General features: G+C 39.4%; 1 protein-coding gene across 2 annotated transcripts; it reads left to right on the forward strand.

The window, feature by feature from the left end:
* The first annotated feature begins 2,948 nt into the window (after positions 1-2,948).
* On the forward strand, positions 2,949-25,896 carry rnf144ab (ring finger protein 144ab). 2 transcript variants are annotated; one of them, XM_052096325.1, is made up of 8 exons: positions 2,949-3,177; positions 18,313-18,466; positions 19,078-19,182; positions 19,334-19,394; positions 21,697-21,907; positions 22,915-23,062; positions 23,207-23,296; positions 24,396-25,896. In XM_052096325.1, exons 2-8 carry the CDS (start codon positions 18,332-18,334, stop codon positions 24,525-24,527), a joined length of 882 nt encoding a protein of 293 aa, XP_051952285.1. In that variant the 5' UTR covers positions 2,949-3,177; positions 18,313-18,331; the 3' UTR covers positions 24,528-25,896. The 2 variants fall into 2 exon arrangements, with proteins under 2 accessions (XP_051952285.1, XP_051952286.1); XM_052096326.1 differs by lacking the exon at positions 2,949-3,177 and adding an exon at positions 3,584-3,682.
* Positions 25,897-72,089: the final 46,193 nt, after the last annotated feature.

Consider the following 72,089-nt stretch of genomic DNA (forward strand, 5'->3'; position numbering starts at 1 on the left):
GTTTTACACTTGCTGTTTTTGGAAGTGGGTTTCTATGATACAGAACCTGTGTTTTGACAGCTTTATCATGTGCAATTCAATATTTCTCTCAGAAGACACCACCAAACTGGAGCTGCAAAAAGAAAGAAAGAAAGAAAGAAAGAAAGAAAGAAAGAAAGAAAGAAAGAAAGAAAACTTTCAGATCAAAGTAAGACCTTTTAGCAGAAATGTTAAAAAGAAGAAGATATCTTTGCCAAACTGAAGCCAAAAATGATAAATATATTTCACTAATAAACAAATCCCCTAATATTTGTGTTCTCTTAAAGCATGGCAGCTTTCAATGATGTACCCCTTTATACTATAGCAAATCCAGAGATTTACAGATCTATAGAAGGAGGTCGATGTGTGACTGTGCTCCTTGGTCAGACTGATTGCAGTATCAGAATGAGCAGCACAAAACTATCACCTTCAACCAGGCACACCATCCATTTGGAATTCCGAACTGCAATTATTCCCTTCCTCGTGCAAGGAAGTTGCCATAGCAATTCAGCCTTGGGCTACATGAAGTGCAAAGGTAATAACCAAACCACAAGTCAATATCTGACCTGCTGTGCTCTAAAACATTTTTTACTAAGAAAACTGCATGCTACATGTAGATAATTTCCGTTTCTTCCACCACTGTCTTTTAAAGGGGTTTTTAGGCCTTAAGTTGCAGGAATAATACAGACAGAAATGTATTTAATTTTGACCCGTGCAGTAAATTTGAAGTTTTAAAGAAGAGTAGCCTATGTGACTTTAGAGATATTGTTAAGTCTAACTAACCCATTAATTCTAACTGTAAACCACATGGCAAACAATAATGTAAAAAATATATAGTAACATTAAAGCCCACATTACCAAATTTGGTTTGGTAGGTTTTGGTTATTTTACAGCTGTAAAAAATGGTTTCCTACAATTCTACATTATTTTCAGATCTCAGTGATAGAAACAAGACTATTATACCAAACCTAATTTTAGACTAGATTGAGTCAAAATTGAATGCATTTATAATCACGGGGTACCGCCTCTAAAACCACACAGCAAGTTAATGATGCACTCTTGCATTTTTTTTCCTAATTAAAAAAGTTTAAATCCTAAAGACATGAATTGTAATTTTGCAATCTATGTAGGAAATCATAACCATTCACATTAAAATAGAGACTCCAATCATATCAGTAACCTTGTAAAAGTTATTTTATTCTACATGCAGAGGGTCCGCACACAGAGACTGCCATTTTAGAATCACTTCTCACTTAATCTCAGTAATCTCAGTAACCATCCTTTTGTTTGACCCTTTCATTCACTGATTAAAGTTATCATGGCTGACTGTGAATACAAAGTTTCTACAAAAGCATCTGAAACTGAAATCTATTGATTTTAAATGATACTGCATCCAAGCTGCTAGGTGTCAGTGTATGTCCAAGATGACACAAAGACTAAAGTGTACCTTTAAGCATGCTTTTAAAATTTTGCAGGACATTTGATTTCTAAACATCAAATTAGTAAGTAGACTAGGCTACTATGCAGCCTTCCAAAACAACAGACATGCTGAAACCTGACATGTTGAAACATGTCCTGGCATGTTCTGCAGTGTGCTAGCATCCAGCTAGACAAGTGTACTTTTCCGAGACAGCCTGAAAGGAGTCTTTTGTGACCGTACCACATGCAATTTAGTAAGCCTTACACTGACATCTAGTGGTACTGAATTTGCAAGCTCTAATAAACTCCCAGATTTGCAAAATGTGGAAATTTTCTGGAAGGATTTTTTTATATACTTTGTGTTGTATATTGTTTTGTTGTGTTGTTTGTTTGTTTTTTTTTTTGTTTTTTTTTTGGGGGGTGTTTGTTTGTTTGTTTTTTATATAATAATCTATGAGTGTATGCTAAGCCACAGAGCAACACAAATATGATGCCAGAACTCTACAATCATTGTTGATGTAATTTCATTTGTTGCCAGTGTTTGTTAAGTTAAAAGTATAACAGTTAGAAATAAAATAACAATAAACTGTTAATTAAAATAGCTCATTTAATTTAGGGTTGGCACTATAAGATGCGAACAAAACATTTCTTACTTCATGCAAACATACAAATTTTAACTCATAACTTTATTCAGTCATGCCATTGTTAATATGACATGGATCAGACTCTAATCAATGTCTATTTTAAACAATTGTAACAAATGTTACAAAATGCCCTCAAAGATTCAATAGAAATTATGAAAAACTCAGAAACTTTTTGCTTGCGTCATCTAGGACTTGCAGGGACACCTAGTTGCGTGGATGCAGCATCATTCAAAATGAATGGTTTTCAGTCACAGATGCCATTGTAGAAATTCACTATTCACAGTCAGCCATGATTAATTGAATCCAAGAGTGAAATTGTCCAATAAAAGGCTGGTTACTGAGATTAACAGAGTAGTATTTGACTGGTCATTACTTGACTATACTTGTACATTTTTTTAAACATAAATTACACAAAGTTATAACTGAAACGTGAATTTTAAAGGCACTGTGATTATTTAAAAAAAAAGGTATTATAATTCAATACAGCTTCAAAATTCACGTTTGAGGTATGACTTTGAGGATGAGGTATGTCATTTATGTTATATGTGAACAAAACGTACACGTATCGTCAGTTAATTTTTAGCACAGACCTTATTTTACTCAAAAAAAAAAAAAAACATAAAATCCTAGAGCAAAATCCAGAGGGAACCCATGGCGAATTAGATTTTCGTTTCGCCTACAAATTGACGTCACTCACAGCCTGGTTTTCATTCCCGTCAAAAAAAGAAAGAAAATAGATTGACTCTACTGTGAACAAGGCCACAACCGCCATTTTATCGGCAGAGGGCGCCACTGAACGATCTGTTCTCAGAATAAGCACATCGTTTGCGTCTCAAGAGCCTTTCACCACCAAGCGCAGTCAAATGGCGCAGCTCCAGAGAGTCACAGCGAGCAGTCCTACCAGCTGATTTTAATTAGAGCATAAACGGCTTTTCTTGAATTTCATATATGAATCCCTTTCTTTGCTGGCTTGTGAGCCATGGTATATCAATTTATCTGCGACAAATATGGACCTAAATTAATGCATTGCGCTTAGTTATGCGTGGAGCTTTTCTTATTTCAGTAACGGATTGACAACTGATAGATTCAACCCAAGGTAGGCAGTGCATGGTGTTATTGTGAAAATAAATAGAACGTCGTTTTACTATGTTTTCTTGCTTTGACACATCATTCTGATATAATCACAAAACTGAATTGTTTTCGCTGCATGGAACGTTCTAAATTGTATTTGAAAATGTAACAGTTGTTGACATAGTCTCTTTGTAACACTAATCCCTATATGGCTTGCTGTAGATATTTTATGAGTGCTGAGCCGTTCAGGAAATCAGATCTGATACACAAAATCCTGGGGAACTCCGTTATACCTTTTACGGCATTTAAGAAGGCTTGTCATACAACATGTTCCATTGTGGGGCTTACCTTTAATGTACGGCGATGTTCATATAAAGGCAATGACAACTATGTAGATGTGTTATTTAACTTCAGAAAGGCGGTTGTCAATCACAGCAACGTGAACGTCTTCTACGTAAAACGAATTTCTACGTCTAGTGCATTAGTAAGCCACGTGTTGCTTACTGACAGCTAGACCACTCAGAAAACAGGTGAGAGAGATCATGTCTGCTCATTCTTCTGGATTTATCTCAGTTAAAACATGATCTATTGCATGCGGGGTGGCTTATAGAAGTAAGTCTTAATGGCTTGGCTTGTTTTACACTGTAATACCTCTCCATTCCTGACAGTTGTTGTCGATTCAGTGGGAGAATAGGAGCTGGGTAATTTGAAAAATGTGTTATTAGCATTTGATTGTTTGAGGATGTTTAATGTACAAAGAGATCACTTCGATCAATTTTAATTTGCCAGTAATTCATTACAGCATTAGCAACCTAACCAGTGATCCATTTCATAAATTTTACAATAAGTGTGTTATTGTTATACTCAGGGAGGTCACTAGACCACTTTTACTGGGGCACGTGCCCCAGTAAACTCTCAAGTTTGAGTTTTAACAATTTACTTTATTTGTCAGTGCATTCATTTAGATTGATAATCCAGGAAAAAAGAAATGGATCTATCAAAATGCAATGCAGTAACCCACCTAATCAATGCTTGTAAAAGCACTGCAGTTTAACTGAAAACACAAATCTGATGCATGCACGCAGAAATCCATGCCTGTGCGTTTACTATAACCAAAGCCTCTGCAGTGCGCACAGCCTCACACACAAGTCCAGGGGCCGGTTGCACCAGCTATACGTACGTTACAACTTTGCCTAGTTGTGACTTAGTGCCCATTTATGCCACAATTTATGCACTACTAAATATTTGAGCATTGCACCATTAAACTTAAGTAGAATGTAACCCCACCTATGAGTTAAATATTTACGAAGCCTCCAACCAGGAATAATGGTTGGAATAAAAAAAGCAGACTCATTTAATGACATCAATGTGCTTATGTTTTGCTTGATAGTCATCAATCATTTCAACATATATGATGATGTTGGCATTTACTCTCATTTACATTTACAAGAAAGTAAAAAAAACATACTTTTAAGTGGCTCTTCAGCATGAAACCATTCAAACGGTGCAGTTTTCAGGGTGCATCATCCAGTGTCAAGTGTCAATATATACGAAATAAGATATTAAAATGAATAAATATAAATTTTTCCAGCCTGTTTTATTAGCATTTATTTATCAGGCCTTATTTATTTTAGATACATATATATTTTTATTTACACAGGGCAAATATACTATTTTATTAAATCTACTTTTATTACGTATTGTATTTGAATGGGGATATAATTTATTACAGCTGACAGTTACATGAGTAGGCAAGGTTTGAACATCAACCGTGGTGAGATAAAACTGAAATTCACTGCATTTTATCACTTCTGTGTACAAATTTGAAGGCTATTTATTGGATCAATACAGGTAAACGTCATTTTATACGACTACACATTACTTTATTATGGAGAGTTTACGACCTACTAGTTAAGTCTGGCCTTAATAACAGGTGGTGCAACTAAATGAAGTACTGACTTGGTTACAAATTAACTAGTAAGCCCTTAGTATGAATTTTACATCCTAACTTACGTGAAAACTTACACAAGTCAGAATTGAGGTAGGCTGTGAAAACATGATGGAACTAAAGTACGTAAAGTACGTTCCAAAAAAACTACACTCTTCAAAGACAAAGGACAACTGGCTCTAACAAGGACAGAAAGAGATGTGGAAGGCCAGACGTACAACTAAACAAGAGGATAAGAACATCAGAGTCTCTAGTTTGAGAAATAGACGCCTCATGTTCTCAGCTGACAGCTTCATTGAATTCTACCCTCTCAACACTAGTTTCATGTACAACAGTATAGAGAAGACTAAGGGGTGCAGGCCTTATGGGAAGAATTGCAAAGAAAAAGTCACTTTTGAAACAGAAAAACAAAAAGAAAAGGTTAGAGTGGGCAAAGAAACACAGACATCGGACAACAGATAATTGGAAAAGATTGTTATGAGATCCATAACCCCATTGAGCTTTTGTGGGATCAGCTAGACTGTAAGGTGCATGAGAAGTGCTTGACAAGACTACAGTGCTACAGGAAGTGTGGGGTAAAATATCACCTGAGGATCTGGACAAACTGACAGCTAGAATGCAAAGGTTCTGCAAAGCTGTCATGGAGGATTTAGTAGTTTAAGAAGTTCTGAACATTTTGTTTTCAAATTGTAAAAGTAATTTTTTACATTATTAATGTCCTGACTATACATTGTGATCAGTTTAATGCCACTTTGGTTAATAAAAGTACCCATTTATTTCCACAAGAGCAAAATCTGTACATTATTGCAAACTTTTGTCTGCCAATGTATGCATTTGTTATATAGGGACTTTCCATTGGCTTCTATTGTTTTTTTTTTTTTGTTTGTTTGTTTTTTTTTTTTTTTAATAGTTAACTAATAATAGCCGTACCCCTAAACCTGACCCTCACAGATAGCTGCATTTTTACATTTTCATCTAGACATTTAGTTTATATAAGCCATTTTCATTGTGGGGACCATTAACTGGTCTTACACTCGTTTTGGGGACATTTGGACCATGCAATGAATGCAAAACTTAAGCACACAGCTTAGTTTGTTTACTTATTAATCTTGATAATATCTAGTGTAATTTCTGACTTTTTGATTGGAGGCCAGAACTATGTTCTCAAAAAACATAGTTTTGTTTATATTCAGGATGCCTGTAACCTAAATCGTGATTGCAGAAATTAAGATAAAGAGAGGGGATGTTGATCAAGCCTAGTGTGATGTTACTGAACTAAAAAAAGGGCATTAGTGTATGCTATAGTACAGATGGACAGTTCTGAATGTCCCTTTCATGGGATGTACAGGGACTCCCTGCATCCGGAACACACTGTGCTTGCCAGCTTCCACTTTTCCTGCTCTACTCACTCAAACACATACACATTATTTTCACATCAAAATAATGCCTATATAATACGACAGTACTACGGCAAAGTTTTAGAGCCTTCTCGGCACAGGTAGATGAATGTTGATAAATTGTTCTTAAATGAAGTGTACACACAAAAATGCAAATTCTGCCATAATTTACCCCTTATGTTGTTCCAAACCAATGTGAGACTCTTCAGTGGAACACAAAAGGAGATGTTAGACACATTTTTGTCTTTTAATGCATCCTATCCATGAAGTGAAAGGGAAGGTTGACTAGCATTCTGCCTAACATCATTTGTGTTCCATGGAAGAAGGTTAGTCATATGGGTTTGGAACAACAAAGTTAAATTATGAAAATAATAGATTTTTGGGTGAACCATTCCCTTAAAGGGCACCTATTATGCCCCTTTTCACAAAATTTAATTTAAATCTTTGGTGTCCCTCGAATGTGTTCATGAAGTTTCAGCTCAAAATCCCCTACAGATCATTTATTATACCATGTTGAAAATGCCAATTTTTGGGTGGGAATGTAAAGGAGCTGTTTTTGTCTGCATGTCTTTAAATGCAAATGAGCTGGTGCTCCCCGCCCCGTATCCAGAGTTTTGACATCTCTTCGGATAACTAGACATCATAAGCAATATGGCTGTTGGCTAAAATAGTGGTGTTTGAACCAGAGTCAGACACTGATGAGGCAGAGTCTCCGTCAGAATTAACAACTTTGAGAATGAACCAGGAAGTTTCAGAATGGTTATTTGATAAATGTATTTATTTGTTGTAGAGTTTTTTCAGTAGTTTTGCAAAGATGGATGAGCAACACACACTGTTACAATGTTTGCTATGCGCTATAACGAAATAACACACACAAACAAACATATCCGTTGGCTGTGTCCATCAACAGTGATGTCACTTTATACAGAATCTGCGAACGGCTTGTTCTGAGACAGTGCTTATGATTAATAGGGATTAAAAAAAAAGGACTGGGTGGATTTTTATCATTATAGGGGGGTTGTCTACACACACTGCCAACATACATTAATGTTCAAACATCATGTAAAAGTGAATTTTGCATAATAGGTCCCCTTTAAAGCCAGAATAAGTTACTGATCTGCGTCCTCGATATATTGAGCTGTTTGGCATACTAAACTGTTTCACAAATTCGAACAAAATCTAACATAAAAAGGTAGTCTGAGTAAACACAAAATACAGTTTTTAAATGATAATGATATTTATTGAAGCAAAAAAGTTATCCAATGCCAACTGTGTTAAAAAGTAATTGCCCATTAGTTACTAAATCCCCAAATCTATGAAACTGCATTCATAATGGGGTTCAACTGGATAGACACACCCAGGCCTTACTGCCAGCACTGTATAATAAAATCAACACCTAAATAGAACTTTTTCAGCAGCATGAAGTTGGCTCAAAGGTCTCACTTGGCACACTATGCCAAGGTTGAAAGAAATTCCAGAAATGGTGAGAAAAAAGGTGATAGAATTGAATCAGTCTTGGAAAAGTTATGAAGCTATTTCAAGGGCTCTGGGACTCCAAAGAACCACAGTGAGACCATTATCTTCAAATGGAGAAAATTTGGCACAGTAGTGAAACTTTACAGTAGTGGCGACCATCCAAAATTCCTGCAAGAGCACAGTGACAACTCATCCAGGAAGTCACAAAAAACCAAGGACAACATCCAAGGAAAAGGAGTGGCAAGGAAAAAAACACTGCTAACCCAGTAGAACATTAAGTCTCATCTGAATTTTGCCAAAACTCACCTTGACGATCCTCAAACCTTTTGGGAGAATGTTCTGTGGAATGATGAGTTAAAAGTAGAACAGTATGGGAGACCGGGGTTACATCTGGCTTAAATAAAACACAGAATTCCACAAAAAGAACATCATACCTACGGACAAGCATGGTGGTGATAGTGTGATGTGTGGTGATGGGCCAGGGCAACTTGCTATAATTGAGGGAAACATGAATTCTGCTCTCTACCAGAAAATTCTAAAGGAGAACATCCAGTCATCAGTCCATGAGTTGAAGTTGTGCTCAAGCACAACTGGATTACTGGATACTGTTACCTTTGTCAGTCAGGTTTATTGTGGTGACCGGATCCTGACACGTATGTTCTAGGTCTCTGTGTGAGCACGGCTGTCATGTGCTCTTCTGTTTAGTCTCTGTTTTGTGTTCAGAGCATGGTGTCTGGATCCTGGCTCTTCGGTCTAGTTCAGTCTTGTTTCTGAGTCAGGATCCGGACATTCATTGCCATGTGCTCTTCCTGTCCGGTTTGTTGTGAGCACATGGTTCTTGTTAGGTTGTGCTCTCCTGTGTCTCGTCCTGACCCCGCTCCCTTTTTACCTCATTATTTGTTAATTTGCTTCACCTTTTTTCCTGATTTCCCTCCTCATTTTTTTATTTAACACCAGTGTTTTTTTTTTTTTTCTTGTACCATTGAGTAGTTGAACCTAGTTCTGTCTGCTGCATCCTGGACCTTGGAGTTTTCTGTTTCTTGGTTGCTTTTGTTTGTTTTGTTTATTTTTTAATAATTTTTTTAATAAAAGACTATTTTCTCATTCTACGAGTCCTCGCCCTTTCTAAACAGTTCCTGACACAGTAAGTTTTCACATTGGTGATATAGGTGTTGGATAACTTTTTTGCTTCAACATAACTATAGTTGAAAACTTTATTTGGTGTTTCATCAGGTTGCCTTTGTTTTATGTAATTTCTTGTTTGAAGATCTAAAACAATTTAGTATGAAAAATACACAAAAATAGAAGAAATCAGAATGGCGGCAAATACTTTTTTCCACAGCACTGTATGAACTCAAATTAGAAAATCTCAAAGTAGGTTAATCTCCAAGTTTATGAGGCTGGTGACTTCAAAACAAAAATTACTGTATAAACCCACCAAAATGTAAAAATCAACCTTCTTTTAAAACCTTTGGATTACATTAATATTCAGGCATTGATTTCTAAAACCTCTGAGAATCTTATGACAGCATAAAACACTACGCTCATTCACAGGCGCTCCTGTGAAGCATAGTCCTTTGTATTCCTCAGATATTTGTTGGATGTTTATTTCCAGAATGAGAGATGATTGGTGTGTATTTTGCTACAAATCTTTTGAACAAGGGTTGTGCAAAACTACCAATTTTCACACTCGACTAGTGGGTTGTTTGTTTGAACGACTAGTTTGTGGAAAGAACAATAATGTATAATTAGGCTCCGTTATGTTCATGTGACCCCAATCAGATGCGTTTCAGAGGGATATATGGGCACAAAGTGCAGCACTTCAACATAGCAACTAATGGATACTCAACAAATAAATAGGCTTAATAACTATAACATCTTTTCGCACAAAACTGTCAAATTAAGAAATAAGAAAGGCTCCAATACAGATGGGCACAAAACCGCTTATGTGCTTTCTGAGTGCAGAATGAAATGCTTCAACATAATCTGAATGGTACAGGGCGATCCTCGCTGCTCATTCAAAAGCACAGAACTGCAAGATAATATTGCGGGTACTAGGCCTGTCGTAATTATTAAATAATCATCTGATTGTGATTATTTGGTCTTGCCGAATAACTGTGCTCAGATGATTATTGTGCACTTTAATTTCCAATCATGTTTTATTGTCAAAATAAAGGAATGAACGACACGTCATTGAGCCGCACCACGGACTGCATTGAGCACAATTCCTAAAGAGCGTGTGAAGATTAACCACTTTTGAAGTGCTCTGATGTATGTAACATCTGCTGATGTTCACACCACTGATGTTCCCGTGAATTTAAGAGGATTTAAGTGAATGCAAAGCACTCCGATTACACTTTAATTTTTACGATTGTGTAATGGCAGATGTTATTTGTCATTGTGGATTTATACACGCAGTGCCACAGAGGAGCCCTTTTTCATGCCCGCTTACTCTAATTCTAAGGAGATGATAGAATGAAGAAACACAGAATCTCAAAGGTCTGTTTTCATGTGAAATAAGGGCTCGTGGGTTTAATTGGAGAGCCTTAAATTATCTTGTGAAAGTGAATAATTTTGGATAGAAATATTTTACTATTGCATATTTTAAAATAATATAATAGCTGTTCAGGTTGGCTGGGTCACAAGTTTTTAAAGCCTAAAATCATGTAGTAATTAAATATTAATAAATGACTCAAGGTATATGGAGCACACATACATTTATTACACATTATATGACAATCATCATAATTGTGAAAGCCCGAAAAAAGACAATTAATTGTCAAAATCACAATTATTTGTTAGACTGTTAATCGTCAGACAAATTTCATAATCTTGACAGCCTTAGCGGGTACAGATGGAGTTCACGACATCAAGCAGTTTGAACCATTTTTATTGCAACATTTTTTTTAAGCAGTGTCAGACAAAATCAGCAAAATATGTTTGTCTATCCACAGCACCTCACAAAACGAATATGGTAGTAAACAATACATTTTATTCTAAAGACTTATCAATGATTAACTCTTCTGCCACAATAATGTAATGCATTTTAATTATCTGAATATATTTTTATATATATACACAGTACATTTTTTAATATTTAAAGATAACCATGTATAATTATTTCATCATTATATATTTAATTATTGTTATATGGGGGGCTATCTCAGCAAATATTTGTATTTGCGATTAATTGATCAGGACACCATGTAATTAATAAAATATTTAAAAAAATATCAATTGACAGCCCTAAATTAAACCCTTTCAAATATGAAAAAAACAGAACCCTAGACTTGTAAAAACGAAGTAAAATAAAAAAGGTGGTCACACAACTCGTTTTCCACCCTTTTTTAAAATAATTTGGGAGAATTGCAAAGGATTGTGGTTGATTGAATGCCACAAATGATTCACAACATGGCAAAGAAGGCTGCAAAACAAGGCTGCATTCTAAGTGTCCTCACAATTGAGATGGCCTTCGGTGCTTGATGACCTGGCATCCAAGATATTCAGCCTACGAGGCTGTAGCCAAGCACCCTTAGTCTGCCACTCTCTGAATAATCACGTAAGGACATGTGAAAACGAAAACTTGTGCAGAGTATCAAATACACAGAATGTATGAGAGCCCTAACTGCAAATCCCGGACATTTATAGCATTTTCTTAAAACCCGGCCAAGACGCTTTATTCATGTCCAAAAAAAAAAGAGTTCGGGGAAAAAGAGGACGTATGGTCACCCTACTGCTTCTCATATCTGTGTCCCTGCATGTTGATATCCGGCACACTGAAGAATGCATTCAAACACACATTCACTTTTAAAAAATGTCAGATCTGACGGTTATTTCCATTTAAACCCACATGTAACTGGCAAAAAAAAATTTCAGTGACAGATGTCTTTAGCTTCGTCCCGTTCCAAACGGATCAGAATGCATCTTAAAATTGCGATAACGAAACTCTGGCACCCATGATAATGGCTTGCACCCATTTTTGCACTTGTTTGCAAAGGACAAAAAGAATAACGGCTGAAATGAATAAAGACAGCATGTAGGTAATTAAATAATTTTTTTGTCTACTGCTTCCGAATAACTTGCTCTCCTGTATGTCATTGATTGTTGCTCATTGTTGCCTGACGACAAGAGGTCTAGAGGTAGTTTGAAATTCGTTGAAGTGCCTTCGACCTGTCTGCGCACACTAATGCAAAGTTTACACTACACGATTTTAAGCCCGATTTTCCCTCGCCTGCAGTTTTGTGGTGATCGCCGACAAAAGCCCGAAATCTTAGTCAAATCAGAGCTCACTCCCGTGAACGATGATCACAGTGTATGCATTATGAGAGAATCGCAGACGCATGCCGATGTCAGCGAGATATTTAGAATGTTAAATACCTGTACCAGTCGGCGATTCCAAATCGCACAATGTGAATTATGTTTTGACTGAATGTAACTGCAGCGTTGACCTAGAGCCAATGAGAGAGCATGAAACGAGGTATGGGAAGTTTCAGTATGAGTCCTGATGTACCTGCAACAGGCTGCGGTATCGAGAAAGTCACATTGGACCGAAGCAATGGAGGAAAAATTTGTGGAACATTTGCAGGAGCATCAGATTTGATGTTTCATCTGAACTGTACCACAACCGGGTGGAGAAAGAGTAGGAGAGAAATTGCCAATTCTCTTGGTTCTCAAATAGACAGATTTTTCAGTATGAGGTACTTTGTCATATTGTAACCAATAAAATATATTATGCCTTTTTAGGTGATTTAAAAACATACACATCATATTCTGAATGTGATCATGCATTTGTTTTTGTATCTTGTATCACTTATCGCTTGTACTCTGTTGTGAAACGTAATTTGGAGTCCAGGCAGAGCTGTCTGGGATTCATCAACCGTGAAATGTCTTGTAATGTTCACTCATGTCTCCGATTCCTCGTGTAATTTGAAAACGCTACGACTTATATGACAAGACAGACAGTTGTGTAATATGAGTAGTACCACGATCCGACGTCTTTGAAAGTCGTGTAGTGTGTAGGAGGCATAAGACCGTTGGTCGTGAGATCTGAGACTTTTTGTCGCAGACCAATCGCCTACTCAAAACCTCAGAGATTGGTTTGAGTCATGAAGTATACACTTTTAAATGGCATTACTTATTCTCTCATTGTTTTAAAGTGTTCTATTTACTATGGGGGTTTTTGTGTTTGTTGTTTTTGCTGCTGCAGCAGTTCAGCATTGTTAGACTTATCATTTGAAACAAATGCCTTAAATGCCTCTGATTTAACAGTTGTAAGATTGATTTGGATGTGTAACCTAGATATACTGTAGAAGACAGCTGTCTCACACACAAAAAAAATATTTTAATGTAAATCAGTATGTCATAATCATGCAGTCCTTTTTTGTAATTTGGTTGTAACTGTTATTGATACTTGGAGTTTATTTTTATATTTTCTATATTTATAAAAGAGAAAGTATGTTTTTTTTTTTTTGTTTTTTTTTATATATTTTTACCAAAGGTCTTGGCTATAGCCAATCCATCTCTACCCAGCACACAAGAGACAGTTGGCTTGAAAGTTATGTAGGCTTGTGAATGGAGAGCAGCTTAATTTAGTTTTAACCTAGATAGATTAAAATAGATATTGCGTAAGACCTTTATCATTTGTTATATAATTTTACTCAGATGAAAGTTATCCTAGCATCTCCTGACCCTGTCACTTTTTGCAAAACCATTTTCCTATTTTAAGTGAACTGTGTGAGCACTTTCAAATGTGCACAAACAAAGAAAATCAGCTTGAGTGTTTGTTTAAACTCAAGTTGAGTTACTATGGCGGGCTGTTGAACATTCCTTCTGTCCTTAGTCTGGATCTTCCAATGGCCATAGTGCTGTACTGCTGTGTGTAAACCAGCTATATAGGGTATTTCCCTTTCCTACCCATTTGCGTGTAGAAAGGGCTCCAACTGTATGAACAAAGGGGGATTACAGCACTTTTACGCCTTTTATGAATCTGACATTTTCAAGTCCGATCTGGGCCACTTTCATATGTGGAAATAAATCAGTGTGAAGAGCCAGGTCTGATTTAATGTGATTTTTTTTTTTTTTACTTTAACCATGTATATAGGACTGTTTGGGTTCAAACTTGTGTGCATGGCATTACCTTTCTAGTTAATGCATTCAGTTCAAAATAAAATTATAGGCTTTAACAGTTGGATTCTTATATTTGTTTGGATTTAATTTGGTAAAATATGCACATGAAAAGATACAGAGGTAGATTTATGTAAGTTTAGTGGAAGTTGGAAGTTTAGTTCCCTTTACTTCCATCACTCACACAGAAAACACAGTTTCTGGGATATTTTCTCAAATTGTATTAAAAAGCAAATGCTAGCCAGTAAAATCTGAAATAATTATAGATTAACACTAATTATAGATGCTCCGTTAGTATTATACGCATACAAGTCAGTTTAGGACTGTTGGCTGTTCGGACTTTTAACATTTAAAATGTCATGTGAACAACCAGATTTTAATAGAAAATCCAGCCTGATTGCATAAAATTTACGTGACCATGGAAACATTTTTGCAAACCAAAATTACTTATTTTACATTTACTATATACAATTTTTGGCTGCAGTTTCCAAGTGAAATGTCCAACAGGGGGCACCAAAAACACGTCAAAATGATTTTGTAATCAGGTTTTTAGTATAAATTTTAGATTGAGGTTTTAGGGGGCTTTGGTAGATACCACCCATGGATCAGCATGTTTGAATTTAGGGTGCGCTGAGTGACTCCAGCCAAAGCAACCAACTGACCCAGTTGCTAGGGTGGGTGGAGTCATGTGGATTACCACGCTTGTGGTCACTATAAGGCAGTTCTCGCTCTTGATGGGGCGTGTGGTGAGTTGTGCGTGGATGCCGCGGTGAATAATGTGGGCCTCCGCACTCGCTAGGACTCCATGGTAAATCGCTCCGCAACCCACGTAATAAGTTGCATGGGCTGACTGTCTCAGTAGTGGAGGCAACTGAGATTCATCCTCCACCACCCGGATTGAGATGAGTCACTGTGACACCATGAGGAATTAGAGTACATTGGGAATTGGGCTTTCCAAATTGTGAATAAAATCCACACAAAAAAGATGGAGGTTTTATTGAAAATGTGCTTCCATAACCTAAAACTTTAGCCAAAACCTAATCAGTAGTGTCCTAAAAGATAAATGAGAGGATGTACAAAACAGATATACTTACCTTAAACCTAACCAATAGTGTTTTAAAAGCAAATTCGATATAAAAGCGAATTTTCTTAAGCAACCACTTCATTTTGTGTCACTTGAACAACGGTCCTCAGAGTCCAAAGTCCAACACACTAGATGGTGAGCTTCCACAGAAGTTAATGGGGCTTCCCCAGAGCAAAGAGTTTCCTAGTCAACTAGTGGCCTTTAGTTTAAGCCACTAGTCACACGTTTATGATATTAATTTAATTACTTAATATATATATTTGGGGGGCATCAGAAAATGTTTTGAGTTCCAGGGCTGAGAAAGAATGTTATAAGTAATATTGCTAACACTGTTCTACATTACAGAGAAAAACAAATCATAATAATGAGCCTTTAATATATCATTTTTACATGCACAAAGCGAGCCACTGTGACGCCGGCAAATGTGGTAATGATCCTTAATGTGTCGGAAAAACCAGCAAGGGACTGTCTAAACATTGTTAATTTATAGAGAGAAATGCACATTAGGGTTGTGCAGACAGAAGATGATCTCGGGGATCGATGATGGTCAGAGTGATCGCCAATAGCTGATGCCTTTGACCATGTCAAGACGATATTTGGCTTGTTTTCCCATGTATTAAATTATTATTATTAAGATAATTTGTCCATAGACAGACACGTACTTGAAGAAACACTTTATTATATTATTAAGAACAGAAGACCGAAAAGGATCTATGCGCATGCATGTTTGTACGGAGGCGTGCATTCTCGTGGAACACGCGTAAAAGGTTCTCACTCTTTCTTTGTTCATGTCTTCTGAATTTTTTTGTTGCAAGAATAGTGTCGTCTATGAGTGCTGCAAATAACCCCAGACATCTCAGCTCAGGAGGTGCTTTGAGTTCAGTTCGCTTTATTTCCACAGAGCAGTTCATTGTGAACGCAACTCTGCAGCCTGTAAAATAATACAAAAACACGTTCACCTAGATTTATATTTCAGTGATTTATTATCATCATTATAATTATTATTTTAAAATGTATTTTTACATATGTAGTAGGGCTTTCAATCGATTAAAACGTATCAAATGAATTACATGATGTCCGATTAATTAATCGCATATACAAATATTTGCTGAGAAAGCCCCTCATACAATAATTCAATATATAATGATGAAATAATTATACAGTTATCTTTAAATTTTAAAGTGTGTGTGTATGTATATGTGTGTATTATTATATATATATATATATATATATATATATATATATATATATAATTAAAATGCATTACATGTTTGTGGCAGAAGAGTTAATCATTGATAAGACAATACAAAAAACTGCTTTAGAATACAATGTATTATTTGCTACCATATTATTGAACATAAGCCAATCATTGGCATACAGTTCACAGCAATCCATTTCACAAGTGAATTTGTCAATCAGTTTGAGATTTATTAAGAAGTCTTGTTTAAGGAACCATCAATTTCAACAAGTGTCAGACATGCTTGTGTAGCATCATAAACATAAAACGTTTAGGTCACTGTGTCAAGTTAAATATAGTTTAATACTTAGAACACATCTTGAGATCCCTTAGTTCGAATTTGCACTCCATCAAATGTTTTAAATGCAAGAACATAACTAACGTCTATTTTGTGCTGTCTGGTTGTTTTGTTCACTGTATAAACTGTGCGTTGCCATACAGCTGAAATTTCAATTACTGCCCTCTGGAGTAAACAGGTGGTACTACAACCTTGCATTTCTCAGGAATCTTCCTTATTACAATCCGGGGATATATATATATATTATAATTCTATGAGAACAGGTTGCAGCCTCATATTTGGGCCACATTCAGCTGTGGTGTGAACGTTGCCAAAGTTTCATCCCAAATCATGTATGACAGACTGCTTGGGACAAACAAACAGTGCAATTTTGATAGCGATACAGACCAGCTTTTTACTGTTGTATAATCAACCTAATGCGCACTGCAGTATATTCTGTAACTTGTTAGGCTGATTGGTCTTTATGATTGTGGCTGACTGTGGTATGAAACTGTAAATAGCCTGAGAAAGTTAAATTTCCACCAGTCAGTCTGATGTAAGATTTGTTGAGGCTGACAGTTTCTGTGTCTGGGTAAGGCTGTGTGTGTGTGCTGACTGAGGTTAGAGGCCAAAACAGAGAGAGAGACAGCCTGCTGAGAGGCCTTCGCTGTTTGGGCTGTCGACTCTTCCTGTCACTAACACAATGAGATCCTGCAGACACAAGCACTCAAGTCTCTCTCTGTCTCCACACAGATATCTGCTGTGGAGAAACGTACCAGACCATCTGAACTTTCCTTAATAATTTCATTCTTTTAGTTCATTCTGATGTGTAGTGTGGTATAGTAAACATTTCTTAATAGAAACCAGAGATGCACCAAGGTATCGGCCTCTAATATTTAGCATCCTATCATTGATAAATAGCTTCCTGTGCCTCTTTGTGGGAGTGTAATTGAATTTAGCTAATTTATAAACCAAACATAATTTAAAACCAAAACTATGATCTGATTATGGATGCTCAAATTACAAAATATCAGTTTGACTCTGTATCAGCCTCGAGGTTTGTCAAAATTGTTATTGGGCAAAATGTATAATCTTGTGAGTGTGTTGAATGGAGATCTATTTTTTGTTTTGTTTTTTTTAAGCAGGCTACACTGTACTGCTTGTACTCTGCATGAGTGTTATGAAGGGCTCTCCTGTAGAGAGATTGTGATTAGTTTTCTTTGGGTTGCCTAGCAGCATAGTGAGGGATATTGACACACTTGCCATTGACTGATTGGTCAAGCCCTCAGCAAACACCTCAAACGCTCTCAGAAGGATTTTTTCAGGAGAATATATTTCATTTCAATGTAGCCTAATTTCTGTGTCTCTAGAAGCACCAAATGGAATATAAAAAAAACTGTTTTATACAGGTTTCCCCAAACACAATTTAAACATCGAAAAACTTACACAGTTCATCTTTAAGCAATGAGATATGCATCCATGGGCGCTGTTAAGAAACAATATTTTAGGTTGTCAGAATATCCACCAAATTACTATCTGTCACCTATTATCTTACTTGCCTATTCTTTTATGGTCTTTAGCTCTTGTATTAGACATGCTGTTTCACTGTGACTCTTAGTGTCCCAGATCCGTGTACCATGAACTGCTCTCGCTATGAACCCAGCTGGGACGTGGACCTGGCACCCCTTCTTTCCTGTAAACTGTGCCTGGGAGAGTTTCCTCTGGAACAGATGACCACCATTTCCCAGTGCCAATGCATATTCTGCAGTCTGGTAAGGGATGTGTCTTCTGTGACACAATGCATAAGGTAGTCTTACCAACCAAATTGTAAAATAGATCTTAGCCATGTTATTTATTGACACTTCTGAAATTCCCTAAAATAGAGGTCTGCACAGTCCTTAATATGACTCCAGAACCTGACCCATGCCCGAATCCGACATCTCTCATTGTCTTTATAATAATAATTATAAAATCTTCTCTAAGCAAGTATTGTTGCTATAGCCTGTATTGTATGTAAGCATTGGAGGCAACATTCGGAACAGTATAGGAACAGTAAATGTATACAAGATCAACATTTTACATTTACAATAAAAAAAAAATCATTTTAACAAGGCATGGCAGCCCCTCAGTACACTAGAGCAGATGGAGAAAAAACATTGGCCTGCCGTTTATCAAGTGTCGAATCTATAATCTTGATATGGGCAAAATTGACCTTTTCTATACAATCAGCTCTTGAATGTTGTCTTGGAGTCAACAGAATACCATGATGGTCTGATGTTGGCTTGATTAAATTGAAAAGAGCTTTTGTGGATTTCAGCATAATCGCATGCAGCAGTTGACTTCCTATCCTTTCAAAGATGTATTCATCAGCTGTCTCTTACAGTGTTTGAAGCAATATGTTGAGCTGCTCATTAAAGATGGCCTCGAAACGGCTATTAGCTGTCCGGATTCTACCTGCCCAAAAAGGGGACATTTACTGGAAAATGAGGTAAGGTCACCTAAATTTCAGACATGTAATGCTGACCAGTTTGAAGCTTTTGTCAGAGACTCAAAATTATTTTGAATATTAAGGGTCTAAATTATTAAGACGCAAGTCCTTTTATTTCCTCCCTCAAATTTGCTCTTTAACTCTGCTGAAGATTGAAGGTATGGTGGCTGTCGAGGTCATGCAACGTTATAAGAGATTCCAGTTTGAGCGTGGTGAGTTTCCTTGATACAGATACATGCATATTATGTAAAAAAAAAAAAAAAGGTTAATGAACCACTGTTTCTGACTTTCAGGCAGTTGATTAAAGAAATGCAAGTGTATGCCATATAACTTATATAAATTATTAGTGCAATATCACATGAGCAAAAGTGCTGTATGTCCAACTATCAGCACAGATGTGATTCTTCCTTTAGACATGAAGACACAGGTAATCTTTACCGTGCTGATAGATGAACAATATAGCATGATTGCAGGTGGGATATTTTCTTTTATACAACAGCTCAAAAAATAAGTAAATGAATAAACGGGGAAAAGGACTGTCCCAAAAAAAAAGGCTCTTGTGTGTGGAACTACTTTCTTATGCCACAAGATCTGCTGTAGCTAGTTCAAAAGACATGCCCAAGTTTCCTGTTATTAATTCAACACCATGGGCCATTTCTAACAAGTTTTTGTGAGAGAGAGAGAGAGAGAGAGAGAGAGAGAGAGAGATATATATATATATATATATATATATATATATATATATATATATATGAGTGTGTGAGATAACATTGCAGTGATGAACATTAATGCTGCAGCTGTAAGTTAAACTCTATTCCTCAGCTATAGTGTAGTAGTAATCTGCTCCGATCATGGAGTGATGCTGCCAAGCATGCTATTGGAATTATCCTACGATTATTTCACTCACTTTCAAGTGTTTTGTTGTCAGGGAGAAAACATGGAGGATGCCGGTTCCATGAGGAAATCTTATTTTGACACCGACACAGAAAGTGTACTCTCTTTTGCCATAGTAAAAGTTTATGTGTTGGCTTCATCTGAAATCGTAGGCTGCTGACTTGCTGCCTAATCAGTTAAAGGCTTAACCAACAGCTTTTTTTGATTGTATGCAACTCTTAAGGAAACTGGTCTCGGAACAGTTTGAAAAGCACCTTATTTTCATCCTACCTCCATATACAGCCTCTTTAGGCAGTATTATTCAATTTTGGATGCAGCTCTCCTCACAAATTGGAAACTTGTATCAGGCAATCTGAACATGTTTGATTACTCTGTATGTTGTGTCTCTCAGCTGTGATGAGCCTTAATACTGAAGCTGTTAGTTTAACTCTATTCCCCAGCTGTAGTAGTTTGTAGTCCACAAGTGATCATGGAGTTAAAAACTATTCTGGATGACTTAAAAAGAAACTTGCACTAACGACACAGTTTGTCAACGTCAGCTCAAATCGCTCAACACACACAAGATGGTCTAATGTTGCCACCTGCTCACTCAAATCTTTGTCACAGGGATGAATTAAATTCACACATCTAGCTGCTCTCTTACTCATCTGCACTGCTGTTACACGTTTGGAATACCACGAACCCAAGCAAAATGATACAAAGAGAAAAGCGTCCCAGTGATGATTGTGTGAGCTATCAGCACTTTAGGAATGCCTCTTATCCAATCAGATTAAAATACCGGAACTAACTGTTGTATAATATACTATGTACCACAGTTGGTTCCGGTCCTCGAATCTGATTGGACGAGAGATGTTCCATGAGCACTGATGGTCTGACAGGATCAGCACTCGGACGCTTCACTGTGTGTGTTTCACTCCGCTTGTGTTCGTGCTGTTCTAAACTGAAGTGTAAGCTTAGTGCATATGTGTTAGGAATTACTGTCTTTATTTTTGAAATGACATATGTTAGCCAGCAGGTGGTGGCAAAAGATCATTTTTGTGTGTAATTTGAGCCAGTTGGTGACAAAGTGAATCCGTTGTGTCCTTGAGTAAGACACTTAACTCCAGGTTGTTCCGGGGGGATTGTCCCTGTAATAATTGCACTGTAAGTCGCTTTGGATAAAAGCGTCTGCCAAATGCATAAATGTAAATGTAAATGTAGAACAGCGCTCTGCGAGTTTCCACATTGGATACATACTGTTTAAAATGGCGGAGGACATCGCCGTTTCTATAGTGAATGACATTTGCGCACTGGCTAACCCGAAATAGACAGGAATACCCTGCTTGGACGTCTATAGTCCACTGAGAAAGCTGACCTTCAGAAAGCTGTAAGCATCTCTGATTGGGTGTGGCAACAGGTGATCGCACACGCTCCGTCTCTCTCTCCCCCTCTCTCTCTCACACACACAAACACACACATCCATCCATCTATCCTTGTTTATCCAATGGATTGACACACTTGCCATTGACCAATCCAGTCCAGACCCCAGCAAAAGGAGACTAAAGCTGGCAGTGTGGATTCTCAAGGTAGATGCCGAATAGAGCAATTGTGTCATCATTTCAAACATGTCTTTCCATGCAGAGGTGCTCCTGGATCCTTGTCGGACCTGGTGCCCGTCCTCCTCCTGCCAAGCAGTGTGCCAGCTGAAGGAAGCAGAAGTGCAAATGCCACAGCCAGTACAGTGCCCTCAGTGCAGCCTTCGTTTCTGCTCTTCCTGCAGGGAAGAATGCCACACAGGACAGGCATGTCAGGAGAGCCTTCCTATTACCACCTTCTTGCCCAGGGAGAACAGGTATACACACACTTTATAGCTTGCATCAAATCACATGGCATTCACAGCTAAGATGGTGTTTCTGAGGGTCTATCTGATAGAAATTATTTTTGAATTATGTAATTTTTCATTTAGAAAAACTCTAAAGTGACTTAAGAGTCGCCATGGTGCAACCTGAGGTAATTTGCTTTGCTCAGGGTCACAGCAGTAAGGAGGCAGGAAGTGTGATTTTATTTCCAAGTACCGAGTAGTAATTGTTAGGTTACCAACAGGAGTAAGAATTTCAACAGGCCATTAAAGGGTTCACCCAAAAATCACCCCAAAAAATATAATAATTCTCATAATTTACTCACCCTCATGCCTACCCAGGTGTGTATGACATTCTTTCTTTTGTACACAAAGAAACACAAAGATGTTTAGAAGAACATCTCAACTCTGTATATCCACATATTGCAAGTGAATGGTAGCAAGAAATTTGATGGTCCAAAAATCACCCCAACTTTTTTTTTATTAAAAATATCAACTTTCACTTCATATTTTTGTTTTTTGTAGGTGAGATCAGTATTTAAGTCCTTTTTACTATATATTCTCCTCCTTACCCAGTAGGTGGCGATATGCACAAAAAATGCAAATTGCCACCTACTGGGCAGGGAGGAGAATTTATAGTAAATAGGACTTAAATATTGATCTGTTTCTCACCAACACATCATATCACTTCTGAAGATATATATTAAACAATTTGAGTTGTATGGATTATGTTTGTGCTGCTTTTATGTGGTTTTCGGACCTTCAAAATTTTGGACAACATTAATTTGCATTGGATGGACCTACAGAGCTGATATATTCTTCCAAATATCTTTGTTTGTGTTCAGCAGAAGAAAATAAGTCATACACATCTGTGATGGCATGAGGGTGAGTAAATAAGAGAATTTAAATGTTTGGATGAACTATCTCATTGTGTGCTATGAGCTGTGATGTTTCATAAATAAATGCCCTGTTGATTTTATCTTTATCATCATCTCTTTCAGCTACAGCCTCAAGAATCAGGATGACGAGGCTCCAATCAAATGCTGTCCTAAATGTAAAGTGTACATTGAGAGAGACGAGGGCTGTGCCCAGATGATGTGTAAGAAGTGTAAGCATGCCTTCTGCTGGTACTGCCTGGAGTCACTGGATGTAAGTCAATTTATTTAAGTCCCTGTTTACACCTGGTATTGGGTGATGTGGCTCAGTATTGGTTGATTAGATGTGGTTTGTCCATATGACTGATAAGTCCAGGTGATCTGTAGTGACACACTGATGTCTCCATTACCTCCTCAGGATGACTTCTTACTGATCCACTATGATAAAGGTCCGTGCCGGAACAAACTGGGTCATTCCCGAGCCTCCGTTATCTGGCATCGGACACAGGTGTGTACCACATGAGTGTATCTATCCTGTCCACACATCTGAAATGGAAAAGAGAGTGCTGAAACAGCCCTGCATTTTTTTGTCTTATTAAAGTCTGGTTATCTTAGAAACAGGGTAGTTATAGAGATGTATAATGTATCATTCTTAAGTAGAGTTGAATTTGCTGATGGATTTATATTACTGTGCATAAGAGAAACTGCAGCGAGTTTATTGTATTAGGAATGGAAGAATAAGAGAGAGAGGGAGTGTGATGGAGGTGAAAGTGAGGATCAGCCATCTCTCAGGTAGTAAAAGATATGCCATGTTGGCATTAAAAGCGTGTGCGTGCATGTGCTCGTGTAAACGTTAAAATACTCACTATTTCAAAAGTATAGCCACAATACACAAACAGTATGCATGTTAACAAGCTGTAAGATACTGTCCAAATAAATTATGATTTAAACAGCTTTACAGCTAAAATAATACATGAGTTTTAACAAAAGAATTAATGAAAACGTTTTGTTAAAATTATAAACTTCACATTTCTGTCTTTAAACCCTCCAAAAATTGGCCCCGTTCACTTCCATTGTAAATGTTTCACAGTAACTTGCTCTTTTTTTTTTTTTTTTTTTTTTATTAAGAAAAAGACAGACGAGCCCAAATTATTTTTTGTGGGAATCAACATTATGCCACAATTGCTATCAATTGAGCTTAACTTGTATTGAACCTGGAATGTTACTTTTGCAATACAACTTAAAGATACTGTTTTTAAAAATCATTGTGCTTTGTCAATATTAGGATGGTTTCATGCAAATATCTCATTTTATTATCATCTACATTCAACAACCTTCATGAAACTCAAAATCATACAGCGTTTTAGTACATTACAGACAATAACTACAACATTGCTCTAGCATACTGTAGACACCAAAACATGAACTGTGAAACATTACTGCCCTCTTGTGGCAGAGTGGCATCTGGCTTGATGTCGAGGTGTACCATCGTCATAAAGAGTACTATCTAACTGTTTAATAATCAGCAAGAATGTCCATGCATAATTGTATCTGCTCCCTTTTTTTATTACCTCTTTTACCTCTTCCCCTCCACCTTCTGTGTTCAGGTTGTAGGGATCTTTGCTGGCTTCGGTCTACTCTTGTTAGTGGCCTCCCCCTTCATTTTGCTGGCCACTCCCTTTGTGCTCTGCTGCAAATGCAAGTGTAAACATGGCAACGACGACCCTCTTCCTTCCTAGAGCTCCATCCTTGCTTCAAGATGTCACTTTCGGCACATTTGACTATCCCGTCTTGGAGCTCTCTGTGGAATTCCAGCAGGGGCACTCTTCTATCTGTGAGATATCTGAGCTGAATTAAAATGTTGACTGACATAAAAAGGTGTTTTGCAGAGAAAAAGATGAGCCATTAGAGGCAAGCTGAAAGTGTTTGTAAGCAAGCACAGTTTATTTAGGAGGGTTTGGTTATGACAACAGTTGTCTTTTGTTATACACTGTTGTCTTTTTCTTTTGTTATACACTGAATGGATCTCATTCACTATTCACTACTTCATCGCTTTGTGTTAAGGGATTTTTTATGTTGTTTATCAAGAATATAACAGATAATAATTATATTGACTACAGACTACAAGGGCTTCATTCGTAAAAGTTCTTCATTCATACATTTCTTGTATCACAACCTCAATATTTCAGCCAATTTTTAAATCTGGTTGCATATGCATGCTAAAGACTGCGAAAGTTTCACTTATTGAACAGGCCATAGCTACCACTTATTTCTATATGCTTCCTATAAGCTCTTTCTTGGGTCAGTAAAACCCTGTTATTCGATTTGAATCAACTCCGATACTTTACACGCACCACAAATGTAGCATATTTGCCACCTGATGCCTTGTCAAAGCTTGTAGGCTTGGGTGTTGCCAAAAGATTACTACTTAGCATTCAGTTTGTCACATATAAGTATGTTTATAATGGAGCTATCCCAAATACTTCATAAACTAGCTATTTTATTCAGCTTTTCTCATTTCAACAGTCGTCAGTGATGTCATGTACAGGTGAATTCTCTTGATGTCTTTTGTTTATATTTCCAACCCAGGAAGGTGCTATTCCAACCTGTTTTAACTAAAAATCCAAATACAACCTGCATTACCATGTGCCTGCCAATTTGGGTCAGAATAATCAGACCAGTGAAGCATAACTTTGTACTTTTCAGGTCACTCTAAGAGTTATTTATTTATTATTTTTATTTTTTAGAGTAATATTTATGGGAAAATGTGCCAAATGTGATGTTTGCCCATTTGTTTCCTTTCTAGCACATTAATATTTGGTTGATGTTTATGAACATAGTTTCTTGTTCTTATTCCTTCAGTTAAAAATGCCTTTCTTTTTTCTGTATTTTGTAAATTCTACTTGTAAGTGTTTCAACATACTTTTTGGAGCTGTAACTGTAAAAATGTGTTATCACGTTAAAATATATAATTATGCTTTAATGCCCTCTTTTTTTTTTTTTGCACATTTGAAAAAAACACTTGTAACATAAACTGTGAAAAGAAAAGAAAAAAAAGACAAGGTTGCCTCTGACTTCCATTTGTCGGGACAAAATAAATTTTTGAATACGCCACATTGTTTACTCTTTTCAGGGAAATCAACCAACAAATGACAGAAGCGGAGACATTTATTTGATATTTTAACATTGAAAAAATTTTACTTCAGCACTGAGTTACATCACATTAAGACAATCAAATTTCATTCATAACAACATCTCCAGGCATTTGTTACTAGTCCTTTCTATTGTTTTCTAAATATTCATGTCTTAAATATTCAATCAAATGCATTGACATCCATCTTTTGGAGAGTGTGAGTGGTTTAACTGGGGTTCTGCAGCAACATCTGGTTGGAAGCTGATGGGCTGTGGCTGACCGGGCAAGGGGGCCCTCGCGGGGCCAGTGGGCAGCAGGTCGAGGCAGATATGCTTCACCCTCCAGCAAAATATGTTCATGCGCTGCTCACACCTCACCATCTGTGTCCACACACATCAGCTTTGGTGACATGCAGGATGGGCAGATCAAGGTAGGGCATGGCCATGGAAGAGCAGACTGTTGAGCACTACTCTGTGCCAACACATTTTTGGTCCACCCACTGATGCACAGTTATTCTTACACACCTAGAGGGACCATTGCTGCTGTTGTTATTTAACTTACAAAGAGATTGCAATTTCGAGGAAGATTCAAAAATGTACCATTCCTGGATGTGGAATTTCAGCATCTCTGTATAGCCTACAGAAGGAAAACAACATCTGGAAAGGGTGGCTGAAGTTTATTTTTAACCAAGTTCCTGATTGTGTCAATGTGGGTTATGTGTTTCTCAGCACATTTCTCCAAATCTCGAATATTATGATTCAGACTTCAAAGAAACACTTGAAAAATGGAGTAGTGCCAAAAAAATATATAATTATACCACCGTTTCTGTCTGTGTTTGTTTCATATTTAAGGAATCGTATAGTTAGGGACTAGGTGCCGGGACTGAGTGCTTTTTAAGGGGTTTTGTAAATGGCCTGCATGTTTTCATTCTTTTATTCTTGGAAAAAACAGTTCCACGTGGGTGGTGTTTTCTTCAAAGATGTCAGCCAATTATAACAGTCATGTGTTTTGAAGTCTTAAAGGTCGGCGCAGAAAACAGCATTTCAGGCCACATCCACACTGATACGTTTAGTTTGAAAACGCATTCATTTCACTTCGTTTTAGCCTTCCGTCCACACTGAGATGGCGTTTATGTTTTCGTAATATATAAAGTTTATGTCGAAATTTCTCTCGCAAGTGGATTATTTTTCGCATGTAGTGTGGACAGGCAAAACAGAGATATTCAAATTCAATGACATATTCGTTAAGTTTCTTAATTTTTCCCCCCCTTTTTTTTTTTTTGCTTTCATATTAAGGGGATTTAAGCTTTTTCAGACTTGGTGGACAAGCAACTTTTTGAAAACGGTAGTGTGGACGGAGAGCATTTCGAAAACTGTTTTCAGACAAAGGGCAAGAAATAAGAAAATGTATATGTTTTTTTGTGAAAAAAACTTTACTAGCAATATTAGTGAATCACAAGGTTCAAAATAATATAGTAAAAAAATAAATAAAACCTGACATGACCCCTTAAATGCAAGAACGTTTTTGGTCTGTAGGCCTACTAACAGTTAATTGTAGGATGTGTACTACTGTTTTTGAGGATGTTCAGTTAGAAATCAAGTAGCAATACAGCCAATTATATTCCCAAAAACAACAGTTGAACTTTCCTGTTTGAAATGCTCATTGGGCAATGGATACCTGGATAGTAATGGATTACATGTAATCTTTATTACATAATCAGATTACAAAAATGTATTGTAAAACAAAACTCAATGAAGGTTACATGATTACATGTTAACAAGGCAATAGCAGAAAATTAGTAATTTGTTTTATAATTTTCACAAAAATATCATCAAATTCTTAACCCAAAGCGCAATAGTCTCACAGATGAACACTTTTGGCATGTGCTCTATTAACATTATAACAGGAAGATATGCACCACACCTAAGGAACAGGTGATGGACTATTACTAGGTAGTAAGGGTAAAAATAAGTGTGTCAGAGTTTTGAGCTGTTTGCTTTGACCTAGAAATATCATTGCTGTTGATTTCAGGTTCATTACTGTTTGTTCATGTAATGTTTTATGCACTTAAAATTGACTATTTTATGGAAAATTCCAAGCTGCTTAAAGGCATAGTTAACTTAGTATATGTAAACGTCTGACTCACTGGAATTGTGAAATAGTAAATTAAAGTGAAACAATCTGGCTGTAAACAATTGTTGGAAACATATGAAGTAGATGTCCTAAATGACTTGTCAAAACTATAGTTTACTAATATTAAATATGTGGAGTGGTTAAGTGTATGTGAACTTCTGACTTCAACATGTATGTTGATTTTATGGACTTTGATGTTCGTAATGCTGCTATTTTTTTAAGCACTTCAAATTAACTTGACATCTCAGTATTAGGAATTATAAACTTTGGTCATGCAGTGTCATTGCTAGTAGGTTTAATGTTTATTTCGTTCATGTAATGTTTATTGCACTTTTTAAAAATATCATGAGATCTTTTTGTGAGGCTCTTTTTGTTAGTAAGAATGTAATGCATTTTCTTCCTCTTTGTACTTTTATGTTCAAATTATCATCCTACTCAAATGTATGTGGCATAAAATATAATAGAATTAGGTTGAGAGTAATCCAAAAGTAATTGAATTAGATTGCCCCCAATGTAATCTATGATATTACATTACTGATTGCATTTTTTTGTCATGTAATTTGTAATCAGTACCTGATTACAATTCACAAGTAATCCGCCCAGCACTGGATTCCTCTGTCAGAGTGAGTTGGTTAGAGCAAATGTTGAAATGTTCTCAACTTTTGTTCATAGTTACGAGCGTCAATTTCATAAACCCTTGCATTTGTCCTCTACATCAGTGGATTTGCAGTGAAATCTCTAGTTTCTAATATTAAAGGAAAGGCCTTATCATGAAATTCACTCCTTGTTCTTTTATTCAGTTGCAATACATTTATGTTGCCACAAGATGGTATGGCTTCATCATGCTTTACAAATTACTTGCTGTGAAGTTAGCAGCCTAAAGCAGCACAGCCATTGGGACTGCTGTTATTGGAGGTTTGATTTATGATCATTCAAAGCAGTATGGCATTCTTTTTCATGTGAATTTTGTGTAGGCCCTACTTTCACTGTGAAAAGCCATTTCTGACCAGAACTTGCTCTTCTCGATCATGTGCCCAATCCTCAGGCTCCACTGCATGGATGAGAGCCAATAGCTCACTGGCAGGTGTTGGTCCTCCTGTCAGCCTTAGCTAAGATAACTTATCTGGCCCTTTGTGTCCGCTTCAGCCTGGCTCTGCTTTCCTGCTGGCAGATGGCATCAAGTTGGGGGCGCCTCTCCCAACTATAATTACCAGCTTCAGCTACAGATGGAGACAAGCTGGTGCGATGGTCCTTGTATCCTCTGTGGCCTTCACCAACCTCTGCAGTCTGCCCTGAAAAGCCTAAACAGGCCTGCTGCTAGGACAAACCTCTACATATCTCACAACTGCTAAAGTGTCTCTGAGCTTCCTGCCAATGAAATGCTCTGTAGATGTTCTATGGCCAAGTGTAAAACCAGAAATGCACTATTAGTTTCATATAACTTTATTGATTGTTATTTACACAAAGCAGCATTATCACTAAGCTGTAAGCATGCAGTACCAATTATTAATTCATTTTAAGTGCTAAAGGAATAGTTAACCCTATAATGTAAATTCTGTTATAATTTACTCACTTTAATGTCATCCCAAACCTTTATGGCTTTCTCTTTATGGAGACATTTTTAAGACTGCATTGATCAATCTTTTCCATTCAGTTATAATGATTGGTAACTGAGGCTTTCAAACTGGAAAAGGGATTCAAAGCATAATAAAAGGATCGTAAAAGTGGTCCATTGGACTTGTGAACTACAGTATTTCAAGTCTCTTGAAGCCTACCATACGTTTGTGTGTGAAACAGACCAAAGTTTAAGTTGTTATTCACTAGATTTTCATTAGAGTTCATTAGAGTCTGATTCTCGAGTCCAACGCAATGATCCGGTCCATTATCATAGACTATCAATACAAAATGATGTAAATTTCATTCTGTTTCTCAAAAACGTTCTTGCATGGTGAAACCAAGCAAATGAATATGACAAATTTTGTTTTATTTTTAACTGTAAGATCAATTAGTTTATTGAACTACAATGCACTGACTTCCATATCATTGCTGTGGGGGAAAAAGCTCTGCTCTTCTCATGTCATCTCATGTCCCTCTTCTGTCTCCACCTAACAGAGGTGTTACGATGCTTCTCAGACACCCTAAAATGGACAGCAACTCATCACATTAACCTCAACTTTGACAAGTCTGAGCTACTTTTGCTTAAAGCGAAGCACTCCTTAATCTCTCTAGTCTCTGTTGAATGTCACATAGTGATTGCCTTCTGGTTCATAAAAAGCTTGTGAGTCATCCTTGAAGACCAAATAAACTTCACTGGCCACACTGGAATAACTGCCCAGTTCTGCTGCTCTAGGCTATAATGCCCAGGGAATAAAATGACATTCTATTATAACCCTGTTGTTATCTTTTGATTAGCAGGCTGTTATTCACTTCGTTCTGATCTGCCAGCATCTTCCTTTCAATCCCTTGCATGCTTCCAAAACACAGGTTATGTCCCAATTTGTATCGTTCTTTGCACCACTGTGCACAAGTATATGTGTATATTGTGGCAGTGGTGGAAAAGTGTAGAAAGATAGTATATGTCAGTTGTGTGACATACTACCATAAATTGCATCTTGATTCCACATGACTGTGCTCAAAAATGCACTTTGATAATCAATCGGTATAGATATTATGCCATCCAGCCAACTTTTTACAACTGTTTTTAACATATTCTGATTATGTGACAGTAATTCTTAACTGGTTTAGGATGCATAGTATGTAAACTGTGATACAGGGCTAGTTCCCAATTTACACACAACACATCATGCTTTTTCTTGGGTTTCACCATGAGCTTCCTGTTGCTGCCAGAATCCAATTCAAGATCTTGTTTCTGTCTTACAATCTAGCCAATAAAAAATGGCACCCTGTTATCTGCAAGACATGTTCCAACTATACAACCCATCTAGGCTACTCTTACAGTTGAGTAGTCCCCCCCTTCCGTGAAATTCATACTAACCATGCTTATAAACAAAATCTGGAGGAACTACACTCATTAAGCACTTTATTAGGAAAAGCTGTACCCCTACTTTATTGTGGCAGCAGTGCAATGCATAAACCATTCAGAAATGTGTCATGGGCTTCAGTTAATGTTCACATCAACCATCAAAATGGGGTAAAACAAATGTTATCAGTGATCTTGAGTGTGGCATGATTGTTGGTGCCACATGGGCTGGTTTCAGTATTTCTGTAACTGCTGATCTCATGGGAGTTTCATGCACAACAGTCTCTAGAGTGTACTCAGAATGGCGTCAAAAACACAAAACATCCAATGAGCGGCAGTTCTGCAGACGAAAATGCCTTGTTGATGAGAGAGGTCAACAGAGAATAGTCAGACTGATTTGAGCTGACTGAAAGGCTACGGTAACTCAGATGACCACTCTGTACAGTTGTAGTGAGCTGAATAGCATCTCAGAATGCACATGTCATACCTTGAGGCAGATAGGCTACAACATCAGAAGACCATGTGGAGCAATTTATTAGGACCATAGTGTTCCTAATAAGTGCTCAGGGTGGGTGTACATCCTTTTTCATTCTTTCAGCATGTTGCAAAGTTCTTAATTCTTGTGCGAAATTGCCACAACTACAACAATGACTCAATGTATACTCTTATTTTTCTGAAAGAACATAGACTTTACAAGTTCTTTTGGCATAAATATTTAAATAACAATTTTCAGTAGGGTCCAAAAGTCCTGTAAACAGTTTTACATTCTTGAAAAATTAAAACAAAGAAAAGTTATTACAAAGAAAATATTAAATATTTACGATTTAAGTCAAAAAGAGAATGTGAGCAAATTTGTGACACTGACCTTGTTAACTTTGTACAAAAGATACAAATTTCAAAATTTTTACAAGCATCAATAAATGCTCTTGAGAACATTTTCAAATCATGCTGGGACATCATGGATTATTCGGTTTCCCACAAACTTCTATGCCATCCAGAATTGTTATGCTGATAATATAGTTAAGAATAATGATAAAAAAACAGAAAAGTTATAAAAGAAGTGAATAAATAAAATGCATATAAGCATTTTCACTAGTGGGCTGTTGGATGCACAATACATCTCAATCAATATCATAGCTACTTCTGTACACAACAGCCCAAAGTGTTTGTACCTGTCTCACTTCTACCTGGTAGCAGTGTTAGTAAAAGCTCTGTGAGATATATGTGAAAGAGTGTTTAAAATTGTGCCTAGACTAGGGGGAGTTGGGTTAGTTCTCTTGCCCAGCTGGCTCTTCTTTGAATCAGACATGGCTCTGCAATAACAGATGGGGACTCTAGAGAGACTTCAAGAAAAACACGCTTCACATATCAGACGCTCTTTGCTCTAGATCCACACTACTCTACTCACGTCCCCCTTCAAGATATGCCCGTGGTCCTTGTAACTAATTTAATATATTAAATATGATATTATCAAGTGAATGGTTGTGTCAGCACTTTGGGGAAATTGATGGGGGGGGGTGAAATACTTTTTCTGTACCTAACAAGTCTAGAACACACGTAATTAATAATATCAAACTAGCAAGCGTTTGTACAACAGTTCTGTAAACAAGAAGAACTAACTGTTGAATAAAACCCAAAACATACTCTAGGCAAGTATATTGTGAAATCTAATTAGGTGACCTTACTTGATTGGTTTGCATGCTTTTTTTAAGTAAACATATTTATTTGGCTCAAGTAAACTGAACCTATTTTTTTAAGAAACATTATCTAGTTACAAGTAAGCAACTCATCTTTGATTAAATTGTCATTGTGTTTATTTATTTAAATTATGGTATAGCACTTCATATAAATTACAAAGGAATTATGACTGGAACCTTGGTTAGCCATATGTCACATTGGGTTCCTAGTACTTAGTGCACATAATATGTTTATATATTTAACAAGCTCCAAGTTCACCAGACTAAACACTTATCACCCTGTGGCAGGGCGGAGGGCGGGGCCGGGTCGTGATCCTACACACCCGGTCCCGTATTTAGGCTAATTATGCCTCCGGGATAAAGGTCGACTGCAGGGGATCGTACGTGAGAGAGAGATCGTTTACGGACATGTCCGTCTTGTGTGTGTGTTTGTGTCGTCTTTTAAGTTTAGCATTAAACTATTATTTATATTGAAAAGCCGGTTCTCGCTTCCTCCTTTCCATTGATCCCTTTACACACCCTAATGGTGACTTTACACAAATCACAACTACAGTATCAACCAGTTGCAACAAAAGAACAACGATAGTCATTAGAATCAAAATTATATACATTTTTAAATGACAATTATTCTTTTACTACATAAGTTCCCTTGTTTTGACAAACATAGATCATTTATTAAAGTGCAAGGATTTATGGGTATTCCACACCACCACAATTTTGTTCTTGATAATATTGAGTTAGCATTACTTGAAACCAAAGATTAAAGAATGTATATATTTGAGTTATGATTCCAAAATGTGACATTTCAAGTACTGTTTTAATTAGGACCACATTTGATTTTATTAAAAACAACTTTAATTTTGTGCGTCATTACATTCCAAAATATGTCAGACCGCAATAGAGCACAACAGTGCATGCCCTCTTTTTCAGCCGTCTTGGTTCCTTGCATATTTTTTCCATTCGTTTTAGCATAGGCTTTTAATAATATCCTCCATAAAAGAGTTGTAAGCCATTAACCAAAGCAACTAGCTCTGAGGTGAATCACAACATTACAAACTTTGTTTTTAAGGAAAATATATTTTTGAAAATCGGACAAAAAAGACAAAAGTACAAGAATGTGTACATACCGTCTTTCACAAGGGCCTGAACTACAATCCCATGAAGCATTGCCAATGATTTAATGAAATACAAACATCGAGAATTTCTAAAACTATTGATTTTAGATTGTTGATTATAAGTCTGGAAACAATATATTTTAAGTTTATTTCAAAATATTCAGAGATGTAGAAAATAGGTAGTTTAAGGGTTTAAGGACGTGAGGCGGACTTGGCTGCGTCATTCACAGTGTGTCATTGGAGTTGCCAGTCGCTGTTGGACTTGTTTTGCGAGCTATGTTGCCCGCAGTTTCTGATTGGTGAAGCTTTTGCTGCTGGACCATTGGTAATGTAGTTGTTTACTAGAAATTCAACTATCAAACACGATTTTTAAATAATGAAGTTGAAAAAACACAGACTAATGGCCTCAATGGAAGCATAATCCATCGCTGAACAACATTGGAGCTCACAGTAAGTCTGTAAAGATTTATAATTTATCATTGAATATCAATTAATGTATGGAAAAATGTATGGGATTTTGAAACAGTCTGTTGCACTCTGTTCATGACACAATGCAAATACACATTCCATTCTCAACATTGCCCCAAGTGGCTCTATATCGATTATTAGTGTGAACTGTCTGCTTCTACTGTGAGTTTTCTATTTCAGGACAATGACTGTCATGTCATTTTGACGTGAACAGTTTTAAGAGTTTGACATGTCAACAGTTTGAAAAGAATATTCCAGAGCAAGTAAGGTAAAGTCAATAATATAACACATTTCGGGGGGCCTGAGTAGCTCAGCGAGTAAAGCCGCTGACTGCCACCCCTGGAGTTCGCAAGTTTGAATCTCAGGGTGTGCTGAGCGACTCCAGCCAGATCTCCTAAGCAACCAAATTGGCCCGGTTGCTAGGGAGGGTAGAGTCACGTGGGATAACCTCCTTGTGGTCGCTATAATGTGTGGTCCTCGCTCTCGGTGGGGAGCGTGGTGAGTTGTATGTGGAAGCCGTGGTGGATTGTGTGAAGCCCCCACATGCGCTATATCTCCGCGGTAATGCGCTCAACAAGCCACGTGATAAGATGTGTGGGTTGACAGTCTTGGACGCGGAGGCAATTGAGATTCGTCCTCCGCCACCCGGATTGAGGCTAGTCACTATGACACAACGAGGACTTGGAGAGCATTGGGAATTGGGCATTCCAAATTTGAGAGAAAAAGGGGAGAAAATAAAAAAATGAAAAAATAAAAAAATAACATTTAATATCACAGACTTTCGAAGGAAACTCCACCACCTCCTTGAGTACTGACTGAGGTGTGTTACCGCCACATTAATGCAAGAAAAAGTTAGTATGTTCAACCAAACTGCGAGTTGGCAATGCTTTGGCCAAACACTCATGTCTGTGTTTGCGTACTTGTGTAAAGTGAGTCCACCACCACCCCTGAGGGAGTCTTTCCATTCATTCTTGCTGTCACCCTTGCTGCTCTCAAAGACAAAAGTGCTGGGAGGACCATGGCTAATGGGGGCACAGCAGGTCAGGCCCGTTTTGAGAAGGGAACAGGGGGGGAAGAGAGGTAGAGGTGACCTTCTTACTATACCATTTTAGCCTGGCCAGGCCGGTGCGGTGGAAGGGAAAGTCCATTGGTAAATTCAGACTGATGCGGTTTCTCTCACTCACTCTCTTTTTGCCCTGTGGGTGAGACAGAGTGCAGTCTGGACTGTGCAGCTGCCATCACACCATCAGGAGCCTCTTCTGCCTGCTTCTCCTCTATGACCTACACTTTAAACTTCTCTTAAGTGAATACTTTTGCACAGACCACAACATGGTTATTATAGTTTTCAAAGTTTTTTGTTTAATGTTTTTTAATTTTTTCTCATTTCTTTTTTTTTTTCAATTTGACTTTCCAATTTAGTTTGGTTTTACTCCAGGATTGTTATTTTTTTTTTTTTTTTTTTTTTGTGGTTTCTCTTTAGTTTTAGTTTTTCATTATTTGTATATGTTTTTATTTTAGTTTTAAGACATAATGTTTAAGTTAACTGATATAATTTAAATATGTTTTATACAGTTAAATTTCTCAGCGTCATCTTGTGTTAGCGCTATCTAGGTGCATTTTAATATTTATTCAAAGAGACTGTAAAGGTTTAAAATATTAGATTATACTATTGTAACACTATTTGGACGGTTAATGGAGGAGTCAGAAGACAGTGAAGCAGCTTTGAGGTCAGTTTTAATTTTCTCGTAATATACTCGATGGTAACCGTCGAACACAGGTACACATAAGCAGCAAGCATACACATTAATAATGTCGCCTTCAGGTTTCTCTCTCTCCATCTCTGGACACTTGGTGTTCCTTTTATGTCTCCCTCCGCATCACTATAACAAGACACAGGTGTTAGGGTTAATTATAAACCAGGTGACAAGTCTTACCTCTCTCTCTCTCACACGACCACGTCCCCACGCCATTCATTTGAAAATGCATTGATTTTGCTATGTTTGCACCTCTTATCCACACCAAGACAATATTTACCTCTACCTAAAATCTAGCAGTTAGAAAATGCTCTCCATTACATTATACTTTGGAAAACTATGGTATTAGGAAACTGAAAACAGGGTTTTCTAATGAAAATGGATACGTGTGGACGTGGCATTTCCTGGCTGGGCCTTCGGTCCCCAGCAGGGGTGACATCTGTGTGCCTGACTTTCATCCCCCTCTGTTCCTCAGGCAAGATGGACAAACTACCTGCAACAGGGCACAGGCCCCAGAGACAGCCAGCACTCGCTACTGCAGCCAGCCAAAGCCTTTCCCAGCTGGGCTCCTGTTGCCTGGGGCCTGAAGCCCAGGCACCCAGCTGCAGCAGCTACCCTTCCACTTGCCCCGTTTGATCCTCCACCCGCACCCCATTGGTACACAGCAGGCCCTCTATACACACCCCAGTCACCTCCAGCCCTGGGAGGAAAGATCATGCTTATTTCACACATCTGAGCTATTCTCTGTGGAATATTGGAGTTGTGTTGTTGAGGGAGCAATATCAGTTTAGGGTGGGAATCAGCAAGGACTGGGCAGTATTGTTATTGGGGTCACCATTTGATAATATTGTGATTTCTTTCATTTGAGTGTATTATGATGCAAAACTGTGATTAATTGCCATTACTAAATTGTTTCTCATTTATCTTCATTGAACATTTTTCAGCAAGAGCATCTAGTTTCATCATAGAGCAATAGAAGAAGAGCCAAGCAAAATACTATGCAAGGGAATTGCAAACATTGGTTCTAGTGACTTTATCATACTACAAAAACTGCAGAAGCGAAATGAAAAGCACATTTTCTGAAGCAACATTATCAATTCGTGTCATTTCTATGCCTCTATCATGTTACATGCCAGCTTGAGTTCTTGGTTGGTTTTGAACTGCAGTCCTCTGAGTCCAAATTCCAATGCTCTATGAGGTGTGCAACCACGCAAGCTAATCATATTGGAATAAGTGTATGTAGGTGGATCTGTAATACAAGTGTTAAAATTTATCATTTTTCAAAAGATGCGTTAGAATAAAAGTGTCTTGATATCATAACATAGCAGGGTCTTAGTAATAGAGAGAACATTTTTATAAATTCATAATCAGCCATTGAAGTCATGATTCAGCTCTTGTGGTCATTTCACCTGGAAACTGCAGGGAATTGTACCTGGAGACACGTTTAACAAGTTTTGCAAAAATGTATAGTCACGTTTTCATAATGAGACCAGGTTTGTCAGAATTGCCGTCAAACACTGTTTAAATGTAAACACAGTCAAGTGATTGCCAACAGGAGGAATAAAAGCAGTCAGGTATGTGTCAAAATATCAGATTTGAGCTTTAGATCTTGCAGCAGTCTATTATGTTGTAAATATTAATCAAACAACAATATTAAAAGAAAGCCACTCTCAAATATCTTTATTTAATTATTTGTTTTTATTCACGTTCTTAGTTCTACTTTTGAATACTCTATAATTACTGAAATTATGGTTTGACAAGTTAAGAACCCTAACATGCAGATATCCTTACAAATTAAATAAAATTCATAGACTTCTAAGATCATTATGAATTGGTCAAACAATTGGAAATAATCACTTGATCGGATTCCTACACACTTACTGAGTGGTGGTCTCTTTTTCCCCCACAAAAATGCATGTGAGAAATATAACTTAAACTATAGATTCTTAGAGTAAGAATATTGATAGATAACCTAGAAGACAGTGAGGTAAAATATTGGAATATAAAAATAACATAACACAACTGTTCATAACATAAATTCCTCATTGCAGCTTTTAAGGGCATGAATAAACACATGCACGATTGTGATGCCCATGTAGAAGAACCGGAAAAATATGAATTCAGTCAATACAGAAGTCGTTGGTTACAGGACAAAATTGCATATCTTGCCATTTCCAAAGTTCCTGTAACTGTGTATGTTCAAACCCACCCTCTCTTGGTTCCATGAGAGGATATAATGACTTATGAGAGAAAATTGCAGCACAGTTTCAAACTGGAAAAGATTTGTGATTCTTCACCTCAGTTCGTTGATGCACACTTAATATTGTGCAGCTCAGTCCATGCAAATTTCTCTTCACAGATCTCAAAGAGATCCCAGCAGCCACAGACTTATCAAAGCCACATGTTGAGTAGAGGACTCTGGTTTGCCACAGTGAACGCCTGGACAGTACAGTTCTGTTTCACAGAAGTATGCTGTAAGGCGATGCAGTTTCAGAAAAAGGTTAAAGGAAAAGACCAAACATATCCCAGAATGGATGACATAAGATGTGTGATTATGGAATTATACTATGACATATATGAGTAGTTGACGCATAACATGACCATGAACTTTATCACATCAAGATTTTAGGCTAAAATTCTCATAAAAAGAAAGTGTTTGTCTTAGGTCCTGTAACTGGTCACCTTTTTTTCAAAGTGTTTCACCGATTTTAATCAACCTATTTACTGTATCTATCTACACTAGTTCATTTTAAATGGGCATGGATACAAATACATATATTCCTTTTAGTCTCTCAATGAATATGAGATGATAAAAGAGAATGTGTGATAATTATAAAATAGTTAGCTAAATATTTTTTAAAACAGTTTTAGTTTGAGTATATCATGTCCACCAGAGAACACGCCTGCAGTATTACATGTAAACTAACCTACTGCCCTACCCATCTCTAAAGAGAATGGAAATTTAATAATTACAAAAACATCATTGCCTTGGTAACTATTGGAGACTAAAGCATAGCTGGGGATTTAACAAACCATCATAATGGATATGAAACAAAGTTTCTTGACTTTGGAGTCATTGAACCAAAGTGAGCATATTTTAAACGGTGAGCTTTTTGAAACTTTAAACTTTGAGACAACAACATTCCCTTATCACTTTAAAATGATTCCCAAAACAATTTCAAGCTATCAAAGAATGACCTCTGGAGCTAGGATAACAGATTTATTAGTCATTTGAATTTCTAGTCATTAGCCAATACATTTCTGTCACCATTCTCAGAGAAATATTCAAGAGCATCTGCTTTGATTCTCCAGCAACAACCAAAATCTTTCTCTCTTCCATTTTGTTGATTGAGTAAGTTATCTGCAAATTTGGACCTGTTGTCTTTGCCTTAGGTTAATGATTTCTTTCTCTCTACCGAGCCATTTGTTCATTTTTTTAAAAGAGAATTTGGTCTCACACTTCACTTAGAGACAATTACTTCTCTGTGAATCTGAGGGGGCAGTTTGGCAAGCAATGGATTTCCTCATGTCATCTCTCAAGGAAAAAAGTGTGCATGGCTCGGAAAAACAAAATATAACACTCACATTGAAAGGTTTGTGAAGAGCAGGCACCAAGCCAAGCACTTTTATGAGAGAGGAGGACATATTTACGTAGTATTTACACTTATGGAAGCACATTTAAGCAGTGGAGGCAGGGAGGGACATTTAAAGATGCATTTTGTTTTCTACTGAAATCTTCCTCTAAAAATTAGATAGCAGAAAAAGGCCCACAGGTCTACAACATCAAGCTGTGAAATTAATGCTTTAAAATGAATTGCCAATAATTCCTACTTGTGAGTAAATACAACTTGGTTTACAAAAGTATCTGTTTGTACTTCTTGTAATAAAGGTGATTTGTTTTTGCTTTTCCAGCTTAATGTGGATAGAATAAAATGTAACTTTTTTTTGGCACTCTCAAATCGAGCCTGGACAAGAACCATCCCCCAACAGATATTTTTGCCTCAGAGACATAGGGTCTGGTCCACTGAGGTCTGGTCCCATGGAAACCAAGAAGTAATTATGTTCACATATACAATAATGAGTGCGATTCGGAGGTTGCATTTTCGCTCTAAAATTATATTTTACTCCAGTGAAGTTTAGAGTTTGGGTTCGGGGGTAGACTTAATGAGATATGTTTTCCTGGTTACTGTATTACATCATTTACAACTTAAAATACAACTTGCTGTTAGTGCCACTCTGTGAACATTTCACCTGTAAACTTGATTTGTATCCGAATTCACAGTGAGATCATTCTGCAATAGTGAAGCTAAAATTACACACTTCACCTTTTAAATAGAATGAACAGGACCCCTTATAAGTAGTGGATGCCTGCTTTTGTCCATAGTCCATAACACTGATAATGTGTTGCCTATACTAACTGTTGAGAGGTATAAAATGATGAAGGAGTCCATAAACGTTGGCTATTTTCTCATTTATCAGACACAACCTGAGTTTGAGAATTGCGCCGCACCATGCAGCTCTAGGCAAAGGAGCGCAAACATTTACCTAGTGAGTTTATTGCTCAACAATAGGACCTCACTAATAATCCTGGGTGGTTTGCATGTTATCCTCTATCTGCCCTTTTCAGCTGCCCTGCCAGTGCGACTCATGCAAAATAATCTTTGGGGTCATTGTGCAGCTGCACTGCTTTGGGCATCCGCATCCGCATATGTATTCACAGGATTACACATGCTGTGAAATATGCAAATGCTGGGCTGTGTTGTCTGTAATGCATTACTGTTAACTGTGACAAAAGGGTTATTCTTCTTGTGTAGACTCAAAAGATGGGCACACTTCTGCTAAATAAAGCCAGTACATAATTGTTTGTTTTGCAAATGACATGACTTATGCTCTCTTGGTGCTCATGCCATCATATGAATCTGGAATACTTGATTCTGATTGGTCAATTGCAGCATTCTGTGTTAAAATATTTTTTATAATGACTGCAAAACAGTATAATTGATGGTTGGCAACCAATTTACTACATAACAGTGCAAGTTTAATATATCTCATAGCACTCCATGGTCTCTTTCTTCTTTTATAATAAAAAAGTTAAACTTTAATATTTTGGGCTCTATTTTTGTGAGTGCCCAAAGCACAGCACTACATGCTACAACCGTGCACAACCAACATCTTATCCAATTTTCTTCAGAGCACTAACTCTAAGTCCAATTTATGTGCCAGCGCAAAGCACAAATGGGCATGAGTGGGAGTGTTTGCACTATCTGTGGGTGTATGTGTGGAAACTGTGGGCGCATTGTATGTAAATTAAGTGGCGCAAAGCGCAATTTGTTATTTTCCTGAGAAATAGGTTATTGCGCTAAGACGTTACAAAAGCACATTGTTTGCAGGGCAAAGTCTAAACTCAGTTCCTGCATTTGCAGTTTGGAGATTCCCCCAGCAGGAGGTAATACATTTCATGGTTTATTTATCAATTATTATTATTATGTTCATATTTACAATTGTATTTATTATCTAATTTGTATTGGTATTGTTTTGTCCTGATGTCATAGATTGACTTTTAAGTCTGCAAAAGGGGCTGGTGGAATAAGCTGGAAAGAGTAAAAATGTTTACCACTTTTTGGTTTTGTTTGATTTGTAATTTGAATTAAGAATTATTTTTGGTTTCATTTTTTTATATATATGGTTTCAATAAATAAATAACATTTTTAAAGATCAAAATCGACTGGTAGATGTGAGGTGCATTCCGATACAATCACTATTCAGACTAGCCATTAATTGTGTCAGTATATGAAAATGAATAATAATATTTACATTCTAAATGTATATAAAGTGTGTAAATCCAAATACTGATGAGAACCACATTTTCCATGCTTATTAAAGGAGCTTGTCACCATCATAGAAATATGCCTGACATTCAACAGAGACACAAATGAAAGTCCATATGTCCATTCTTGTAATTCATTACTTACAGTCCATTTACACTACCAATTTCTTATGAATGTGCTGTGATTGTTTATATTGCTGGTCCTTCATTGGACTATAGACAGTAATAGGATGCAGATGGTGCCGGAAAAGAATCTCTGAATTAAATTGCACTTGACCTAGCCAATTTCACCAAACCCATTTGCGCTTTTACTTAGCTCATACTTGCATGAAACTACCAAAACTTCCTGGCTGTGCCCATTGACTTTGCATATATGACTTATGGCATAGCACTCACTTAGCACTAACACTCTTAAATACGGCTCAATGGACAGAGCAGCGCGAACGCAAAGCTCTTAGCTCTTAATCTCACATCTTTGGGAAAACCAGTGCGGATAGAAGCATGGCATGATAAGTGGAAACCATTTGAATTCAGCACAGAATTCTAAATCACCACCCTTGAATTTACTATAGTAACACTAACTGTACTTTAGGCAGAAATAGATTGATAATAAATATTATCATATTACTACTTCAGCTCTATTAGATTTGTTATAGGCTGCATTAGGGGAGTGAGGGAATATAATACATTTTTGTTACATCTTATAAATATTTATATTTTGTATTTATTGTTTTGATATGTGTTTAGAGTAGGTCTACTGTTTATATTACAAAAATGCCATAGTTTGTTTTATAGAAATTATGTTATATATAACCATGGAAGGGAAGAAGATCCCTTTGGTCTTGTTACAAATTGCACTAAAACTATCAAATTAAATAATTAATGAATAAATACAAATTTTCAAAATGGCAAATGTAAATATATTAACAATATAACTTTTATTATTAGTTTCTGTCTTCACATTTTCATTTTATAAGCCCCAGACATAGCCCTCCATCTGCTTCATTTGAAGAAATGCAAGCCTGCTGAATTTATTAACAAAACTTTAAAATTATGCAGTGCATCAAAGTTGCATTGAGCAAATAACAAAACATTTTATTTTGGGGGGTTAGTTTTTTGTTTTTTGGTAGAACAAAGTCTCTGCTTTCAAATTATGTCACATAATATGTTGATTGCTTTGATACATTTTCTGCCTTCTTGAATTCGGTAATTTTAGTTAATTCAGCTCCTGTATGGTTCAAGCTGAGCTCACATTTTACCAAAATATTACAGTCACAGTAAACTACAGTACACTGGTGAGGTGATTCTACTAATAATATCTTGTATTGCAGGGATCATCCTAGAATAGAAATAATTGGAAAAGCAGGAAATCAAGAAATCTTGCCAGCTATTCTAAATATAAACACACACCTGCAAAAAGAGAAATGTAATGATCTGATAAGATAAATGTCAAATTACATGATTAAACTTTTTTTACAATGCTCTACAACTCTAGACTTGTTAGGTAATTGCTAGGGTGTTCTGTCATTACATACTGGTCTTGTCAAACGTTGGGCTCAACCCCCTGTCTCTATGATATTTCGGTTCCTAGATATGGCTCTATGTCTATGGGAAAGTCTATGGGACATATAAATCTATGGACATTTTTAGACCGTTTTTTGTGCTTCCAGAGAAGCTGAAAAAGGCTTTCTGTTTGGTCTTTCTGATTCATATTTCTGGCCATACAAAGCAATACTCATATTAAATGAACCCATATCTATATATTTCTCTGAACATTAGCCATAATGCAGTTGATATGGATGCCAAACTGTAATTATCAAAATGGAAATGTCTTCTCACACATGTTGCTTTGGTGTCCTGAAAATGCAAGTACAGTGCAAGATGAAGTTTCTCTGAGCCTGTTCTTAGTCTAATGGATCAGAGAAATACCTGTATACAGTGGCATGACAGCACTGCTGATTGGAGGAGGTCCATTACTATGCACTAAAATAACTCTTCTCACTCACAATGAATCTGATGGCAACACTATATGTGACAGGTATACAATTAGAAAAGTGAACCCACAAAATGCTTACCAGCATTGTGCAAGACATTTACAGCTACAATATATTTAAAATCATTGTCTGTTTCAAACTTACTTTAAAATATTTCGAATTCCAATTATATACACCATCAGTAAGTTGAAATAAACTTAATTTAAGTTTCTTGAATTCCACATATTAATTAATACACAATATTATTCCTTTTAGCAAAACAAACGTTGCAACACATTTAATAATGGTCCATCATTAATAGGTAATTATGCAGGAATTAATAAAGAATGAATGAGTAGTACTATGTTAACACTTTAGTTACTACTATTAACTAATATGGAAACATGATTAACCAATCAGTAAGTATTAGTGAACTGATAACTGAGGTAGTTCACTGTTAGGTAATCAATAATTACTGAATTTGTTCTGCCACATTAAGAACTATTTACTATGGCTATGTTAAAATAACTACTAATTAATTACTCATCAAAACATTAACATGTGTCTAAAATGTGAATGATTATGTTTTTATTGTGAACAAGATCATGCATGGGTTCTTTGTTAGAATTAATTCATGAATGTAACAGGTCACTAAATCAAGGCTACAGTGTCTGGTAATCATCCCTCAATGTCTATGGTGGTTACGGCCATGATCAGTTAGCTTACTTTACAGAAATGCATGGGTGTATATGTGTGCCCAACCTGTGAATTCTTTGGGATATCTCTGTTCATTAAAAAAATATAAAATTCTGCATGTTTGATATTGCTGAAGGTCTTTTTTAAATAATTCCTGTAACCCATAAGTAATGAGACATATGTTAGCACATAAGTATGAAGGAATTACTACTGATCTGGACCATTATTCTAAAGTGAGGGACATGGAAATACATTATTAATTAATTAATGAGATCTTACTGTTTCCTTCCTTGGGAGTTAAAGGTAATCTGGACCATTATTCTAAAATGAAAACCATTAATTGTAACTGAGGTGTTACACTCCAAAAAACGTTGGGTTTTTTTATTTATAAATAACCCAACCCCAATAAATAGCTGGGTTAAACATATTGGGTCATTCCTAACGTTTATTGGGTTGTTTCAATAATAATGCACACAGTTGGGTCTCTAAAATTGGTCTCGCCAAGGAGATTTTACATTTCAATGGTCGACCAGTGCCACTGCCAACAGAAGATACAGAGGTAAGTTAGTAATATCACGTTATATGAAAGCTTTTCGTTTTCTTTATTAACATACAATAATTACTGATTAAATAATTTCCCCTCAATTTTGGGTCTGCTGTATTGCTGCTCACTTGGCTACTGACATAACACTTGCAATTTTAAACTATGGCGTAGAAACTATTAATTGGGATGCTCCCCTTTACTTTCTGTGTTCGTTCCGACACTGTTTTTTGGAAATCATACATAATATTTCATATATTTGGCCAACGCACGAAGAAATTGTACGACTCCACCTTGGCTCCACCCCTCAAGCCTCTCAGCCCCAACTAGTCACGTGATTATCCTGTTCCCGCCATGTCAATGTATTTTAGCCCTCATGTTTGCCATTGTCCTTTGTGGAGTATTGTTAATGTAACTTTGTTTTGTTTAAGTCAGGTCAAGCCAAGTCAAGATTTAGTCAAGTCATGTTTTGTTTGTGTCAAGTCTAGTTTAGTCATGTTTATGTTTCATGTTTCTAGTTAGGTAACTCAAAAGTATCTCACTTTTGTTTAATAACAAAAGTGTCCTTGCCAGCAACGTTACACCATTGCCTACTTATTTATTACTTATTTATTTGTAGTGTAAGGAAGTAAATTGATAACACAATTGCAACCATTTACTTAATTAATGAAAATGTTTGCAACCTTTAATTTAAAGGAAATAAAGCATTTTCAAGCTGTTTGTAACTTGTGCATTATAATTTATTTACACAGCAATAATAATAATAATAATAATAATATCAACAATAAGAATAGTACCAATAATACTAGGAAGGTTAAAGCAACATTTTGCCCCCCCACCCAATAACCCAACAACCCAACAATGGGTCGGTGCTATATCAACCCACCATTGGGCTATGTGTTGGGTCATTATTAACCCAACTGATTTTAGTGAGTACTTGTCAGTTAGTTATGAATACTCAAGTGTTTGTTCCTAAATTCTATACATTTAATCAAAAATGTTTTTATTGAATAATGAATCATTGAAATAATTGAACATAATTGCATAGGCTACAAACCTTTAGCGGTATAAGACTTTTAATTGCTGGTGCTCACGGTTACTACATGTTTTAAAAGTATTATATCTTAACATAAAGTAAAATAATAAAATTATGTGTCTAAAGGACAAGTGTGTTGATCTCCACAATACTTCAACAGAAAACAGAGATAAAACAATACCCTGGTTACTCACGTAACCCTGGTTCTCTGAAACATCGAGTGGAGAGATCCACCTATGGGAAGGGCATCCGTACCTGACCTCTGCAGAAGCATCCAATTGCACCAAGTCTGGCTAGGCAGACAGAAGCGTGTTACCTATGCTCGGTTACCACCCCCTTACCTAAGAGCATATAAAGATCTGCACGCACTGCTGCTCCTCAGTAAGTCTATTCGCTTCTCATGCAGCAAGCGGGGCAAGCTTGGTGGATCTCTCCACTCAATGTTTCAGAGAACTGGGGTTACGTGAGTAACCTTAAGTTCTCTTTCATCATCTCCTGTTCGAGATCCACCTATGGGAGACATTGACTGCTCCCCGATTGCACAATACACTCACAGTGAGCTCCTGCAAGCCAGATAAGGGAATGGTCACCCCAAAGAGGCGGTGCTTGACACGTCCCATAATCACACACATGGCAACCCTGAAGCACACAAGTGAGAACTGTGTACAGGTAGAGCATAAATAACATGTTAGTGGCACAAACATAAAAATCAGCCCAGCAGCATACAGTAAAGACAACACCCAGGCAGGAATGTTAATGTATGCTTGGTGACATGAATGTGTATGGCCAACCGGCCCATAACCCCTTTTTCTTACTTTCTATATATATATATATATATATATATATCCCCTGTTAGCTCCTTTTCATATATATATATATATATATATATATATATGTATATATATATATATATATATATATAAAGAAAGGAGCTAACAGGGGAGGGGCTATGAAGAACACACCCCCAAGACAGAATGAGCTACCGGGGTCCTGGTAACATCCAGCCGGTAGTAACATACAAAAGTATGGGGAGAAGCCTAGCTGGCAGCAGAACAGATGTCCTGCTATGAAACTCCCCTGAACAGAGCCCAAGAGGTGGCCATGCCCCTCGTGGAGTGGGCTCTGATGCCTTCTGAAGGCAGCACTCTCCTAGATTCATAAGCCAAAATTATAGCTTCCACAAGCCAATGTGAGAGGTGTTGCTTAGAAATGGGATTCCCCGAGTGAGGGGGGGCCCAAGAGATTAAGAGCTGATTACTCTTACAAAAAGCACTGGTCCTATCCAAGTAAGCCCGCAGGGCACAGACCGGACACAGACCATTCAGCCTCTGATCCTCCGCAGATGAAAAAGGAGGAGGGTGAAAAGCGGAAAGACTCCTTACCTCACACGAGAATGCTGGGAAGCATTTTGGCATAAAGGCTTGGTTAGGCTTAAGGAAAGTCTTATCTCCACTAAGTGAGAATTTAGTGCATGAGGAATGAACAGAGAGTGCATGCAGGTCACTGACACGTTTAGCTGATGCTAAGGCCAGGAGCAACGCTGTCTTAAAAGACAGCAATTTTAGGGAAATGCTTCCCTGGGGCTCAAAAGGCAGCTGACATAAAGCCTCCAGCACCATAGAGAGGTCCCACTCAGGAACAGTTCTCCTAGTAACTGGGAGAGATCGGCAGGCACCCTTCATAAATCTATGAATGAGGGGGTGCTGCCCAGCCGTTGAGCCGTCAAACCAAAAATGACAAGCGGAAATAGCCGCCAGGTAGACCTTAATATTGGAAAAAGACCTGCCTTTATCCATAAGGTCTTGTAAAAAACAAAAAATATCAGAGACTGAACACTGATATGATGTGGAAACACACCCATTACACCACCCTTCAAACACTTGCCACTTACAGTCATATAGGGACCTTGTGGAGGAGGCCCTAGCATTCTGTATAGTGGCAACTACCCATGGGGGGAGCCCCATCGAGCTTAAATTTGTCCTCTCACGGGCCAAACCCAAAGAGCCACCCTGTCCGGGTGTGGGTGATATATCTCCCTGTTTGCCTGAGACAACAGGTCTGTGTGTAGAGGGAGGGGCCATGGTTGGGCATGCAGAAGAGGAATTATCTCTGCCAGCCATGGTGCTTTGAGCCACCTGGGTGGTATCAAAATGAGGGACAGGCCCTGCTCTCTCACCCTGGCCAGGGTAGGTATTAACAGGCACAGGGGAGGAAATGCGTAGAGCAACAATTTGGGCCATGGGTGGGCTAGTGCGTCCACGCCGAGGGGAACATAAGACATAAGACAATAGGAGTTTTTGAGCGAGACGAAGAGATCTACAGTTGCCTGTCCGAATCTTTCCCACAACATGCCCACTATCTGGGGGTGGAGGCGCCAGTCTCAGAAGGTCCGCGCCCCTGTTCAAAATGCCCGGAACATGGGTCACACGTAACGACAGGAAGTGCCACCACACTAAAAGCCTGCGAGCAAGGGCATGAAGCTTGGGCAAGCACATGCAGCCCTGGTGATTGATATGTGCCACTGCTGTGGTATTGTCGCAGCGAACGAGCACATGATGCCCCTGCAAGCGGGGCAGAAATTATTCAAAGCTTTCCATATAGTCATGAATTCCAAATAATTTATGTGGGCTGAACAAAGTTCTCTCGCCCATGAACCGTTCACCGTCCAGCCCTCCTGAGTTGCTCCCCACCTCTTAAGGACGCGTCTGTCGTTACCACTTTTCACAACATAACAGCCCAGAGATTTTCTCCTTGGAATTGGCTATGATTAACCAATCATCTATGTATGTTAGGATCCTTAGACCGGTTATTCTCAGCTGACCCCACCGAGTGAAAACCTCCTTTTTTGTGAACTAGGAGGGTAGGATAAGAGTCCGGGGGGCTGGTGGCCGGAGAACGTGGACTCAAAGCCCCCTGAAGCCGTGTATCAGGCCGGTCGTTTACGTTTAGAGTAAGAGGGGGTGGATTTGAGGGGTTTCTTGGCCATAGCCACGGCCAAGAAACCAGGGTGAAAGACATTTTACCCCAGGGCTTAGTGGAGGGTGGGTTACTTTGCTGAGGAGGTGGTTTATTGCATGGCTTTGCGTTACCAGGGTGCTGGAAAGGACGCCCCGAGGCAGGAGGGTTGGGTGTGTCGAACGGGGGCGCCTGCCGCGGTGCCGCATTCCTAGGAAGGCATAATTTAAGCGCTTCGTCCTCCTTTTTCTTATCGTTGCAATACTGTTGCATTAAAGCGAAGGCAGGCCAAAACGAGCCTGGCCAGGCTCTACGGGGCACCCGCAATGCGGCATTTCTCACTGTCAGGGATGCCTGGGAGATTAAGCCAAAGCACAAATTCTCCGGTCACTGAGAAAGCCAAAGAGCGCACGCAGGCTTGGACGGCCTGACGTGCATTATGAGACAAGGTCATTGACTGTGACAATCTCCTTCCACAGAAAGGGTGTTGGGGTCCCTTTCTCTAGTTGTAGTAGCCCCATGTTGACCAAGAGTTCAGCCTGGTATGCAAAGAGAAGGGAGGAGACGTTGAGGGCACTGACAGCCAAGGCAGAGGCTTTGAAAGAGGCCTAGTGTATGGAGGTAGAAATTCATCCCATTTTGTTGGGGAGAACAATACCTCATATGCTTAGCACATGCAGGCAGGACAAGGAGAAGTTGTTTTCTTGGGCCAGAAGGGGGTCCCAGGAGTTTCCCGTTTTACACGGCCCTCTCTTGGTCAGTGGCACTTTGTAGGGCTGGCCATTCGATATTGAAGCGAGTGGCCGCTCGCTCACAAACCTCGATGAGGACGGACTGGGGGAGGGCTACGGGGGCGTTAGCCTGGGGAGTCATGGAAGACAGGATGGCCTCCTCATCCTCCGAATCCTCGATAAGGCTTGCATCGTCTTTGTCACCAGAACCATCCGGCTCATTGGCGAACGAGGGGTCCCCTGAGAGAATGACGTCAGGGAACGCCGGGTTATTTTGATAGGCCCAGGTAAGAGAGGCTGCTGCCCGGGAGGTACCCAGGAGCGCGTCGTCATCACCGTTTCCCCCATCAGAGTTGGAGAGTTTGAGATCGGTGCACTGGGTAGCGGCAACCTTGACCCTCCGGAGCTGGAGTTTTTTAGGCAGCGCCAGGCAGTGGCTGCAGTTTTCCGGAAATTCTAGAACCTCCTCCGCTTGTTTGAGACCCATGCACACGACACAGAAAGGATGAGGGTCTCTGGCTGCGATGAGGGCACCGCACACGGCCGGGTAGGCAAGCGATAGGTTGACCCTGGAGGAAGCTATAGGTTTGGAAAATGCCATATTAGGGCGAAACTCCGTAAAATCAGTGGCACGCAGCCGTGGAGCAGGGGAAGTTGTGAGAGAGAAAGGCAAGCAGCCTGGTGGTAGTTTAAGTGGGCGGCTTGCAATAAACAGGAAACAGCTAACCTGGCTGAAACAAGACAATCACGTCTGGCGGAGGCTGATCTGAGCGTTGTGTTCTTCTGTAGACAAATTAGTGAAAGTCAAATTCCAACCGAGCTGAGAGAAAAACAGAGGTCGCAAGAAGCGAATGTCAACTGAGGAGCAGCAGAGCGTGCATGTCGTTATATGCTCTTAGGTAAGGGGTTGGGTCCTTACCAAGCATAGGTCACGCGCTACTGTCTGTCTAGCCAGACTTGGTGCAGTTGGATGCTTCTGCAGAGGTCAGGTGCAGATCCTTCCCATAGTTGGATCTCGAACACGAGATGATGTAAGAGAACTGGCTTGCAGCATGTGGCCAATTCCCCATGTGTACTTCCACCCCTGACAGCCCACTCTGTAAATACGTACAGTTTTTATCAAATGAATTTGACATGTTTTCTCCTTTGCCTATGTTCAGGATAAACAAAACAGAATGTATTTGTTTAAGAATGTTAAGTTTACCGCATGCAGGTGGATGATGGGATGGCGGAGCACAATCTTTCAGTTTCAGCACAAGCATTGAATATGTTGAATATTGGATTAGAAGTTGGATGCTGGATGCACTCATTCTTTTTTTTCATTGGATCCATTAAAATACTCCATTAAATTACTTAACATGCAATTAAACACTTCTTGTAAGATTAACCTACAGTATGAATAAAAAAAAATCATTTTAATAATGTTTTGCAAAAAAAACAAAACAAATGTGTATATTCAAGTGTGTATTCATTAATTAATAATGTGTTCCATGACCCGTGCTTTAAAATAATTAGTCATTCCTTCGTGTTTATGTGGTAACACTTGCCTCATTACTTCAAGACATCCAGCAATTTCAAACCTGCCAAAGTTAATAATTTGAAATGAACAGAGATATCCCAAGGAATTAACATGTTGGGCACATTAACTCTATTAACCAATTTTTGCTAACTCAGTGTTTTCTCATTTTCTTGCACGAAGTACTATAACTTTGCCTGTATAACTGTCTAACTATTTCTGTATAACTGTTAAGTGTTCTCTTTGGGAGTATATAAAAGAGGAAATACTCTCTGAACTGAAGAAATAATATGTAAAACACTTTACAAGAATAATGTCTTGTTAGGAAATAAATGACTAGTTGTGTGGCCAGGCCTAAAGCCAGCTAAGTATATCCATCACACCTTATTGAGATTATCAGATCTACTAAACATTAGAACCTTTTAGGAGACATTCTTATTAGGAGTTCATTCTTAAATAGGGCATTATGTCAGAGGAAAAAAAAATTGCTCAAACTTTGGGATCTCTGCGTATGAGGTAATGTTCTCACTTGGGAATGAGGTAATGCCATTTTGGGAATCTTTGCTAAATTGTCTAGACAACTCATTTAGGCAGATAACACAAACATGTTTACAGCAGATACTGATTTAAATAGCATCACAAATGCTGTTAAACCACAACAATATATCAGGAAATATACTGTATGACCTCTAAAGTTTGGCAATATTCAGTACTTATTTTGATATTCGTGTATTCATATTAATCCAGATAAATTTGAAAACAGCATTTTCATTTTGGCAATGCGCTCCATCCACACTGCCATTTTCAAACTTGGCGCGAAACTGACCACTATAAAAACAGGTGCACAGACACCATTTCCTCAGAATTTCTTCCTTCAAGACAGTGATCATCTCTTGTCTCAAAGCCTTCTACCTTTCACCGTTGATACACACGAGTCAGCGGATGGAATCTTCACGGCAGCGAGAAGACTCTCTGGTCCCCTGCAGTGCTCTGGCGAACATCTCTTTGCCTCGCCATTTGATGCTTCGCTGGTGAACGTACCTTAGCATCCTGATTCTCCGCAGCATGTCGGCAGATGTAGAGTATCCTTTTAAAAAGCAATTGTATTTGTGTGATATAAATATAAATTATATAAATACATACTGTATTTATATTTATATAGTATCTAAAAGAGTCACTTACGTGTTCGCGTCTTTTTCAAGATGTCGTTCTGTAAGCGTTCCTTGTGCGAGAGACACATCCCGTAGTCAGACAAACATGAGAGCTGCGTTTTCTGTCTGGGCCGCACCCACACAGAGTCAGCTCTCATGGGGACAGACTGTCCTCACTGTGAGGACATTAGTCTCAAGTCACTTCGCTCACGAATTGCCCTCGTTCTGAGGGATGATTCAACCTCTCATGCTCTCCCGCCCGCCTCTTCTGTGATACCCGGGGGTTCACACGAGGAGGTGTAGCACCCTCACCGCCTGGTAAGGGAAGATAAAACAATTAACAAAGACACAGGACACGGAGCTGCTTCAGCATCGTCTGAATCTCTGTATTGTCTGACCAGAGCAAATATTTCTGCATTCTCATTTAACAATTAACATATAACAACAGATAATCTCTGTTAAGACAAAGTCACAATATACAGAAAAATACAGATTTACACTCACATACAGGTTCTCATCAGGTACTGTTTCCACAAATTGAACAAATAATTTCAATAGAAACAAGGATCACGATGCACATTAATTATACCATTTACATAATATAATGAACCAACACAATACTTCTTTAAAGCACTCAAACTTCAAATTCTTATGTTACATTAGTTATCAAAAGTACAAATACTATTGTATACATTTATCACATTTTTACAATTGCTGTAACCGCATGGTCTCTGCTATCAATTTAGCATTCACCCGTTGCACACGTGACATCCCCACACACAGTTAACTTGAACCGAACTTTTAAACATTTTAACAAACAATTAACACACTTCACAGAATTATGTTTGCCATTTTTCACAGCCTTAAACTATACAAAGTGTCTTTACATTACAATTTATACATGTCATACCTGGTAAGGGAAGATAAAACAATTAACAAAGACACAGGACACGGAGCTGCTTCAGCATCGTCTGAATCTCTGTATTGTCTGAGCAGTGCGCCTCTCCCCCAGCAGGTGCAAATGTGCCAAGGCAGAAGCAATCAAACAATCGATTGTCCATAAGAAAAGGAATATCAATCGCTTTAATACACAATCATATAGTATGCATTAATAATATTCAATTTCTTTCAATGACAATATCATATTCTGATGATTTATTATTATTTATTTAAATCATTTATTTATGATTTACAAATTGTTATTTTCTTTTCTCTTTATATTTTAGTTTTGATGACACTAATTATTCATATATTTATTTTCTCCTTTTCTTTATCTATTTTTACCACCACCACCACACTCTCCCCGTCAAAAATAAATGTCAGCCCGACATTAATCTCCTTTTTCTTCATATCAAAATGAATAAATCAAAAAATGATCCTAATAAAGTTTTGTCTCAATGTTGTACTGTTTGTATGCAATATCTCAATGCCTATTTGTACTGTGTGTTAATTGTGAATAAGAGCATGTGTTTGAAACTGCAGTCTTTCTTCTTCAAACCCCTGGTTTTCATTCCATCATGCATACAAGTATACTGGTTGATAGTGTTGTGCTAGGTAAGTCCATGGAGGCAAGTTCTGCATCTCATATGACATGGTTTGAAACACTGTTGGGTTTGTGTGCTCCACATTATAACATGCCGGATTACCTAAGTAATCATAAGTAAATGTCTTTGGTGGTCTCCTTTCTCTCTTTGGCCATCTGTATTCCTGTCCTGCTTCTCTGTCATTCTCACCCCGTTTCACAGGTACCTCTTCCATTTCGTCAGGTCTTCCTCCAGGTTGTTCCTCCTCCATTACATCAACTTCCTGTTGAGGTATCTCATTTTCTACAGGGACTTCAAGTCCTTGATCCTTTGATATATTTTGATCAATTTCTTCCCTTTCCTTTTCAGGTTCACTGTGCAGAATGACTGGTAAGTTTCCACTTACTAACTCTCCATTTCCTTCCCCAAGTTGCTGAAACTGGACATCAGGTACGTATTCATCTCGCCAGTTTTCACGCCCAGATTGTTGAGGATGGACTGCAGGTAGGTAATTATAGTAAGGATAATCTTCATCCTCATCCTCTTCTTCCCCGGACCAGTTACACTTCTATTTACTGGTTTTGGTCTTTTCACTGGTCCCTTTGTCTTTTCTTCCTTTCCAAGATCAGTCTCCAAGGGAGATAATCACAAGGCATCAAGAGGTTACGATGGAGAACACGTGATCTTCCTCTTCCATGTTCTGGTTTCACTTCAAAAACTGGCGCGTTTTCTCCAAGTTGACGGACTACTGTGTATACAACATCTTCCCAATGGTTTCGAAGCTTCCCAGTTCCACCTCTAGGTGTCAAGTTCCTCACTAAAACGCGATCTCCAGGACATAACATAGAACCCCTCACTTTTCCATCATAGTTCCTCTTGTTTCTTTCTGCCACCTTCTTTGCAGTCTGTCTGGTGATTTCCAATGCTTCCTGCATTTCTTGTCTCCATCTCTTAACATACTCCTTATAATCAGTAGTTCCGGTTTCAGGTGTCAAACCAAACATTAGATCAATGGGTAATCTCGGGGACCTTCCGAACAGTAAGTAAAATGGTGCAAATCCTGTAACTTCACATTGTGTGCTGTTGTATGCAAAGATGAGTTTGTTTAAAGACTCTTTCCAATTGGTTTTCTGCTGTTCAGTCAATGTCTTTAACATACCAAGTAACGTTCGGTTGAACCGTTCAACCTGCCCATTTCCTTGAGGGTGATACGGCGTGGTTCTTGATCCAGCAACTCCACAACTCTTTTTCAACTGAGCAACAAGCTGGTTTTCAAACTCCCCTCCTTGGTCATGATGAATTCTTTGTGGGAACCCAAACTTCAGAGCGTAGTCATTAAACAACTTGTCAACAACAGTTTTAGCAGATTTCGAGGTAGTCGCATAGGCTTGTGCAAATCGTGTGAAGTGGTCAACAATTATTAGGATATACTCGTACCCTCCTTTACATTTATCCAGGTGTAAGAAGTCAATGGATACCAGCTCGAATGGGTGAGTAGTGACCATATTCTGGAGCGGTGCTCTGGCCTCCCTACATGGTTTCTTTTGTTTCAGGCAAACGCAACTCTTTGTGACATAGTGATCAACATCATTGTGCATTTGTGGCCAATAGAACCTTTCTCTGATTAAAGACAATGTTCGATCAAGACCTTGATGACCCATATTATCATGTAATTCTCTCAAAACACGCTGCTTGTACCTTGTGGGTAAGACTAGCTGTGTCTTGGTGTTCATCTTCTTATGGAGGATGCCATCGTCTCCCAGGAGAAGTTTGTCCCAACTGCGCAATAAGCATTTACTTTGTGGACTCAAAGTCTTAAACATATGTCCTGTTGGCTTCTTATTGTCTAGCTTAAACTGTAGGACAGGTCCAATGTGGTCATCATTTCGCTGTGCTTGTCTGATCTCCTCCACAGGTAATATCTCACATGCATGCTCAGATGCCAGGGTGTCATCAAGAGAAATCATTGCAGTCCAGGGGATACTGAAGTGTGGTGCCTCAACAGATTGGATGGTTGCTTCAACACAGTCAGATGGCAATTCCTCTGTGCATTCCTTTATTGCGGTCTCAATATTCAGGGGCATCCTGGATAAGGTGTCTGCATCCACATTTTCTTTGCCAGGCCGGTACTTAATGTTAAAATGGAAATCCGCAAGTTCCGCTACCCATCTACATCCAGTTGCATTCAGCTTTGCACTGGTTAGAACGTATGTCAGTGGGTTATTATCACTATATACAGTGAATGTGGGGGCATAGTACAGATAATCCTTGAACTTTTCGGTGACCGCCCACTTCAAGGAAAGGAACTCCAATTTCCTGAGTGAAGGTGATACTTTTTTCTGCAGCTGTCAAGGTTCGGGAACCATACGCGATAACTCTAAGTTTACCTGCTTGCTTTTGGCATAGAACTGCCCCAAGACCCTGATTCGATGCATCCGTATGAAGTATGAACGGCTGTGAGAAGTCTGGGAATGCAAGTACTGGTGGCTCAATAAGACAATCGATCAGTCCCTCCAATATTTTTTGATGCTCGTTCGTCCATACAATCGGCCTGTGAGAAGGCACTCCTCTTTTCTTTACTTTAGTCTGTCGATTACATGTCTCCTTACATTCTACCTTCTCTGTCTCAGTTTCTTTCAGTAGATTGTACAGAGGACTCGCAATTCTGGAGAAATCTTTGATATATTGTCGATAGTAACTCAACAGACCCATGACTGCTCTCAACTGTCCAACTGTGCTTGGTCTTTTATCTTTCAGACTACTCACGGCAGCTGTATCAGCCGGGTCCATCTTACTCCCTTCCGCCGAGACAATCCTTCCAAGGTATCGCACCTCACGTTTGAACAGTTCGCATTTCCCAGGTTTTAATTTTATTCCATATTGTCTCAATCTTCGCAGGACTTTCCTTACATCATCCACATGGTCTTCAAAGGTTTTACTGAAAACTAATGTGTCATCTAGATAAGGAACACAGATATTGTCTCTTAATTCACCCAGACACTCCTCCATGCAGCGTTGAAAAGCTGAAGGTGCATTCATCAAGCCGAAAGGTATCCTAATCCACTCATATAAGCCCCATGGTGTTACAAAGGCTGTTAAAGGTCTGCTCTCCTTGGCCATGAAGCCTTGATGATATGCTTTTCCTTGATCTAAAAGTGAAAACCAGGAGTTCCCTCCCAAACTGTCCATTATGTCTTGTACACGGGGATGGGCTGTCTATCAGGATGCGTTTTCCGGTTTAGTCCTCTGAAATCGATGCATAGGCGCAAGCTACCATCTTTTTTCTGACACATACTACAGGTGAGGCATATGGTGAGTTTGATTTCTGCACCCATCCTTGCGTAATGAGATCATGCAGGTAGTTTTTCATCTCTTGGTAGAGGGGTTTAGGCACTGACCGGTAAGTACGTGCAACAGGATTAGTGTCTTTCAGTGAAATAGAAAGTTGTAGTTTCTCTATGCAACCTATGTCATTATCAGATTCAGAAAATGAAGCTGCTTCCTCTTTTAACATTACCTGAACTATTTGTTTTTCAGGCTCACTTAGATGGCTTAAGTTAACTGGCGGAACCCAGGCGGTGTCAGAGGTATTGCTGGTTTCATTTTTGATTTGATTGACTGTTACCGAAATTAAATCAGATTCCTCAAAAGCGGCAATTGGATACACAGCCTGCACAGGCTGCGCTGTGCCTATTACCATCTTGCCTTTTAACAGTAGGTCATGATCAGTAGGGTTTTGAACACTGACAACTATGTGTGGAGATGTATATTGCCGTAAGGTTACAATTGTCTCACAAAACTCCAACCCCTCTGCCCACTGTGGGTTAATGTCAGGCTCAAAAATTAGCAAAGTGTCTTGCTTTGGTCTTTCTGTCTGCACTCTACATTCCACTTGTACTGATGTATGTTTGGGCACATTAACATTTTCCTTGGTTGTTTTAACTGTATATTCATATGGTGTTTCAGCATGGATTTGTTTGATAAAAGCTTGAACCGTTTCTGTTGCTGCACTAGGACAGGCTATTTTTTTAAGTCACTTGTGCTTGGCTGCGTTATCCTCCTGGAGTTTACCATTTGCTCGATAACATTATATCCGACGATAGGATGACGAAGCTGACTACCTCTCATCACCAACACCGGTATAACAAGTCTATCTGTTTCCACTTCATGTGATGTCAAACTAAAACTCACTTCCATCCAACCAATATAAGGTATTTCTTGTCCGTTTGCTGCCACTAGATGGAATCCTTCAGGTGCGTCAATTACCTCAGCCACATCTCTCAATCTAATGTTTGGTAAGTGCTCACTTTTCCACAGTTCATCCACTATACAAACTTGAGATCCTGTATCCCACAATGCATCAACACGGAGCCCTTGAAAGTAACACGGGACTAGACACTGTTTTCCTACAAAGGCGGCATGTGTAGACTTATCAGCTTCACATTTCTTTCTATGTTTTGCAGAATTGGTGTATACTCTTGCAGTCTGGTTACATTGTTCCATATGGACTGTCCAGTGATTAGCTTGGCATGCTTTAGAACAATACAATGTTTGTTTACAGGCAGCACATTGTCGCAGTTTAAAGTCATAGTCTGTGATACCACACTGTACGCAGCTTTGTGGGGACATCATTGAATACCTGGTCACTCCTCGTCCCGCAGTCGTGACCCTGTCCCGCTTAACGACTGCTCTCTGTACATCGTTGGGCCTCGTGCTCTACAACCAACCACAAAATGATCGCTACTGCCACACTTATAGCAGTGAGTACAGTATACATCCAATCCGCTTTGTTGACATGCCAGACATTTTCTCACACGAGTCGGGGAGGATGGAAGCGTTGTGCAGGGAGCCACTGTGGCTGCTGAACTGCCCCCATTCTCCTGTCATATTGCTGCACATAACTTTGAGGTGGGTACGGAGGCTGGGGTGGTATGTTGTATGGAGGCATTTTAGTTTGATCCCTCACATTGGCAGAAAACTGTGTGGACATGATCTTAGGTTGTTGAATAGATTCTTTAATTTGAGACACCTCCGCACTGAGATCCTTCAACAATGCCATGTCAGAGCGCATTTCCTTTAACTCACTCAAAATGTCAGGTTCAAATTTCTCTGTGTTTTTGTGACACTGTGTCTTTCCTTTCTTTTCAATAGTAACTGCCTCCACCTGCACTGGATTCACTTTGGTGTGATGGAATATAAGCTTCTTCTTGTTTTGCCGCTCTGTTTCATTTGCACAAGCAACATTGACTTTATCAAAAAGAATTTCATCACTCACGTCAATGGTTGTCAAGTAAGGTTGCAGGTCACTTCTTATGGTGTCATTTTGCAGGCCAGTAAGAACAGTATGAAGAAACATGCTCTGAACTAGACTTGGATCATATTTCAAACTGGATTCAGCTTCCTGAGATGCGAACAAGATCTTTTGCCTCAAATCAAGACACCGAACGAGGAAACTTTGTGGGCTCTCTTTACTACTTTCGCCTCGGAGGTAAGCTGTTTGTACAATTCAGTCGCCCCTCTTTCTTGATAATGCGCTCTTAGTATACGTCTCAGCACAGGAAGGGTTAAATTTGGTTTCCCCTCCAGATAACTACGAAGCTGCATGCCTGGTGCAATTGCTCTTATTACTGCGTCAACTATTTCAAGCTCTGAAACTCCCTTGCTCAATCCATGTTCGATTTGATGGGCTAAACTTGAAAAGGTAAGTTTATCCTTTTGTCCAGGTTCACCTATCTGTCCTGATATCTTGAATTCTCTGTTCCAGGGAATCATAACTGGTCTGTGTGTCATTAACTGCAGATCAGAGCTTGGGTCTGGCTGAACATTTGGATTTGGTAAAGTGGGATAACTTTGTAATGTACTTGTGTTCTGTTGTGTACATGTTTTTTGTGGTGTGTGATTAGCTGCTCTATGTTTCTGCTCTATTAGCTTTTGCAATGCTAATTGTAATGTGTCAATTTCTTTTTGCAAATTTTCCTGTTCTATGGTTTCTGCCACTGTGGTTTCTGCTCCTGGATTTACATTCACTCTCTTAGTGGACTGTGCTATTTTCCTCTCTGAATCACTGTTTTCATTAACCCTCTGAATTTCACAGATTTTATCTTTTAGACATAGAAGCTCTGCCATACCTGCATCTTCAAGCTCCTCTAATGCCTCTCTCTCAATGTGTCTCACAATCACAGAAATAATAAATGACCTGCTTTTACTACTAATATGTTCACACTCAATACCAAGGAATTCACACAGTTCAATCAAATTTTCTTGTGAGAGAGCATATACTGCTCCTATCACCTCAAGCTTCAGATCCTCTAAGTGATCCATGAGTTACTCAGTCTAGATGTGTGCAAAGTGATAGAAGAAATGCCCTTATCAAACTGGAATTCTGCAGCGCTCCTAGTATCGAAGATAAACCTTAGATTGCTTGCACTTTCCTTCCTGGCTCGACACGGACACTGAACGTCTTCACTTCACTGGTCACCTGGGCTGAGTAGAAGGCTGAATGGCACTGAAAGCAGGCTGTCGTTACTGGAAGCCAACTCGCACTGCACTCATCCTCGCTGGGGCCTCCAAAATGTAGCACCCTCACCGCCTGGTAAGGGAAGATAAAACAATTAACAAAGACACAGGACACGGAGCTGCTTCAGCATCGTCTGAATCTCTGTATTGTCTGAGCAGTGCGCCCTCTCCCCCCCAGCAGGTGCAAATGTGCCAAGGCAGAAGCAATCAAACAATCGATTGTCCATAAGAAAAGGAATATCAATCGCTTTAATACACAATCATATAGCATGCATTAATAATATTCAATTTCTTTCAATGACAATATCATATTCTGATGATTTATTATTATTTATTTAAATCATTTATTTATGATTTACAAATTGTTATTTTCTTTTCTCTTTATATTTTAGTTTTGATGACACTAATTATTCATATATTTATTTTCTCCTTTTCTTTATCTATTTTTACCACCACCACCACACAGGCACGGCGGGGCAGTGAGGTCAAGCAGAATAAATTTGAGGTGGATTTTGTCCCAGCACACGCCCCACGAGCCCCTCAATCTCCACAAAGCGCATGTTTCCCAGTATGCTATGTATCGTTTGGAGGATCTGGCACTGGGGATGATTGAGGATTCTGTCTTCCACGGTTTCGTCTGATGACACGCCAGTGTTACGAGCCGAAATACACCTCTCATCGTGAAAAACGCGATAGAGAATGTGCCAAATTGTCAAGCACAAAAATGGTTTTACAGCCGTTATTTTCTTGTTTCAAAGAAAGACGGCGGGCTTCGGCCAATTCTGGATCTGAGACATTTAAATCTTAGAAAGCACCTATACGAAATGATAACTCAGAAAAGGATCTTATTGCATGTATGCCCACACAATTGATTTGCGTTGATAGATCTGAAGGATGAGTACTTTCATATCCAAATTGTACGACATCACAGGATGTTTTTGAGAATCGTGTTTGAGGGAACACCATATCAATTCAAAGTATTGCCCTTCAGACTGTCTTTGGGAAATATCTGGCAAAGCAGAAATCAATCTATTTGCCTCAGTGGAGAATACCCACTGTCTCCTCTGGTACTCGAAGTCCCAAGTTGTCAGGCAGAAAGTGGTGACCACGGATGCTTCCAACACAGGTTGTGGGGTAGTGTGTGATGGACACCCAACTTATGGCACCTGGACAGGTTCGAGGAGGGTGTGGCACATCAACCGCTTAGAGCTTTTGGCTTTAATTCTATCCTTAAAGGCTTTCGTTTAGTGAGCTGTCATGTCCTATTTGCTCAGTCAACATGACAGTTGTGGCATATATAAACAGCCAAGGTGGAATTCATTCATTGCCACTGTTGAGAATGATGTGTCACCTCCTCCTATGGCGCAAGCATCATATATCACTGAGAGTGACATATGGCCCAGGCTGCTTGAATTACGGTGCAGGCCTACTGTCACACTAAGGGTTGATACCGGGCAAATGGAGACTTCATCCTCAAACTATACTGAGGATTTGGGAAATATTCGGCAAAGCAGAAATCAATCTATTTGCCTCAGTGGAGAATGCCCACTGTCCCCTCTGTTATTCAAAGTCTCAAGCCCCGCTTGGAAGGGATGCAATGGCACATAAGTGGCCAGCTAAAAACAATATGCGTTTCCTCCAGAATGCCTGATCCACTCTGCCATATGCAAAGTCTGAGAGGATAAGGAAACAGTTCTATTAGTTGCATCAAAATGGCCAACCAGCCATGGTTTCTGGAAATGATGGAGATACTGTACAGCTCACCATGGGAAATACCACTGAGGAGGACTCTCCTCTCCCAGGCACAAGGCACAATCGGTCATCCCCAGCTCCAGCTGTGGAACCTGCATGTGTGGTCACTGAACGGAGCGCACTACACGCACCAGAACTGACGTGTTCACTCATGAACACCATTTTACAAGCCAGAGCACCGTCCACTAGACGCCTCTACGCACTAAAATGGAAGGTGTTTGCTGATTGGTGTCTCTCACACAGCAAGGACCCAGTAAATTAGACGCAGCGATTAGACGCAGGACTCAAGTGTATGTGGTAGACGCTCAAAGTGTATGTGGCCACTATATCTGTGTATTAAGCACATGAAACTGGCACCTCTATAGGCAAGCATGATTTAATCATAAAGTTCCAAGGAGCAAGACGATTAAACCCATCTCAGCAGGCTACAGTCCCGACTTGCGACTTAACTTTAGTCCTAAAAGCTCTCGCAGGGCAACCCTTCGAGCCTTTGGACTGTTGATTTGCGTATGCTCTCTATTAAGACACTACTACTACTTAAGGCTCTACTGCTGGCTCTGGCCTCACAAAAACAGGTAGGTGACATGCATGCACTATCAAGTTGACAATTCATGTCGAGATTGGCCCCGGACTTTCAAGAGCCACTGTCAAACCCAGGAAAGGCTATGTGCCCAAGGTCCTGACCACACCCTTCAAAGCGCTGGTGGTTCACGTTCTGACCTTCTTGCCTCCTCCATTTAATTCAGATGAGGAACAATCAATGCATTAGTTATGCCCTGTGCAGGCGCTACATGCATACGTTGAGTAATAATCTTAGTTTCAAATATCCTAGTATTTTTTGCCAATCCACAATGAAAAGACAGCGTTTTTAATTTTGTCCACTTGAGGGAGCATTTTTGAAAAGCTCTGACTTTGTTGGACAAAAAGGCGTATTCAGTGCGGACAAAAGGCCAAAACAGCTAAATAAATGCGTTTTTCAAATGAAAACATTTGTGTGGACGTTGCCTAAAATAGAGTAAACCACTGAAGTCTTACAACATCCATGTAAGTGATAATGTTCAGTCTGCTCTGGTCAGTGTTGCAAAATAAACCCAAAAAGGGTGATCAAGACACTGACCAAAAGCGGAGGGGTGTTCATCCTAAAGTGGTTCATCTGTGGTTGCCAGAAATTTACTGTAAATATAAGGTGACCATGTTTCATGCTTTACGGGATGTAATTCTAATGCCTGTGTTATCAGTCCTGCTCGACCCACTCCCAGCAGGATTCGAACCGGCCTCAGCTGGCATGGGAGACGGGTCTGCTAACGAGGAGGCTAAAGCCCCAGGCATCAGTTGCTAGTGCGCCAGGAGAGTGAGGTTTACTCATATGGCACAGCTATCAAGCCGTTAAACCTGTAGGTATATTTTTGGGTTCACAATCATTTATATTATTAAATGATGTTAACCTAATATACTAACCTTCTGAAACTATTAAAGCCTGCTTTTCACTTTAAAATGTATTGTTAATCACAGTAGTAACTACAAAAGTCCTCATGGTGACTTAAAGTTTATCAAGAGTTGCCATTTCAGGAGCAATAATTAATGCACATGTACAGATGTTGTGAGTACTCTGATAAAGTAAATAGTTACTTAAAATGTTATTTTACACTACTTTTTATTACAAAATTAAGTACTGTACTTGTGTTACAAATTTTTCCTAAATAATATTATTAATATAGAAACCATTTAAAACATTAATTATGTTCATATGTACGTCTGTTTGTGTTTTTGTGACAGCTGAAGGGAAAACAACAATGAACAAGGAACAAATTTAGACATTACTTTGAAATCGTTGAGCTGAAAAACAAACAATAATAAGGATCAATAGTCAAGGAAAGTAACTTAAAAGTAATTTGTAATGTGATTGCTTTCCCGTTAAGTAATCAGTAAAATAATCCAATTACAATTTTAGAGATGTAATAAGAAATTTGTAGATTTCTCTTTTTGAGTAACTTACCCAACACTGCCGACAGTGCACATTGTTACTCACACAAACACAAAACACCATCAGGGTAACACATGTGCCACTAAAATAATGCAATAAACTACTAAACTACATAACATATAACACAAAACACCTCAATGTACATAAATTATATTAGAAAATAAGAAGAAATGCCAATATTCCCATAAAAAATAATGAAATGGGATATCTTGGGATATCTCTGTATAATGTGATGGGTCACGTAGGGACTTCTGGCAACACCCGTTTTTGTTTTTCACCATAATTTTAACAATAGTTTGTTGTTAAAAAGTACATGTACTCTTGTTAAACATAATATAATTTTTACCATTCATTTTAAGCTAAAATCATACATTAAAATAATATATATATTTTACCGTAAAATTTCATTTGGATTGTATTTTTACAGTTTTTGTATAAAGGTAAATAACCGTTAACCAATAAAAAATGTTATACTGTAGTATTTAAAAAAAACTGTTTACCATTATATTTACGGACACTTTTTGCAGCGTACTAACCAATCAGAATCAAGTTTTTCAGAGAACTTTTTGATAAATGGGTAGAAACACTGTGGACAAACAGCCTCTTGTGCTCTCATTGGCAGATTCGATTATTTGTCTCAACGCCTGCGGCACATACATTTGTGGATGTCCTTGCCCAGGGAAATGAACCTACCATTCCAGGGAGGAGACCAAATCATCCTGGAAATAAAAACAGATTTGAGATCTGTCCATCTTCTTTAGAGTAAGCTGGAGTATGTTTTAATTGTTCTGTAGCCGCTAAACCCCACTTAAAATCACCTCCCCTGCTGAAAATGATTGTAAATTATTAGTTATTTTGATCAGGGCCCTAGAGATCTTTGTAAAGATCCAGGATGCCTCAAAATGACCTCCTAAATACAGTAGAGCCATCATTATGATTACTGCACTGTCCTGGCCTAATATTGAGAGTTACACTGAAATCTGATCTTTTTCTCCGAACTGCTTATGATTCAATGTCTCCTGTCTTTATTAAAGGTCTCACCCACAATGCTCCTTTTAAATTATTTTTCTTGTTGCTATGGAAATGACACACAAGCTCATACATTAAGCACAAGCCCACAATTTTTAAAACAACCCACGCATTCAGACAAGAAAGATCTTAGCCATTTACAAACATTATTTTCATTTGTTTTGTCTTTTGATGTGATTTATTCTGTTCTCTTATTGAATACAAGCTGTTATAGTATGGTGTGCCAAACAAAAAGTGTATGAGAGATGGTAGTGTCAACTGCGTTACCTCGTGAAACATTTGCAGTGTAACTAAACTGCTGGTTAACTTTAGTCCTGTACTTTGCTGAGGAAATTATTTTCCAAACTTTGACCAAGGATCAGGTTCATACAAAACTAGGTCTGTGTCAGATCCAGATCCTTAATTCATGGAACAAATCAAATGTGGAAGAAAAAAAAACTGTTACAACAGTGCTGATTTTTGTTTTTACACGTGGCTTTTGAGGTGACCTTGTTGTTTGAAACTGAGATGCCAGATAAAGGAGATCTAAAGCCTTGAGGGAAAAAATATTCACTCCAAGTACTTCCATTTCAGATATACTGTAAGTTAAAGTAAGGCCACATTCACACTAATGAATGTATGTACTCTATATATATAGTAAAATTAGCTAAAGTAGTAAATAAAGGTTTATTTTCAAGTTCACTGTAGTTCCATGACTGTTTATCATTTTACAGATACTCTTTGGCTCATTAAAAACGACAATCTTATGTGACTTTTTAATGCAAATTAAGTCAATAAATGTCTTAATTGGAAGTGTAGATAAAGGGAATTTGAAGTAAAACATTTTGTAAGAATAATGGCTCTAAAAAATAATACATCAACATCTTGGTCTTAATTCCCTTCCCAGACTGGTCTGATTGTTGTCTAAAAGAAGATGAAATCGTTGAAAGGTCCTCCTGCATCTTTAAACATACAGTATTGTGCAAAAGTTTTAGGCACTTGTGAAAAAGTTTGCATAGTGAGGACATTGTCAAAAATGATGGCATTGATAGTTTTAATTTATCAATTAACATCATACAAAGTCCAGTAAACATAGAAAACACTAAAACAATATTTGGTTTGACCACATTTGCCTTCAAAACAGCACCAATTCCCCTAATACACCTGGACACAGTTTTTCTTGGTTGTTGGCAGATAGGATGTTTCAAGCTTCTTGGAGAATTTGCCACAGTTCTTCTATCTATTTCGGCTGTCTCAATTGCTTCTGTCTCTTTATGTAATACCAGACTGTCTCGATGTCCAGTGGGGGGCTCTGTGAGGGTCATGCCATCTGTTGCAGGGCTCCCTGTTTTTCTAATCTAGTCTATTTGCAAAAGGAATATTTGGGAGTCTAAAATGTATATTTCCTATTGACACACTAAAGCTGAAGATTAAAAAGAAGCATCTTAAGAAAAACATTTTTGTAAAACATCTTAAGTGCCTAAAACTTTTGCACAGAACTGTTTAATGGAGTTCATAATATTAATGTCTTATCCCCTTTTCAGACAAAAGCAATAAAATGGCTTTTTGTGGTTTATATTTGACACTTACATTTTTATTCTGTATAAGCATAGTACATTACCTTTGATATCATCTATGATAATGCAGTAGAAGTGAATTTCAAACAGTGCTATGATTTTTGAATAGCTACAGTTTGACAGACGCTCTATGGCATAAAGACAGTGGGATCTCACAGATGGCTCCTAATGGCGCTTACTCAGGATGTGAGGAGCTTCTGCTTTAATCATCATTGCAAGACCATTAACTAATTATGACAATGGTGAATCACAGGTGCAGAATATGACCACTTGTCAGTGTAAATCTCAAAAATGGTACTACACTAACCGAAATGGTGGAAAATAGTTGAAAATATATTGGCAATATGAGGCTTTTCACTAATGGTAATATGGTTACACTTTAAATGATTGGATAGTACCTTAGTCTTTAATAAAAGATTAAAACCCCATAGTTTGTTTAAGAACTGCTGTGACATCCCAGAGGAAAGATTGTGAAAAAATATTGTTCAGAGGTTGCTCCTTTAGACTGTAGATATCACAGTAACTTTTTCTCATATTTACCTCCCCAAATTCATTTGGAGAAACAAAGATAAAAACAAATGAGACCAATTGTTGTCATACTGTAAGAATATACAGGTATAAAATTAATGTAGATAGCATACCTCAGATAATTAGGTCTTGGACACATTTGGTGAGAGGTGTGAAATAATTAAAAACTCTTTGGATCATAGCAAATCTGAGCACAGTTTCACACTGTTGAGACATCTTCTGAAACTTTAGAGGAGGCACATGCTCAATTACTGTGGTTCTATTTCTCAGGAGAAAAAATGAGAAGCAGAAGACTTAAGTCTAAAAAAATACAAATTCTCTAATCATTAACTCACATTCATGCCATCCCAGATGTGTATGACTTTCTTCCTTCTACTGAACATAAACAAAGATTTTTAGAACAACATCTCAGCTCTGTAGACACCATTCAATGCAAGTGAATTGTGTCCAATCCAGACCTTTCAAGTTCCAAAAAGCACATAAAAGCAGCAAAAAATATCAATATTACTCCAGTGATTAAATCTATGTCTTCAGAAGCAATGCAATCTCTTTGTGTGAGAAACAGATAAATATTTAGGTCCTTTTTAACTATAAATCTATAAAAAAAATATTTAAAAAAAATAGGAAAAAAGGACCTACGTATCTGTTCCCCTTCTGTCGCTCTCTCCACGTTGTGTCGGAGAAACGACACTAGGGGTCTCTCTTGAGCGCCGATATTCACCTCTGATCTATTGAAAAGGGCCAATGGGAGTTGGCAGTCAGTATTTGCATACCCCGCCCATATTTAAGCGGGGCAAATACGGGAGTTCATTCAGAAAATTTCTTCGGAGCCGATGGTCTGTCTGCAGTTTCTGCGAGTTTATACACCACTATAAAACGTTCCTGTTTCCTCTGACGATCTGCATGCTGTTGGATCTTGACGGCGCACAACAGCGGCTTTCTCCTTCACTTTGCATGGCGTGCATTGTTGCCCCTGAGCGCTTCGACAGCGCAGACACACATATACACTGTGTATATTAAAAGAGTTATTTTCCTTAAAAGAGTAAATTTCTCTAACAGAGCAAACACAGCGGCATTGAACGTCCTTTTCAGGATGCGTCTTTCTGAAGATGCCTTTCCGCCCCTGTGTAGTTTTTGGAGGCGGTGATTTCTCCCCACCTCTGACGGTCATAAAAACTGCCTGGCGTACCTGGGTTGCGAAACACGCAGGCAGCGTTTTTTATGAATGGTCTATGTTTTCAGTACGAAAACATAGCCATGACAGCATTGCGGTCGTAGGCTTTCTCTTGTAGTGAGAGAGAGCCGCTTCAGCCGCCCCCCGCGCCTCGCCTCCTTCCCACGGGATTGAGGCAGGCGCCGCTGGCGATGAAAACGATCTGGGGTCAATGACGGGCTGCGTTTCGCCGGTTGAACCCCCTTGAAACCCCCCGCCTCCCCGGCACGCTTGCTGTTTTCCGTCCGGGCTCGGGATGAGCATGCTCTCCAATGGGTTATGTTTTCAGCCTGAGAACATAGCTGCAGCAGCGTTGCGATCTCTGCTTTCTTGTGAGGAAGAAAGCCACTTCAGCCGCCCTCCGCTCCTCGCCTCCTTCCTACGGGATTGACGCAGGCGCCCCTCCCCGCACGCTTGCTTGCTCCCCTCACGAGCTCGGGATAAGCGCGGTCCGCCTAACGGCCGGCCGCCCGGTCCCTGGAGCTCCCGGACATTGGATGACGACATCACCGCTGCATCGGAGAGCGTCACAGCGGATAACTCGCCTGGGCCGCCACCTACGGGTCTGCTTGCCCAGTCTGAGCCTGACGCATGGAGATCCGCTATGCTTCCCCGGGCTTGATGATTCATGGGCTGGTGCGCCGCCCACAGCCACACCCCCCCCCGTTCCTTCCCGGACGTGCACGACGAGCTGAGCGAGCCAAGCTTCCTCGCTCCTCCGCTCTCACTACCCTCGGCAGTAGAACGGTCCTAGACCGCTCCCCCCCTGCATGCCATGGCCCCTCCCTGCAAGTCCACCGGGCCAAGGCACTTCAAGATTTGCACTTGGGTAGTCCTGTTCTTGACGTGCTGCAGGAACTGCACTCGGACAGGCGATGTCCACCCTCGTGGTCCAGAAACATAACAAATGGACTGGATCTGGTCGCAGTACAGGAGGTAGACAAAGCACGCTTTCTCAAAACTCTCCAGTCTCCCAGCTCCATTCGGCGACACCACCTGACGACTCCACCCAGCAGTCCTCAGTGGTGAAGAAACAGACGGAGGCCAGGTCGCACGCCCTGCCCTCGCCAAGAACCTGCACGCCAGGGGCCATGCCCTGTCTGCTCGCCGAGGGCGTCGTCCTGCGGCTTTCAAGGAAGAAATGAAGTGGTGCTCCGCCTCAACGAACGAGAGCGGGCCTAGCTCTCAGCCCCGCGTTGAGCTCCCCGCAGAAAGGGGACGCCCCCTCATCTCACGAACCCCCTCGAGGACCCGGAAGGCTCCCAGGCGCTCCTGAGACGACCGACCCAGAGACCGAGACGTTAGCTCCGGAGGTGGTAAGACCTCTCCGTTCCCCGGTGGAGGGCCGGGAGGAGAATCCTTTGTTTTTACATTTTTCACATTCTCAATAATAGAGCTTTCAATAAAAAATAGCCTCTCAATAAAATTTGCGGGTCACCTGGCCCGCAAATGCCGTTCTCACGGCAATCTGCTTTCAGATTACGACAGTCCCGGTACACCGGACGCGGCGATCCCGCCTTCCGCCTGCCCACGACTGTCCCCCGGCCGGCCGGTTCAGACGAGTCCAGAGGACGCCAGCATCAGACCTCCTCCTCAGTCACGAACCCGCCCCCTGCCGGGTGCGCTGGAGCAAGGTAAGTGCTTTGAGTCTATTCTCAGCACCTCAGCCTCAGGCCGCAACGAAGCCGCCCGACGCTGCATTACCTGTTCCGCCCGCTGCGAGGCCCCGCCGGTACGTCCAAAATACTCGTCCCTTTGGTGCCCCTAGCGTAGAGCTGGAAAGCGTGGCTTTCGCTTCCCAACGCATCACGCTGGCTGCACCGGACCATTCGACTCAGTTACGCAATTCAGTCTGCCCGGCTCCGCCCCCTTCAGGGGCGCCCGTGAAATCACGACCCTCTTAGCCAAGGGCGCGGTAGAGCCCGTCCCTCCAACCAAAATGAGGAAGGGTTTCTACAGCCCTTACTTCATTGTACCCACGAAAGGCGGCGGCTTACGACCAATCCTGGACTTGCGAAGTTTTCAATCGGGCCTTGTTAAAACTCCCGCTCAAAATGCTCACGCAGAGAAATATTCTGGCTGGCGCTCAGCAACTAGATTGGTTCGCAGCGGTAGACCTGAAGGACGCGTACTTCCACGCCTCAATTCTGCCAGGACACCGACCCTTCTTACGGTTCGCGCTCGACGGCCAGGCGCTCCAGTACAAAGTCCTCCCCTTCGGCCTGTCTCTGTCCCTCGCGATCTTTACTGAAAGTCGCAGAGGCGGCCCTTGCCCCACTACGAGTAGCCGGCATCCGCATTTCTCAACTACCTCGACGACTGGCTCATCCTAGCACACTCTCGAGAGTTACTATGCACACACAGAGACCAGGTGCTCCGGCATCTCAGCCGTTTGGGGCTTCAGGTCAACTGGGAAAAGAGCAAGCTCACTCCGGTTCAGAGCATCTCTTTTCTCGGGTTGGAGTTAGACTCAGTCTCAATGACAGCACGTCTCACGAGCGAGCGTGCTCAGTCGGTGCTGGACTGCCTCGCTTCCCTCAAGCCAGGCACAGTGGTCCCTCTAAAACTTTTCCAGAGGCTCCTGGGGCATATGGCGTCCTCCGCGGCAGTCGCGCTGCTGGGGTTGATGCATGTGAGGCCACTCCAGCACTGGCTCCAGACTCGAGTCCTGAGACAAGCATGGCACCACGGCATGCATCGGGTAAGGATCACCCCCGCCTGCCTCAAAACACTCCGACCCTGGACAGACCTCTGCTTTCTACGGGCAGGAGTGCCCCTGCAGCAGGTGTCCCAACGCGTCCTGGTCACAACCGACGCCTCCCGGTCTGGGTGGGGTGCCGTGTACAGCGGACACGCAGCAGCGGGCCGTTGGAAAGGGGCCCCGCTGCGTTGGCACATCAATTGCCTGGAGTTGTTGACCGTCCTTCTTTCTCTCAGGAAGTTCCTCCCGTTAGTTCGTGACAAACATGTCCTCGTGAGATCGGACAGCACCACAGTGGTAAACCGCCAAGGCGCCGTACGCGCCCACCACATGTCACAACTCGCCCGCCGTCTCCTCCTATGGAGCCAGCGACTCAAGTCGCTGCACGCCACTCACATCCCTGGCAAGCTCAACGTCGTAGCGGATGCGCTATCATGACAACGCCTGCCCGGCGGGGAGTGGAGGCTTCACCCCCAGTCGGTCCAGCTGATTTGGGAACGGTTCAGCAAGGCCCAGGTAGACCTGTTTGCCTCCCAGGAAACCTCCCACTGCCCGCTCTGGTACGCCCTAACAGAGGCTCCCCTCGGGACAGACGCGCTGGCACACAGCTGGCCCTCGGGGCTGCGCAAGTACGCATTTCCCCCAGTGAGCCTTCTTGCACCGGTGCTGTGCAAGGTCAGGGAGGACGAGGAGCAAGTCACGTTAGTGGCCCCCTACTGGCCCACTCGGACTTGGTTCTCAGAACTCAGGCTTCTCGCAACAGCTCCTCCCTGGCGAATTCCCCTGAGAAAGG

This window comes from Xyrauchen texanus, chromosome 28 (assembly GCF_025860055.1).
Source record: "Xyrauchen texanus isolate HMW12.3.18 chromosome 28, RBS_HiC_50CHRs, whole genome shotgun sequence".
Taxonomy (NCBI): domain Eukaryota; kingdom Metazoa; phylum Chordata; class Actinopteri; order Cypriniformes; family Catostomidae; genus Xyrauchen; species Xyrauchen texanus.

Bases quoted from the DNA above. Each gene is read 5' to 3' on its own strand.
- rnf144ab (XM_052096325.1), top strand. From the start codon at position 18,332: ATGAACTGCTCTCGCTATGAACCCAGCTGGGACGTGGACCTGGCACCC. The intron at 18,467-19,077 runs GTAAGGGATGTG...TGTCTCTTACAG, and splicing joins AATGCATATTCTGCAGTCTG to TGTTTGAAGCAATATGTTGA. The intron at 21,908-22,914 runs GTATACACACAC...CATCTCTTTCAG, and splicing joins TTCTTGCCCAGGGAGAACAG to CTACAGCCTCAAGAATCAGG.